General features: G+C 43.3%; 1 protein-coding gene across 1 annotated transcript; it reads left to right on the forward strand.

Annotated features, from left to right (window-relative positions):
• The first annotated feature begins 12,374 nt into the window (after positions 1–12,374).
• Positions 12,375–59,617, forward strand: LOC146834892 (uncharacterized). The gene is made up of 5 exons (XM_085602493.1): positions 12,375–12,633; positions 18,760–18,800; positions 26,934–27,008; positions 58,528–58,723; positions 59,070–59,617. Exons 1-5 carry the CDS (start codon positions 12,567–12,569, stop codon positions 59,495–59,497), a joined length of 807 nt encoding a protein of 268 aa, XP_085458619.1. The 5' UTR covers positions 12,375–12,566; the 3' UTR covers positions 59,498–59,617.
• The last annotated feature ends 12,472 nt before the right edge of the window (positions 59,618–72,089 follow it).

Here is a 72,089-nt window from a genome sequence, read left to right on the forward strand (position 1 = left end):
TCCTTTTCTATCTCGGCGTGGATGGTACTGTGCTAATCCTATGCTTAAAGATTTTGATAGAAAAACAGACATTTGAGGTGAGCAGATCTAGAGTGTCGCTGGTGTTGAGAGTGCTCCATACAGGAGCTGGTTTCCACCTAAACTTGAGAACTACCCAGAGTTCTCTGCTAATTTATTCGTCACTCTATGCCTGAAAGGGTATTTCTTTGAGATATATATATATATATATATATATATATATATATATAGGAAATTGGTATACCGTGATCACCTTCACTAATGTTCCATCCCCATTATTGGGGGACACAGAAAGGCATCACTCAATACAGCGAACTCACGACGGGTTGTAGCTTGAAGAAGTCTTTTAATTTTCTTATTTTCTTCTCATTATTTTCATTTTTATGAAGTGCAAAGTGCAGTCAGTGCAATCAGGAGACCATAGACGACCTATGCTTTTCGGCCAGAGGCTTTAGTCCGGGCATATATATATATACCTGTCCAGGGGCGGTGGGTGAGATTTTAAAGTGGTGGGGCGCAAACGAATTAGCATACAGCACCGTAGCGAGCGCGCGCAGCGCGCGAGCCCGAACCCCAAAAGGGGGGTTTGGGGGGGTCACCCCCCCCAAGAAAATTTTGGAAAAAAAGAAGAAAAAGCGTGCATTTTCAAGCAAATTTGAGAAAGCAGGAAGGTTAATAAAGCAATTGTGAAAGTGCAGTTATTACATTAATAGATGGCATAACATAGGTAGCTGCTTATTGAGTATTACCACAGAGCTTCATACATTCTGTCCTATTATGCTCAGGTGCTGAATTCAGACTATAAGACTCATGGAAATCTCAGCTCTAAGAGTAGATGTGTCCAACATAGTTCCAGGAGGGCCAAATCCACGCCAGATTTTCAGGATAAAATAAGTGTCGGTAGAATTAATCTAAATGCTACTCATTTACATACTAATTAGATATTTTGAATCTGTGATGATGGATCCGGCTCTCCTGGACCCCTGCTTTAGAAAATGGCAATTTTGTGTAACGTGTGTTGCTTTTTGCTGCACCCTAAAATGGATACCTTAGCTACCGTTAGGGAAGCGCCAGCCTCAAATCAGAGATAACATCTAATAGAAAAACATAATAGTAAAGGGTACACTTATTTAAAGAGACAGCATGCATTTTACACAGGGCCGTCAGACAGAAGGGGCTTTTGATTTAGGACTGTACTTTACAAGGCCCTTCGTTGCTGCTTCAAATGTATACATTATAAAAACAGGTCTTGCTTGCTTTTGTGGCATAATCGCAACATGGCAGATAATGGCGGCCGCCTATAAATGGCACCATATATTAGTGTAGCCTTCAAACTTACATAATTTATTTCTAGTCTGAACGACATGGTCATGCTGCCGGAAAACCATCTTACTGCCTGATTTTACTGTCTTTATGATTACCAAAAGCACACGGTACTCCTCTGTGAAGGAAGATTTCAAATGGAGTCCCATCTCTGCTCCCAGAACCCTCGGAATATTTGTGTTGAGTGTCAAGCAATGAAACGTTAGTTGGCATGGTGCTTCAACATAAAACAAAACCAGCATTTGTCACTATGTTTCTGGCGTTTAGCACTAGGGAAGAATAGAGCAAAAACTGGAAACCCAGTGGGATTATCCTGCTAAAAATGTCATCTCCCAGACCCTTGTGTGTTAAAAAAAAACAGTAATAAATACATAAAAGACTTTAGAAAAATTGTCTGACAGAAAAATAAAATTTAAAGTCCTCCTTCCCCTGCTTTGTTTATCATGTCTGTATGGTGGCCAAAAGCATCTCAAAGTAATTTCCTCTGGCTCATTACATTTAACTAAATGCTGCAGGAGGTGCTCAATATTTAGTATAAAGGCAGAAAAAAATGGATGAGGACGCAATAACCTTCATGTGAAGAAAAAAAGAAAATTAGAACAACCCATACGCTGGCGAGGCATTGTGCATTTTTGTTTCCAATCGCCACCGTGCAGAGATGCACATGGAAAAAATTGCCCACCAAGCATATAGTTCTACTCATGTCCATCCGTTTGAAGTATAAAGCCGAAAATAAAACAAACAAACACTCAAAGAAAAATGTTCGTCATTCCATATAAAACATGTAAGAAAAACAAAGAAATTATACATATGAATCAATTGCCGCCATGAGACTCGCTGAATCAAAGGGCATAGCGAAAATCCTCCTGTTCCCGACTCGCGCAAACTCGTGTCAATATCCAAACATTGCATTACATGTTGCCGGCCTACATTTTAAAAAATTCATTATAGCAGCCAAATGCAATTCCTATCACGTGCATTGTGCGCAGCATTCAGTGAAGTTTCCCATGTGGCGTACAGCTCGATAGCCTGGTCACATTAAAAAATACAGGCAAGTACCGCAACATGAAATGCGATGCTTGGATATTGACATGAGTCAAAAGGGCCATGTGAGCCAACACCAAAGTGTCTTCGAACGTTACGTAAACTACTGCTGTGGAGTGGCATGTAAAAGGCTTAGTGAATCAGGAATACAACACCCAGAATGCAGCAGAATGCAATAGGTAAATCCAGGGCCGGAGTTCAACACGAGATAGAAGACAACCAATCCCAGGTTCAAAAGTCAAAGGATTGAAAGCCAATGGGCTCAATGACTCAAAACAATGCCTACCACCCAAGCATAAACAAAAACGCCAAATTAACAAGTCCCACACTCAATCCAAAGACAGATGGCATACATTCAATCAAAGACCACGCGTAAGAAGAACCAATACCTCAGAAACCCACGGACAAACCGCAACTTTGAACGCTCCGGAAGAAACACCTTGCTGCAATAAAAAATAACATGAACTGGAGTCACTCTTGTCTGAGTATCTGTTAAGGAGTGCAGACATTAAAGACCATCTGTCTGGTTCAGAAGGGTGTGCCTGATTCCCGCTCAAATATCCTGTTCCCAACATAAAAACACTTGTCTAGGAGGAACATTCTTCTATTTCCAGAAAACATAAAATTTGGAAAGGCCCTAAGGACCAGTCTTTAAACATACTGACTGATTTCAACTGTTTAGTTCTGGTCCCACTCAATATAGCAGCAAAATGTCCACAGGCACACATTTGCACTTTCGAAAGCTCAAGATAAATATATAGGTAATGAAATGGTCTGAGGTAAAAAAAAAAAAACAATATTAATTACACCTGGGGTGCGGTATAATAGCTTGGGAGTGGAAAGGGATATACGGTGTGGGAAATGTAAGTGAAGGTGACAGAGGGGAGAAACAGATATGGAAAAACATTACAAAAATCCCTGACCACCAACATTCCTATGGTCTAAGGCTCACAATAAATACAAGCGAACATTTCCGACATGGTTTTTATGCAATAGCACACCTGTCCATCCCTCAATAGCCTAACAACAATCTGCCCAATATTGCAACACTTGTTCAGTTAATTGTTTTTCAACATGTCACATGAGTAGACGAGGGGAAAGAATAAGCTGGGAAATATCGAGTCTTTTTGTATTTTCTTACCATTGAATAAAAGTCTCCTAAAAACGAGTACAAATAACTGAATGCAAAATCAAAGTGCTGTCATTTCTCATAAGTCCGGAAAAATATATTTTCGTTAAAATTATTTTATGTACTGCAAGGTTACAAAGTCCGTTCTCTGGTCAGTCCATGATTTTTTTAAAAACTGCCTTTGTAATAGGTAATCTAACCACAGTCGCGGCACTCGCGGCACGCAATTCTCGGGGGCGGGGGTTGGGGTTTAATGTAAAATAAAAAACTTGACTTACCTGATCCCGATCCCGCGCGTGCCACCTCTGCGTCCAGTTCCTGGGTCGGTTCGGACTCCGGAGCAGGAGAAGGTCTGGGCAAGTCCGTCTGCAGCAGGAACAACTTCAGACTGCGCGGCAGGTGTCTGCAGCGTCTGGATTGGCTGGCGCCACTGGATTCATTGGCTAGGGCACAGATACGGCCCGCCCACTAGGAGACCGGGGGTCTGCGACGGCCTCTCGGGTCCCCCCTCCCTCGCTCTCCTACTGAACCTATACTAGTGGCTGACAATGCGCATGTTCTGGCTGGTCCCAACCTAAACCCGAGCATGCGCACTACGTTCTGCTATCAGATACAGTGACTGTCTGTCACTCAAACCTTGTTGAGTGCTGCTGCAGCCCCGCCCCCACCCCCTTCAGCGGCCGATTGCCGCGCATGTTTAGAATAGTAGCGTCTGCCGTCTTTTATCAGCGGCAGCACGAGAGTGGTGCTTGCACGAATTAGGGCGATGTGTCTAGTGGGGCTACGCCCCAGCGCCCCAATGGACGCACCGCGGCTGTCACTCATTTGCTTGCCTAGTGCGCACCAACGGCTTGGAGCAGTGTAGTCCTTCTATGGACTTTGATGCTCTCCAATGGACCCGTCTCTACATTTTTACTAAATTCTGTACATTTACATGAAGCAGTAAGCATTCACAAAAAGAATGACAGACACAAGCTAAAGTTTAAAGATTTACTTAAGGAATATAGGTACAGAAATTCATAGCTGGATCATCAATCAGATTATCATATGAGCATACATGGAAAGTGATTTGCCAGAATTGGCACAGGTTTGGCAATTTCTCACAAATCGTTCTATCTGAACCTCCATGCCTGGCCACAAATAGTATGACTTCACTCCTCTTTTAAGTTTGACAATACCCAGCTGTTCCTCATGGTTTATGTCTAAAATTCTCAACCACAAATCTTTAGGAGGTATTAAACTGTCACCCAACATAATGTACCCCTCTTTACTGAAAGACAACTCAACCTTAACTTCCCACAACTATTTACACTCCTCCTGTAACATGCTTTTGTTAGACCAACCATTGACAATGAATGGTCTGAGCAAACTCAGAGTTTTATCTTCTCCATATTTTGTTTTCCGATCTTCCTTCTGTATAGCAGCATGGCCATCCTCAATCATTGCTACATTGTAGTCTTCCCACTCCTCCTTGGTTTCTTCATCCTTTGGTAAGGGAGGACGGCTTAAATAATCTGACACGTTATTTTTAGGTTGAGCCTAGGCAGCGCGCATGTGCTGTCTGCAAGACCTGTTGTTATCTCCTATATCGGCTTTTGGCATGCCCATTAATTGCCAGTTGTTCGTTGTTGTGCCATTTAGAAATACAGGGTTTTTATTGGTGCATTAGGTCTGATTTTCCCACCTTCCTGCACAAAAACAATCACAAGAGGTGTTTTCCTCTTTCTATGTGTGCTGCAGAATGCAATACACATAGGGAAAAACAAGGAGAAATAAAAGTATTTCTCCTTGCTGTACCTCCCTTACACCTCCCCATTCCTAGGTTTGCAAAAACTTGTAAATCTGTGAATGTGTCAGGTTCTGTGGATGTTGCGTGGGAACATCCTCAGCAACACCCATGGACCCCTTTCACACAGAGTAATGCGTGAAAGAGGACCATATTTACAAGGCCATGAAAAGCAACGGAGGTGGCTTTATGTGGCTTGTAAATATGGGCAGGCACACTGCGTCAAAGGTGCGTCACAAAAACTGACGCACCAGCGGTACAGTGGGCTAAACAAATTCTAGCTATTGTGTTTAGAATTTTCAATTTTATTAACGATTCGGAGGCTAGGATTATGCTGTCTCTTTCTTCACTGTTTATCATCAATTTTACACAGCAGCCAATAAAGTTTAACATCAAAAATAGAAAACTACATTTGCCAATAACTGTTCATGACATCATCTTCAAACATCCAATCAGGCCATACCCACGACAATATAATCCTAGGGCGCCATATTTCATCCTCTTTCTTTGCCAACGATGGCTAACAGTCTTGAAACTTGAAACACCCTTAACAGACTGAACTGGACAAATCCAACTGGTCACCCAAGCATAGAACCAGATCGTGGACCTTGAGGGGACCTTAGAAGCATAACAGGAAACCGGGATTATCCTACTGATATTAGTTTATTCTGTCTTCTGGTCAGAACCTGGAAAAAATGGAAGAACGTGTAATATCCAAGAATATTATAACAGCATCCACATTCAATAAAAACATTACCTGTAAGATATCAGTATGAAAAGACTTTGTTATAAACACATTAGAACACATAATTCAGTATCAGGGAGGGCAATAACATAAACCTAACCCTTAATAAAACTTGGAAGATTACATGGGTGGGATAATCCACCCCTCTGAGTCCTGAATAGAGTTGAAAATTAAACGCGATAGCTAGAATTCTTTTTATTCTATGTCAGGGACAGAGGCTTTGGATCATGCTTGTTCAAAGCTGATTCAATACCACTGAAGCTACATTTACAATAGGTTTACAATAAAAATGTTTTAAATGTAGAATCTGATGACCAATCAGCGGCCTTCGTAATATCTTGAAGTGTAGAACCTAGGGAAGAGATTTGGAGGCCATAGCTCCTCTGACAGAGTGAGCCCCAAACTTACTGGTATCCACTCCCGCTTCTCCCAAGATCCACTTAACCCACCTGGCCAAGGTTGCAGAGGAGACCGCATCAAAATGCTTTTGTAAGGCAATTAGCAATTGACTTGCACCAGAACGCCGGAATTCTCTGGTCCGGTCTCATATTCTTTTAAACACTGTACAATTCATAATTCTAGATTATTAGGAAAACGCGGGTAAGTAATCTGCTTAGAATCTGTTTTTGTCCTGAAAGTAACTCCATTTGGAGTAAATAATCTACCTGCTAAGTCCAGAGCTTTCACATCCGACACCCTTCTGCAAGAAACCAAACAAAGCAACATGGTTATCTTAGCTGATAGCTGATAGCTGATAGCTGCGTAAGGTCAAAATTGTTCAGCCATCTCCGTAAGAGGGTAAAGACGATATTCACGCCTCACAAATAGTCATATTTGGGTTTTGGGGGGGTTGCATAAACAAATGCCCAGCACACCTAGGCATACCAAGGGATGGTACCACACTGGTTTCTCGTTGACTAATGCATTGCCGGCTGAAATGGATGATCAATAATTGTTGACAGATGAGTAAGACAAACCAGCCAAATATAACCCTGCTAGAAAATGGATCACAAAGACAATGGGGTCCCCCAGAGGATCCAAACCTCATTGGTCACACCAACCCAACCATCGTCGCCATTTACAGTCATCAATATATATCAGCTAACAAGCAATGCATACCTTTTAGTACATTACACATTACATAAGAGGTTTTTTTTTGCAGAGTTTTATATAGCACGAACTTGACCCGAGTCCAATCAGGTGTCAGAGCGCTTTACATAGCACCAGTTATGTTACATTAGGACACACATTCATTCTTTCTTAGGCACAGGGAGATTAAGTGATTTGCCCAGAATCACAGGATGTTCAGCTTCATTACCGAGACTTGAACCCAGTTCCCCAGGTCGAGCGCCCTAGCCGTTAGGTCAACTCCTCTCCCCAAGTTCCTTTGATGACAACAGGAAGATAACTAGGCATAATTGCAAGTGCTTTAACGTAACTTCTAGACTTACCCACCCCCCACCCGCCTCTACTGGCAGTACCCCGAATGGTATCATTGTCATCTGGTTCTGTCCTGGTTCCACGCTTATACCCGCAAGGGCATGTTTGGTGTGTATAATTGTGCTGTGCGTCTGGACTGTTCATGGGTCGGATTCAGGTGGTATGAGACCAGGGCCGGACTAGGAACCAAAACCGTCCCTGGCAATGTGCACGGTTGCCCCCCTGGGGGGGTTGGGGGTCCGCCGAGCTCTTTGCCAGGGCCGGTTTTCAGCCGATTTTGTTACAGGGACGATTTTTCAGCTATGCTGCAAAAACGGCACTGTGACAAAAATGGCCCCCAGGGGCCCAAAACCAGCCCCCACCCGTGCGGCCAATCGGGGGATTGCCCAGTGCCAGCTACAGCCAGTCCGGCCCTGTATGAGACCTGTTTACAGGTCTTACACTATGCGTAATTTACTGCAGAACAGGCGTGGGTTCAAGGGCTTTAAATGCCTCCAGTAGAAAGTCCCAGTCCATTGATATCAGGGTCTTGTGCAGACCTTGAGCCTCCTCCTGTCTGATGGCAGCGCTCTCCGCACTACCCCATCACACCACCTCCCCGTGCCACATATAAACTGTCGGAGGCCTAGCCAATTTCCACCGCATAGTTATGGAGCACTTGGCTATAAGGAATGCTAGGTCAGTGAAATGTAATTGCACCTTTTGTGATTTTGGGCGCCGGTGCATACCGAATACGCAGCTACCGGCTGTCTTTCCTATAGGCAGGGCCGGACTGGGAACCAAAACTAGCCCTGGCAAAGTGCTCGGCCGGCCCCTCCCACGCCCCCCGGGGTGGTTGGGGGTGCGGCTGAGCTCTTTACCAGGGCCGGTTTTCGGCCGATTTTGTTACAGGGCCGATTTTGCAGCTATGCTGCAAAAACGGCCCTGTAACAAAAACAGCCCCCAGGGGCCCAAAACCGGCCCCCACCCGTGCGACCCACCGGGGGATTGCCCGGTGCCCGCTATGCCCAGTCCGGCCCTGCATACAGGAATGCCTGTCGTAGTTCTGGTGTGCTGGATGACACCCGTCCAGAACTCAGTGAGCACGGGGTAAAACCACAGCATGTGCAGGATGTTAGCATTTTCCACCCTGCACCTGGGGCAGTGGTGTTGTGTATCCGGGAACATGCGCTGTAGGCGGTGTGGAGTAAGCTAGGACCTGTGTAAGATCATGTGCTGTATGAACTTGAACTTGGCATTACGTGACACCTTTTTAGGATATTCTAGCAGGGCGACCCACTCCTTATGGGTCAATTTCTTTTCAAGGTCCCTGGACAATTTATTGCACAAGTCAGTGAGGGAGATCCCAGCATGTGCCCTGATGCCTTTATATAGCCATTTTATGAGATGACGCCCTTCTCCCATTAGATAGATTGTCTGTACCAGTTGGTGTGTTGGGGGTTCTTTTCTGGCTGGGGTCCAGTGTCTTTTAACCTAGGCAAGTATTGCAGCATGTGTCATGTATAGGTGACATTGTTCATCCTTAATAAAACACAACATCTGGAAGAATGGGGTGCCAGTCTCTTGATGACGAAAGAACCTACCAAAAGGTCCAGACATTGATATTGAGTTTAGATTCTTTGGGAGTTCGACTCTCTCCTGTGGAGATGTTTCCGCATCTGGCTCGCCAGTCTACCGACTGGCATCGGATTCGATCACCAAATCCGGATGGGTGCCAAATATGGCTAGGCCGTTACAGGGAGCCATGTGATCGAGCCACCACTGCCGTTCTGCCGTGGTGTCTGGAGTAAGACTGATCATCTTGTAATAAAAGACATTGTTGAAGGTGCCTCATCTTCAGACGTTGTAGCGCCTGATGATGTAACGGTGCTGGAAAAATGGCCTGAATGGAGGAGGCTAATCACCGCACTATTCTGGTGAGGACTCTTAGAGAAATCATGTCCTTGGAGAGGACTGAGTTATTTCCTTCATTACTTGCTTCAGCTCGGGCGGGGAAGGGGCACAGTAGCCTCCGCAGAGTGAATTTGGAAACCAAGATACCCCATGCACTGAGAGGGAGATAGGCTGGATTTCATTAGATTGATCAGAAAGCCCAGACCTTGAAGTAAGTGAATGGCCCATGAAAGATGAGTGAGGAGTACACCTCTGACCCGCGCCATTTGCCACGGATCTGTTCCACTACCGGCACATCACCTTGGTGAAACACCACAGTGCCGAGGACAGGCCGAAAAGAAGTACTTGGAAGTTAAACTATTGATTGTCTCACTGGAATTGTAGAAACCTGCGGTGAGGACAGAAAATGGGAATCAAAAGATATGCTTTCTTCAGGTCAAGATGAACCATCCAATCTCCGTCCTGAAGGAGGTCCCTGAGGAGATGAATCCCCTCCATTTTGAAGTGACTGTATAAGGTCTAAAAATTATATTCTTGCAGATTGATAACGAGGCGACCCCTTTCCCTTTTTTAGGAACCAAGAAATTATTGCTGCAAAACTCCGCCAAGTCAGGGTTGCAAGGATCAATCGCCCCTTTCTGCAAAAGCTGTGACAGTTTGTGTCAAATAAAAGCCTAGGAAGTTTCTAGAGGGCTTGGATTGTATGGACGGCCGATCAAACACCCTCTCTACTGGTCGGTCAGCCCAAAAAAGGTGCTAGTTGTGAAAGACCTTATTAAACGCTGCTTGCGCTTTATCAAGAGCTGTGAAGATTTGTACAAATTTCCCGAAGTCCTTCACGAACAGACAGTTGGCTTTAGGGCCTGGTTCAGCATTGGCTAGTTCCGCTAGCTTAGGGTCTATGTGGATTAAAATAGACATGGGGCACTCCGCTGATAAAGTGCAGTTGGCATTTCCCAGCATACCTAATGCTCTTTGGGCCCAATCAGCTAAGGTGTCGGAGTGTCTGAGCGTTTCTGGGGTGGAGGAGTCGCCCTGTCATAGTCTGAGGAAGGGGCAGAGGAAGGGTCAGAATCCTGGTCATAAGGCATGGAAGGGGAAGGAAACGAGGCCTCAGTAGACCTGTCATGCACTGTGTAGGCGTGATCTGATGAGAAGGTGCGAGAAATAAGTGTCATGGTCGCATTATGGAGCCATTCAGAGGGCGATGCGTCATTGTCTATTGGAACCTGGGTAGATGGGGCAGTAGTGCTGAAAGCATAATGCTACCGGTGGCTAGAGAAATGCTAAAGGGCAGCTGCTAGGGCTCTATTAGCTGAATGTGTTATTGGGGCATCAAGGGCCTCAACCCAGTTTTCCTCAAACAGAAGTAAATGCTCTTGCATGTCCTGATGATAGCTGTCATCACCAAATTGGCGCCCTGCCATTTTAGGCAGATATTATGGGAAGGCGCAATAGAGGATACAAGCAGAAACCAGGGCGGGATGTCAACCCCAAACCAGGAAAAGCCGACCACAAAGGAGGCAAATCAAATGACACTGGCCCCTTCAGCGAAGCCTGTAAAACGTTTACACTTGCCCTCGAGAGCGTGGGAAGCGTTCGCTATGCACACCAAAATGCAGAAGTGCCGGCTCTCTACTTGCAAGGCAGCATGGCTCCTTAATCCCAATACAGTAGGGCTTCTTGTGGTGCGTGTCAGGCGCGCACTGCGAGAAACGTGCTAAAAAGAGGATAAAGTCAGAGCGTTGGAACGCTCCGTTTCCCGCCTCCCACTCACCCCAGTGGAGTGCTAAATAAGCGGTAACACGCCCATGACGCTGCGTACAAGAGCAAAACACAGCCGATACATAAAATGCACACAAGAAACAGCACGTTAGAAATACAATGAAGAATAGTGAAAAGGCAATTATCTCTGGTGCAGAGCAGCAAAGAAAGAAGATGTAATGTGGCATCCTAGGATTACATCGTCGTGGGCATGGCCTGATTGGATGTCTGAAGATGACTTCATGAACAGTTTGGAAATGTAGTTTTCTATTTTTGATATTAAACTTGATTGAATTCTGTGTAAAATTGATAATAGACAGTGATGGAGAGACATTATAATCTGAAGCCTCTGTTCCTGACATAGAATTGTAAATAAGCCCCTAAGTCTTTTCCTACAAAACTTACAATTGTTTATTACAGCAAGAAAACTAAAGTAGCAGTGATAACATGGCACATTACAACGTTATATTCAAAATGGAAGAAAGCAAGAAATTGGTTATTGTTAGAGAGAGTTTGGTCTCCTATACATTAAAACACGACAAAAACATAGTTGCCAACATTTGATAAAAAATATTCAAGGGACTATTTGCAGCGCAGCTAAAATAAAAGCAGGTTCCACAGCTGTCCTAGTATTGCCTGGCCAATTAAATGGCATAAACTATGTTTATACACTTGAATGAGATTATCTGTGCTACGTTATAAGGATACGCCGTTCACCACAATACGAATTATTGCTATGTGTCACAGTGAAAAGCCTACAAAAGCGACTAGTTACAGTCAGCCTTTCCGCGTTGAACTCTTGCGATATAGCTTATAGACTGAAAAACCCTCCCGATACTCCCGACAACTATCGTTGTACCTTACACCCTCAGGGCTCTAGCTAGCCGTAGGATTTTTTTTTTATTAAACACACAGACTACGAGCAGCTTGCACTGAACAGATAATCCTGCAGAAAGAATTGAGCTACAAGTAGTATTGTGCACCGATGCTCATGAAAAAATGTACAGTCGGAACAATATGACATGTTTCCATATATGAAAGATTTAAAATATACACTGTAATCACATTAAAAAATGTAACATTGTCAATTCGAAATATCTGCTTGTCAGGGGGAAAAAGCGTCATATTGTAGATGTCGACTGTTGATTATCGTAAAATACTCTCGTTTAAAAATGGCCGCCCTGTTCGTATGTTCGTTCTTAGGTCCTGACTTTTACTTCCGGCAACTTTCTTTTTAACACTAGAGCGCTCGTTGATTCATTTGTATTGGGGCAGCCACATTTATTTGTATTTCTGTAAACAAATAAACGAGGAATGGATATGTTTGTGTTTACTCCGATTTTCTTATCCTGATTGCCGCCCTACGCTATACCATTATATCGCTCACTGTCAACGCGAGACGCCTCCATTGCCAATGAGTAATTATGGCCCGAAATCAGGAAAAGCAGCTGGGGAGGCTGAATCGTTTGTGGCTGGAGAAGGAGAGACAAGGTATGTTTAAAGCTCCTTGGTCTTCAGAATATAGACTCTTTAATGTATCGAGTTAACACTCACGTTGCCTTTCAGTACGTAGTTACCACAACTAAACAACCTTTAACCATACAAGTTAACCTCACCACTCTTCATCGTGTGCCAATCTGGAAGGTTTTTTTGAATTGTGTATTTATTTGTTAAATACCCTTTACATGAGCGTAGCTGCTCGCTGGCCCCATGCAATTCCCATGACTGTTAGCTAGTCTTGTTTTTTTTCTCCTAACAGTATTGAGCATGCTAGTACATAGTTTCAATTTCTATTATAAATATGGACATGCAAGTTAGTGGTTTTGTCATACCTCAGCTATCCATACTGAGTATCCAAATCTTAACTCATTATGTTTAAATACCTTCATAATCTGGATAATTGCAACATGTTCTAGTATGTATCCTGCAGTCATTCCCAATTTTGCAAAATCCTCCTTCCTACATTATGTTATGTGGATTTGTAAAAAGCACACTATCACCCGGTAGTGGAAGTACTCAAAAAGCCAGCTCTTCAGCTTCTTGTGGAATTCAAGAAGTGAGGAGGAGACTTTTATGTATACTGCCAAGTCGTTCCACTCTTTAGGAATGATGTAGGTGAAAGCTCTACCGCTGAATCCGTTTTTAGGTCTCGCAGACCTGTGTTGCAGCGTGCATGCGCTGTTCGCTCGCTCTGCGAGGCTTCTTGTAATGGGGATATTTCAGAAGTGGAGTTTAAGCCCTGCCCAAAATTTAGATTGGCTGGCGCCATCGTCCATGCTAAAAGCTAATTTCCGATTGAAAAGGAGGCTTCTTAGTCCCTCCTTGTTACCGCCCTCTCTCTTTTGGGACGGCCCATCCGGACTGGATCTTTTACATGCGGCGTTACACAGTCTCCTTCATTACTCAGTGTAGGCACTTTTTTCCCCATTAAAGTGAAAGCACAGTGTAAACAAGCGTCTGCCTTTGCTCAATGGCGACAGCTTGTTTTTAAATGAAGGCGATCTCTGAGAAATCGGCGGACAACGATCATTTTCCTATCCACCAGGGAACAAGAGTTTAAACACTTACAGTTGAGCTGATTTAAAAACGCATAAAAAAAAAAAAAAGTATAGCACCAGCAATACACTAATTACGTTTCACGCTTTATTAAAGGGAGAGTAGAACTAACGTTGGGAATTTTCAAATGAAAAAATACAGTAAAATAGAATTAGGGGGAAACGACAGGAGGTTCCATGGGACTGCTGCTCCCCGCCCCCTCCCCCTTGCCTTCCCTGCACACAGTGATCCCTGTCTCGTGTTAGCTAAAGCCATTTAACTAATCTAGCAATTTTTTTTTAGAAAAAGATCCTGGCAGCTGTCGTTCAATGCGAGGGCTCTCTATCAGTACAGGGAGGTTTTGCACAACAAATGCAGTTCTGTTTTTATACGTATATTATTTTATTTCCCACTGACCTCAGATATGAGCCGGTTACCCAAGAGTGCTTCCTTGTTCGGTAACCGGGGGTGCTGCTTCTGCATGTCAGTCACTTAGGCATGGAAGGAGTGTGCGTGTTGGGGAAGGGGGGGGGGGGGGTGAGGCATACATGGCATTTGTAGCCACGGGGTCTTTGTGCCCAGACAGACCTGCCTTAATTGATGCCCTCATTCATTGTATGCACTGGGTGGCTGCAGAGGGAGCCGGTGTATGGGTAATCAACCTGCTACTCCCCAGGTAGTGCTTTCCCGGCCCATGCTATTCCGGGGTCAACACAAGCCCTGTGTATTGTTTTACACTTTCCGTGGCACAACACAGCAGATAGTGCAGCGCGGGGCACGCGGCTGCAGGCCTTCCACTGTAAAACGTAAAACGTGTTTATTTATAACAGTGGACGCCACGTATTGCTCGTGTGTTTGCTGCAGTTTCTGTTCTCTGTTTAAAATACACAAGACATGGCATTGTATGTTTAACGTTATAAGGAGGCTTACATGTAGTGCACGTCTAATGACCAGCAGCCATGCCTTTACGTGCCACGTTTAGCGGTGTGCATTTAATAACGTGTATATAACTGTTTGACGACCTATGACGTGCTATTGTACGCTTCCTAGGCGAGCTGTTATAAAGTAGCACGTGCCGGATTAAGGAATTATGCTCTTAATATTTACAATGCACACTTGGTAATGGCCCTATTTTATACACCGTGCAATATTCCTTCCTTTACCCGATCTCCCCCCCCTAACTGTCCGCGACACCAGTGGCATGCGCACACATTCTCAGCGGGCCGATACATATCCCTATTCCAGTTTCTAGCTGCTGCTCTGTGTGTGCCTGTTTTTTTTTTACTTTTCTTTGGTAAGGAGCCCCGCCTTCTGATGGGAGGGGTGTGGGAGTGTGTTGGCCTTTGCGAATCACGTGATTGTGCACCTCTAGCTTGCTTCTGTATAACAAGCATTTTCAATGCAATAGGTCTCGCATTTACGCAAGTTTAAGCTCTTGGCATTGTAAATGACAATGCCTTTTATTTATGTTTTAAAAATGAAAACAAAAATAAAAGGCATTGTCATTTATAATGTCAATAGCTCAAACTCACTTAAATACGAGACCTATTGCATTGCAAATGCTTGTTTCATATGTGTGGGAGGTGGCAAATCTGAGTTTGGGCAAGTGGAAGTGTCTGGGAGGTTTGTGAAAGCAGGTGCAATTGTTGAGGTATGCTGGGTCAGTGTTATGTAGTGCCTTGAAAGTGTGGGTGACGGATTTGAATTGTGCTCATTTGTGTTTGGGTAGCTGGTGGAGGCCCTTCAGGTGTCGTGGGATGTGAGTGCAGTGTGGGAGGCTGAGAGTGATTATGACTGCTGAGTTCTGAATGGTCTGCTGCCTTTTAGTGACCAGCACCGAGAGTGGTCCCATAGTCCAGCTTGTTTGCCACAAGGGCATGCATTACCGGTTGCTTATTGGGAGCCCTTTGAATGTCTTTCTCAGCATCTTCATGATATGGAAGCATGAGACGGTGACAGCGTTGACTTAAGCAGTCATGTTGAGTGTGCTGTTGATGATGATGATCCCAATGTTCTTGGCTTGCATGGTGGGGGTAGGCGTTGGTCCTAACTTTGTTGTCCACCAGGCAGTGTCCCAGGGTGAAGTGCTCTTTCCCAAAATACCAATTGTGGTCTTATCAGTGTTCAACTTCAGACAGTTAGTTGTCATATTTCAGTCATCCAGGCATTGCACTTGATCTGGGTACTGTGCTTCTTCTCCATGAGAGCAAATAAGTTGTGTGTTATCGCCAATAGAGAGGACATTGATATCATGAAAGCAGATGATGTTGGCTAGAGGGATCTTGTATGTATTTAAGAGTGTCAGACTCTGGGATGATCTTTAAGGATCTTAACAGCTGAGGTCACAGGTGTCCTAGGTGTACGGAGCCAGGCTGACTGACTGAGTCCTTCCAGTCAGGTAGGAGCAGATTTGTCAGAAGGCCTATGCTTGGATTACGATATCTTGTAGGCACTGAATGAGGAAAGGATGGGATACCATGTTAAATGCTGCAGAGAGGTCCAGAAGGGTGAGGGATGCTGTGTCTTCTCCATTCAGAGTGACATATATGTCATCCATGGCGGTGATGATGGCACTTTCCATACTGTGGTTGGGTCTGAAACCAGACTGACTGGTATCGAGGAAATTGTGGAAACTGAGGTATTGGTGAGGTGTCTGTGGATGATTTTTGTCTGAGATCTTATCTGGGAATGGTAGCAGGGAGATCCGACTGTGGTTGGCGAGCTTGAAGGGTTCCCAGAGGATTTCTTTAGCAATGCGAGGACTGTTGATTGTTTCTAAGCATCTGGAAAGGTCACAAAATAGGTGGCCGTTAAGAATGGATGAGAGCATGGCTCTGATGGGTTGCAGTCCTCTGGAATAGGTGTGGTGGGGCAGGGGTCCAATGTGGTCCTTCAGCGATTCACCATGAAGTACATACACTGGGCTGCCTCCATCAGTGGGAATTATTCGGACTTGTTCCACTTGATGTGGAACCCCAAGAGCAGTCCAAATCTCTGAATCTCTCGCAACCCTGGGCTAACTTTTGTAGCAGGGTGACGGAGCAGGATGTCATCTGCATAAAGTGATAGTAACAGCGGACCTGTGTCGAACTGCAACCTTCACCAGATGTGCTTCTTCTGCCGGTGGCGGACCATGGGAACCATCGCCATAATAAATAAGGGCGGGGAGAGTGGTCACCCCTATCTCGTGCCCCTAGCCAGCGCAATTGGAGCAGTAAGTCAGCCACTGTCGCAGATGCAGACAGTTGGATGAGAATAGGGGAGCTGTATTTGAGATGTAAAGCCACAAGGGAGATCGAGTTTCCAAAGCTGTCCCACAGAAAAGGCCACTCGAGGGAGTCAAAGGCATTTGCTGCGTCAAGCAGGGCCACGGCTACTGGCACGTCAGGGGAAATTCTGTTGACCACGGAGAACAGCGTGCGCAAGTTTATAGAGGTAGATTGGTGGGGCACGAACCCCGACTGGAGTGAGGAAATAATGTTTCAAGAAGAATCGACAATCTACGTGATAGTACCTTCACCAGGATTTTAGTGTCAAAGTTCAGTAAGGGCAGTGGTCTGTAAGACTGACAATATTGGGGGTTCTTGCTGGGTTTTAATAGCGGGACCATGTTTGCCTCACGCAGTATAAGAAGTGGGGGGGGCGCGCCTGTTTCCAGGGACTCGGCCTAAAGCTCCAGCAGGTGTGGAGCAAGCAAGTGTTTGTGAATCTTATAGAATGTGCTCCGAGCCAGGAGACTTCGACCCATCCATAGAGTCCATTGCGGCTACAATCTCCTCTACTGAGATCGCTTCGCTGAGGAACTGTTGCTGAGGGTTGGACAGCCAGACCATGGCGATTTCAGACAGATAGTCCGCCAGACCACCACCCTCCTCGACGTAACTAGTGGTGTAAAGCTGAGTGTAGTATTGCAGCAGCTCCACCAGAATTTCTCCCCCATCTGTAGAACTAGCTCTGATATGTAGTCACTTCACCGTTGCGGTTGCAGCAATCTCTCCAATGTGCGGCCTGGGCATTTGCCCTCCCCGTACCGACGTGCCCTTGCATACTTCCCGAGGAACTGCACCTCATGGTCTGCGAGGTCACGAAACTCCGCCATTGCTTCCCGGCGGAGAAGTAACCCATCCTCCACCATCCCCCCCCCCGAGGCCCCGGAATAGAGCCCCCGAAGGGTCGCCTCCACACACTCCAAGGAGCGCCGTATATCGTGTAGTATACCAGCATGTTTCGCTATCACACTTCCACGGATATATGCCTTAAAGGCCTCCCAATGGCCTGTGTCTAACCTTTTTAAATGACTAAATCATAACCTTTTAGATTTATTGAAACCATTTCAGATTTTATTAAAAAAAACTCTTAAGAATCCCTTTTAACCAAGTTAAACTTTATAAATAGTTTTACTTTAGAAATGTTTATAATTTAATTGGCAAACTATGTGACCATAAGTGAAACATTTATTACCAAATGTCATCAGTTGTTCTGTCAAAAAACTGGAATTCAAACTAATGACGATGTGATTACGATGGCGTAACGATACCGTCACGCCATCGTAACGTGAATTACATGGCGGTGGGTGTCGCGGCGGACGGAATGTCCGTCTGCCGGTTTTCCGCCAGTCGGCAATCGTAACGATTGCTGGCCGGGCAGAGCTGGGGCTCAAATATGGTGGCGGTGCCTTGGGGGTACCTATGGTACCCCCCTACATGTCCATGCTCAAGGTGGCAGGCACTGTGCGGTGAATGCCACTTTGTGCATGGAAATGCACAACATGGCATTTTACCAGCAACACCGGCCGCAATGTTAAAATGCCGGATGAGACCGCCGCGGTGGTGGTTGCATTAGGAGTGCGGGACCGCTGCATGGCAGGCGGGCGGTCCCATTCCCTCTAGGATGGCGGGCGGACTCAGGTCCATCCTAATAGGCCACTAAGCATTTGATTTTTTTTTTTAAATGGTATGTCAGTAGAACTGAATTTGGCTTTTCACAGGCATGTATTCTGGAAGTGGTTTCAGTTGATTTTATTGTAGTTTTATTCTTGCTGTTCTTTATGTTGTGTGTAACATTTGATTTTTGTCTTGGCAGATGGTCATATAAAGGATTCACATCGCAACAGACCTAAACTGGTAAGGTCTGTTTTCTGAAAATAACCTGACGACAGTCCTCTTGTGTGAATCATCTTACCTGCTGCAGTTCATTTCTCTTTTAGTTTAAAGGTGAAGTCTGGCCGACAACAGTTAAAACAAGCATTTGCAATGCAATAGGTCTCGCATTAGTAAAACTTTGAGCTATTGGCATTGCAAATGCTTATGTTTGTATGTTTTTTGTTTAAAATATCCCAGTAGTAGCATAAGTAATAGCAAACGAAATTCCACGAAAGAAGGAAAGCGTGCAGTACTAGAGGCTGTTACTAGGTGTCCCTGTGGAGTTGTAAAGGGACCTCTATTAGCCCCATAAGGTACTGCACCTTTAATTGAATTATAATGAAAGATTGCTGCTGAGTACAAGTGTTCATTTGTTTTTATTGGAAGTAGAATTTTGTTAGCTTGCTTTTTAAAAATGCCCCATTCTTATTTATTTATTTTTTTTTGTTTGTGAAATACAGCTAAATAAACAAAAAGTGTGCATTTTTAAAATGCAAGCTAACAAAAATTAAACTTCGATTAAAAACAAATGGAAATGTATGCTCTACTATAATTTATCTGTTTATATTTGCATTAAGAATGCAATACTTTACAATTCCACAGGGGCACTAAGTAACAGCCTGTGGTACTCCACCCTTTCCTTGAGACCTAATATCAGAATAGAATTATGCAGTGGTGTAAGGCACAAGAGCGCATATTTTGTGGGGGGGGAATTTTGCAGCATTTGAGGGACGCTGCCCTTTAACTTAATATGTTTGAAGCTAAAGTGCACCGTGCCTTGAATGCTATTAAAGGATATCAGTAGAAATGGCTGCTGCAGGCACCATGTTCAAAGTGAATAAAATTACAGGGAGCATTAACAAGTATGAGCTTATTTTAATTTAGGCTTTTGCAGCCTTTGCGGTATGCCACGCATTAACCTTATATGTTAAAAGCTAAAACGTGCTGTGTGGTCAGTGCTAGAAAAGTAAATAAATAGAAAGTAAAGGCGAGCAGCCCCCATGTTGAAAGGGAAAGCTGACTATGATGTAAAGGCTCCCGTCTTTTTGAAAAATGTATTTCTTTTTATAGCATTTGCCGCACAATGTGCTTTAGCTTTAAACGGGTGAAGCCTAATGCACAGCATTCAGCGATTGCTACAAAAGTAAATAAATAGAAAGACGGCCATTGCACTCAGAATAACATCAATCCATATTTAAATAAATTATTTAAATTCCATACACACACCATTATCCAACTTCACACTAGCACACACACCATAAGATACAATTACAGCACCAAACACACCCCACGCATACACCTGCTCACCAATACAAGCACATACAATCACTAATATCATACTAACACTTACCCAACCTCCAACACAATACACTCTGACTCTTAAACGTGGAAGCTTATTCAGTTGCTGCCCATATTCTGTGCGGGCTTTCATGTGTGGAAGGATGCTCAGCTGCTGTCTCAAACTCACCCACGCACTGTTGCAAGCTTCATCATTGTGTTCATTTTAAAGTTACCACCATGAACTAGCAAGGGATGACTGCCTCCTTAATCACAAATCACAGAAAGTGAAGTTCAGAAGAACTCTATGTCTCCTACTTGTGTGGCAGGAAAGGAGTTAAAATTGTCTATTGGTAGATGGAAGGAACTAAGGGGCGATTAGGGCCCCTGTCACTGTTATTTATTGTGTCAACATGTTTCTGCCAAGGTTAGAAACCTATTAAGGTCACTGACATTCATCAAAACTTAAAGAGCCTTAAGTCATCAAGGCTAAGAATACCAAAAGTATTAGTGAACATTTAAGGGTGCAACTTAGGGATCCCTTAGAGCGGTCATCCTGATAGCAGAGCTGTGAGTAGGTAGGGGGAAAAAAACGATAAACTTCAAAACCAAGAAATAGCTCACTCAGACTGTCCTACATGCCAAGAATCACAACTTAGCTGTGGCTTGTGATGAAGCAGCCAGAGGCACCATGCTTCTGCCTACTGGAGCAACTGCTGCCGTTGGTAAAGATGTCCTGTTATGTTATGTTATGTTATGATAAAATAGATTTATAGAGCGCACAGCTACTCAATAGAGTATCCCGGCGCTGAGACAGAAAAAACAGATGCCGGGGAGAAAGAGAGAGAGAACCCAAAAAGGAGAAGCAGTTATATTGTTTGTTGGAACAGCCAGGTTTTCAATTATTTCCTGAACGCAAGCAGGTTAGCGACTTGCCTAAGTGGAAGAGGCAGCTTGTTTCAAAGTCCAGCCACTTGCACTTGGAAAGAGCGACTGCCGTTGCGGGATCTGAGATACTTAGGGGTGACCATAAGATGTTGATGAGCAGATCTAAGGGATCTGCCAGGGACGTAAAAAGAGACTCTTCTGCGGATGTACTACGCTCCCATACCATGCAGAGCCTTGAAAGCCAGGACCAGAGCTTTAAAGCGAATTCTGCTGCGGACAGGTGGCCAGTGCAGATTCTTTCTATGGTGGGAGGTCCGGTCTCTGGGCCCGAGATTCAGAACAGCCCTGGCTGCCGCGTTCTGCACCACCTGCAGTCAGTTGAGTAGAAACTCCGGGAAGCCCAGATAAAGGACATTGGCATAGTCCAATCTGGAGATGATAAGGGCCTGAATGACTGTTCTTCTATGCGGGGTTTGAAGCAAAAATAAAAACCTCCGGAACATCTTCAGGAGACTGAAACAAGTCCCAGCTACCGACTGAACCTGAGGTACCATAGAGAGGGCGTCGTCCATTTTTACTCCCAGGTTCTTTACAGTCCTGACTGCAGCCTGGGGAGGAGACATGTCTTGGGGCCACCGTTGTTTCCAGGCGCCCAACGGGGGTGGGGGGAGCTGAAGAAAATGATTTCAGACTTATCTGTGTTACATTTCAGATGGTTATGTTTGAATCAGGCAAAAGTTTCTTTCAGGCACTTGTTGATCTTCTCCCCGTTGAACTCCTCTCCCTTCCTGCAGCTGAACAGCAGTTGAGTGTCGTCGGCATACGATATTATTGTGACCTCGTTCTCTTCCGCCAGGGTAGCCACGGGGGCCATATATAGATTGAAAAGTACAGAGCTCAAGATAGAGCCCTGTGGCACACCCACACTTGAGGGTGGCATACTGGCCGAGAATAGAGGTGACCAGACCTCCTGATTTCTACCCTCTAAAAAGGAGGCGAACCACTTCAACACCTTATGGTGGTTGCACTCTCAATTCAGCAGCGAGAGTCTGACCTCTCATTAACTAATGCGCTCTGTAGACTGCAGTGTGATGCTCAAGACATCTGTGAATGTCTGAACTGCACCCGACTGAGAACACATATGCTGACATTCAGTGCAAGCGATCAAGGCTGGTTATACAAACCAGAGAGCAGTACATAAGAGGTTCATCGATCAGAGTCTGTGTTCTGGTACATCTTATAGTCCAGAAGCCACTAAACAAAAACAACATCTCTGTAAATGCTAGGTCCTGAGCCAGAATTTGCTAGAAAATCTACGTACACCATGGGGGAAAAGGAAAGTGGGTTTCACTTTGGGGCAAGAGGGTGTATTGATTCATATGTTCATAGCTACATTGGTGCACTTCAATGCTGATTGCAAAATGAACCTGTTCCACTACAGGTAAGTGAATGTAAAGTTTACACATTCTGGCCAAACCAGACACCAATTCGGGGGAAAAAACAAATATACTCTTTCATGTGTCCTTACGTGTTATTAATTTTTTGGTTTGCCCATTTCTGTATTTACTTATTAGGCCATTGTAAAGTAGGAATATTCTCAATGGCCCTTCTCTCGCTATCGTATTGGTGCCAACCATTTCGTGCACTTTTAGGATGGCAGAAGAGAGAGACGAGGCAGAAGAGAGTGACGAGCCAAAAGAGGGGGCGAGAGCACAGCAGCAAATGTTAGCAGAAGAGGAACGAGAAAGCTGGGCCTGGACCTCCTGTCGCCTGTGAGCTGCCATTCCACATGGATCACTTGGCACCATGCCATACGTCTGGAGATAGTGCCAGCCTGAATACTTGCAGAATGCAGTGACCACAGTTAGTCAGAAGGCTGAAGCGGCGAGACTTGTGCTGCCGGCCTTTCACACTGCAATGACAGGCGTTTCTGAAGGCTTTGTTCTGAACGCACGAGCCCAGTTAGTGATTGGAAGGGAGGGGGTAGAGGGATGGAGAGCAGAGATGGGGTGGGGAAGGAGCGGGTTGAAAATACAGGCCAGTGAAAGCAGCTGATCAACAGAGCTCCTAATAAGAGCTGATACATGCAAATTTCCTCGGAGACGAGCAAGCCCACAGCGGGGTCAGCTGCGAGGAGCAAGCTAAGACCAGTGTCCCCTGCTCAGAGGCAGACTGCAGCATAAACCACCTTCTCCGTCCCCCTGGCTCTGCTGGAGCCCCATGACTGATTGGGAGGGGGACATTGGAGCTTGGAAATAGACAATAAAGAAAGTGAGACCAGCCACGGCATCGCTGCTGGATGATGTTTGGTAGGTGGGAGGGGTGTTCTTTGCAGCCAAGCATTACGGTGCTCTAGTAAATAAATCAAAAGCCACAGCGATTGCTGCTTGATGCTGTTTGGGACGTGGGAGGGGGAGCCAAGGCGATTACTGCTCGATGCTGTTTGGGAGGCGGGAGGGTTGTTCTTAGCATGCAAGCATTACGGATGCTGTAATGGAGCGCTTATTAAAAACAAAAGTCCCTAAACAAAAAGAAAAACACCTAAAGTGTTAGGAAACTGTAGTTGGCCGGTGCTTCTCGCATACAAACGGAAGTGATGTGTCAAGAGCACCGGCCGATAAGGAGCCAGAAAACAAGAGCACTAGAGTTTATAACCAATGGTAAGCAACAGCTGTAATAACACTCAGTAGAGTGATTACAGCAGGTCTTGCAAACAGTGCATGCGCGCTGATGCTCGACCTAAAAAACCTAGTAGCTTTTTTAGGACACCAACGGATTTATTTGGAGCACAACAGTTCCTGATAATTGTGCCTGTGGGTGGGACACTCTTGATAAATCAACGTCTGTAATCGAATGTGTGAATATTGCAAAGTTATTTACCCTTGCTCAAATCGCCAAACCCAGAATAGATTTAACATTTACTACACAAAGCCCTTTTCCAACAAAAATATTTATATCAGCTTGACTAGACCGAATGACTTATTTAAATGATAATGTAAGTGACCTCGCCTAAGCAGCTTTGACCAAGGACAATTATCCCTTCTAAAATGTGTAGAAATAGCGATAAAGATAGACCAAGCTGAACAAACCTAAAAAACAATAGGTACATTGAAACTATTATGTACATTAGTTAGAGGAAAGCTCTTAGGAAAACTGAGATGGTGCCTCGCTTTCTGAGAAGTAGCATGAGAGGATGGCTGCAATGAGAGGTTAAAAATGGTAAATGTGTCTAAGTATCTGGTTCGGCCTATAAGCATTGAGGTTTCTTACATAAACTACTGAAGTATTCACAGTAACCGCTGAAATGAGGACATACTTGTAAATGAGGTTCATTGGATTATTTCTTGTATGCATCTCGTTGTCAGATGTACATGTTTGTAATTAGACCTGGATTCACACAGAATACTGCTTTTTCATGTCTGCAAGAATTGCAAAACAGAAAAAGGCAAACCAAGAAATATATATTTCCATGTTTTTGGAGGATTTGTTACACATGCACAAATTATCTTTCTTTGACAGTGCGTTAAATGTCATATTCAGAGTATTGTGTACACATTTGAATTAGAAATTCAGAAATTTTGCATCAACACAGTGCGTCATGTTTTTCAGAGAACCCCCTACTGAACAACTAGTTAAGTTTGTAGACCTGAGCACTTGATTAGTGTGATGGTTTGGTAACTTTTGTGGTGTGTAATGGCATTGGTATTGTTCTCTCCTGTTAGGTACACTTAACAGTATCTCTAACGGGAAGTGAATAATTAGGAAATCTTTTTCCTATCTACTATCCATTTTATTTTATGGACCGATATGACTGGTCTTGTCGACCTATGGACAGTGAGAGAAAGCTAACCACCCTCTGAAAGCATACATTTTCCTCTAAACATGTCAGCTGATTGGGAAATGCTGATTGACATATTTCACTTTTATGTGTGTTCAAGGTAAAACTGCAGAAATCCCGTGCAGGTGGCATCAATGTCAAATAGCAAATGTGGAAAGAAGGCGCCAGGATTACAGTGCACTATGCTGCACAGAACTGGAATTTTGTCTGTGCTCCTGGAGAAAGTGTTTGAGAAGCCTGTCTCCCCTGACATCTATGGCTTGGTATCCCAAGATCAGTTTCTAAAATGTTGGGGACATTCGGGGTACCCAGAAAGAAGTTATTCGCTTTTTGATAAAGTTGGGAGCTACCCATGTACAACTTCTAAAGGACTGTTACAAGGTGCCAAGCCAACCAAAAAAAGAACGGCCGTTGGTGGGCATTTTTGTAGCTCTGTTTGTTGTGTTTGAAGCTTTTGAGTGCAAAGATCAAGGCTACCGCAGCAGGAGCAGAATAAGATGGTATCTGCCCTTTTTAACCATGTACAGCAATAGCATACAACCTTGCCCTGTTGAAGGATTTTTAACTTCCTAGAAGTTTATAAGCCTTAAAGTAAAACTGTTGATCTTAACAAACTGCTGTCACGTGTTACCCGACCCTCAAGCCATCACAGTCGTGTGTTCTAGCCTGCATGCCCCATATAGTAGAATTGATTTTAAAGTTTCCTACTTTTTTCTACATTTTATTTTTACTTTTTGTTTAAAAATTAATACCTTCTCAGCTACGTAACTAATTTGTGTCATTAAATTATTAAATTGTATTTTCTGTTTCTAAATGTATATGTCTAAATTTTCTGTTCTTGGTATGGATTAAAATGTTTTTTTGGCCCTGTTCAATGCCACATGGTTTTTCTTCTTGGGAATCTCTGTCCACTTGTCCAAGGATCCCAAAGCCCTGTTTTCTGTGATATAGAAAGAAACAAAGGGCTATTTTGCAAGGATTCTTGTCACCCGGTTTCATTTTAGATAGAAACAAAAAGAAGATTGAAATTAAGGCAAAGGAGCCTTCAGTGCAGGCCGCCTTTTATTTATGTGGAAAATACACATTGGCAGAACAGGATGCTCATTCACAGTTCTCTGCATATCACTGCTGGTGTGGAGTTCAGGCAAGGTCTGTGGGGAGAGAACTGGCATAGAGGCAAAAGCGATGGCAGGGGGGGAAAGAGTGGGAAGCAAAGTGTGTTGGATTTTTTAGGGAAGAAGAGGAGAGAGAGGTGGAAGTGATGGCAGAATGGATGGGAGCAGTGAGACACAAGGGAAAGAGGTGGAGGGAGACACAAGGAGCGACACATGGTAGGGTAGGCCTGGGTGTAACAGAGCAGCCCACGGGTGGGAGAACGAGGCGCATGGCACAGAATCAGATGGAGAAATAAATGGCAGCAAGCAGGAGTAAGTTAGGAGGGAGCAAGCAGAGCAGACTATAGGGGTAAAAGAGTCACTAATGCAGTTCAATGTAAGTACTCGGTTGGAGGTAGGTGGATACTGCCAATAGCATTAAGTGAGATAGAAATTCTTCCAAAAGACAACTGGTTGAATGAGGCGGGCTCAAAGTCCTCTGTTAACTATATTGGAGACAATAGGTCTGTTTGACAGCTGCAATGTCAAAATCCTGGACTAAAAATGTGAACTACATTATCATTTTTGTACTGATTTAGTAAAGCATTTTTATACTTAACATTTATAAGCCAAAACGATGTACACCTTATTCTTCTTTTTTATTAACTGATTGTTGACACTTTTTGCAGTTTGGTTTTGGCAGAAGCATGAGCTTCATCACCTCTTTGTGTTGTGTGTGATACTATTTTGTACACTCGAAGAGTGGCCCCAAGATGTCTTTTAGTAACCTGCTGCATTCATACTCAAATAATGTGACAGTCTAAACTGGAATGCTGTCTCCTCCATTGGGTTTCTCTGCAACGTCTGGCACAAAGTTCTCAAAATATTTATTTTTATTCTAGGATATTTTTATGTTCTCTATTCAACACAGATTTAGGCCTTCACTTATGCTGTTCACATGTAACACTTGCAAAAGAACTTTCTAGCTTTTAATAGATCTTATATTTCTTTTAACAGTCGACCTTGAACTCTGCTACAGCAGTGAAAAAGTGGATACCAAGTATTAAAAAGGAAATTGAATATTTCTTGGAGGTAAAGTTTGTCATTATATCCTTCCTACAGCTTTTGTATTTAAAAATCATGACTTAGCTCCTTTCTATCTATCTATCTATCTATCTATCTATCTATCTATCTATCTATCTATCTATCTATCTATCTATCTATCTATCTATCTATCTATCTATCTATCTATCTATCTTGTCTTCATATGACGTAATGAGATAGGATACGCATATGGACAACAAGAGACATAGTTTACAAGCATAGAATAAAATATCTTCATAACATTGAGAAATGGAAATCAAGAGGTAGGTACAGCAATGCAATAAATACAGTGTAAACCGTTTTACAGTGCAGGCACCTCATAGAGTCCGAGACAATATATTCTCAAATTGACCATAGTGAAGTCATGGTAAAATACACATTATGATTCTCAACTTTACCCAATAAGTGTGAGATTTACCAAAATCGCCCAAATGTCGAAATTTTGAATCTATTTTATTCTCTCCCCAGCTAAAAGGCCCTTGGTGCTCGTCAGACAATTTCCACTCTTTCTCTCAAAATGTGTCTTAGGTGCATTTGAGTGATAAAATATGACAGTTGGCGCACCATGTACACATTCATACATAGACACAACCATACACACTGAACATGCATGTATTGACACCTACACAGACACGTAAAAAACACTGCTGCCCACATTCACATAACCAGAAATGTTTATGCACACACACATGCACACTAAAATAAACATAACACATACACATGCACAAAAACAACCTCTGAGGCCTTTCCCAAACGTTGTAGTGGGGTTCTCGGTAGCAGGGGTCACACACACACAGGGGTGTGGATGTTGTCATGTCTGCCATTGTGTGCCTTTTAGAATAGTTTAAGTTGTTCATCAAGACAGTTTGATGGAGAAAAAGGTGCACTAGGTATCCCTATCCCTTCACTTGCTAAAGGCCTTGGGTTGGCATAGTACATGCTGGCTTTCTCAGAGTCAGCTCCTTATGGAGGGGATAGATGAAGAGGTGCCGGAACGGAAAGGGGTGCGTAGCATGAGAGGGTGATATCACCCCAAACGGGTGACTCCAATTAAACAATCCCAAGGACATGGGGCAACCATGCATGTCACATATTGGCTAACTAATAGACTTTTAGCACAACATCTCAAGTACCAATAGGAACATATTTAACTAGTACTGATGTTCTGTGACCAGGGAATAGGTGGTCTTTTGCATGGCACAGAGCATAGGGGACCATTTACTGCAAAAGTGCATTTCATCTAGACAAGCTAGAAGAGGAGGTTAAAGGCGACAGTATATGTCTCACATCGTTCATTGACTACAACTCTTGGGAAAGGTCTCCATCTGCTCCTTAGTTTCACACAACAGGCCTAAATATATACACTTGTAGAGTATGTGCATCACATCGTTCATTCACTACCATGCATTTTACATTTTAGGGAACGCCCAGAAAGCATTGTCTCTCTAGTTTTCCTCAACCTGTAGTTATGTGCTACAGCCTTCTTATAATCTAAGTACCATGCATAATATGAACTGATACCAAATTGTACTGTTTGTTATTCATGTTGCTAGAATAGCAAATTTAGAGCCTGATTTAGAGTTTGGCTGACAGGGTACTCTGCTGTAAACGTGATAGTGTGCCTTCCCCACCAAACCCTTGTTCTGCCCACCTCATTTAGTAACGGGCAGACTTAAAAATGACTTAGTCGGAGACCTCATTGGCTACGTTGATGGAATACTTCCTCCGACAGCCTTTAATGAAGAGGGGCTGTCCGAGAAGGACATTACACTGACCATCCTATTTGGAGCTGACGGTGTGATGTATTTTTATTCCTGTCCATCTCAGCCAGGTGAAAAAATAATCATACCCCCACCCTTCTCCCGGGACCAGGGCCCGGGCTTTCTGCCCATATCTACTCATATACCTCTAACGAGTTACGTACTCTCCATCATAATTGGCCCGCTACCCCTCGCCTAAAACGAAAGCTCTCCTCCTGCGGGATTTTATCCCCCTGTCACACTCTGCCAGTACTCCCCCGCCCATTGCATAGAGAATGCCTTCCTGTCCCTCCGACAGTCACTCCCAATCTCTCCTACCCCACCAAACGGGCACTGAAGTTCTATAATCTTAATACACGGTCTTTACCTAAAAATCAATTAGAAATCTTCTACCTTCTTGAGTCTGAAAAACCCGATGTACTTCTTCTTTCTGAAACCTGGCTTACGGATGACTCTCTACCAGACATCCTAGCCGCTATCCCCACGGGATATTACATACTACAGACCAACAGATCTTCTGGACAACCTGGAGGTGGTGTGGCTGCGATCATCCATCACCAGTTACAGTTTACCGCCTTAACTGTCACCAGCATTCCCTCTGTCGAGAGTCGTGTCATTAAACTTGAGTCCTCTCATGTTCCTCTCATCTGTGCTCTGTTCTACCGGCCTCCCCTTTCCATGCCCTCTTTTCCTTAGTTAGTGGGGGATTTAATCTCCCAACTAATTATAAACAACTCCAATTTAATGATAATCGGTGATTTCAACTATTGGCCCTTCGACCCCAAAGAAACACCCAATTCCCGAGAATTCACAGATCTCCTCTCGGGTCACAACTGTACCCAGCATGTCTGCACTGCCACTCACACCAAAGGGCATCTCCTGGACCAGCTCTGGACAGCCAATCTGTCCATCTCCTCCTTATCCATTTCTCCATGTTCTTGGTCCGATCACTATTCTATTCAATTCTCTCTGAACCTGCCCCGGCCAGTAAAACACTTAATACTGGATAAACTCCTAACTAGGAACTGGAACCGGGCCAACAAAGACGAGTTCTGCTCCTTACTCTCTACGTCTTTACCCATAGAAGTTGACTGTCTCAATGCTCAAGCAACTGCCATCAACAACTGGCTATTTTCAGCCAGTAACATTGTTGCCCCCTGTAAACTCCCCACAAACAGGCGGCCTCATGACGCCCAGCAGTGGTTCACAGAGGACCTCAGACATAAAAAACTTCTCCTTAGACAAGCAGAACGATGTTGGAGACGAAATTATTCTACAGACACAAAAGACATCTTCACTAGGCTCCTAACTGAATATAAAAAATCCATTATCATGGCTAAATCCTCATATTTTTCTTCAAAAATTACGAGTTCGACCACCAAAACCAAAGACATCTTCTCTATCGTAAATGAATTATCTCTGCCTGATAGAGTAACTGTCAAACCCGTACCCACCCAACACCTTTGTGACGCCCTTAACGATTTCTTCATCCAGAAAATTTCCACTATCAAAAAGAGCATTCCTCCGGTCCCCACCCCCTCGAGACTGGGGACCTCGCCTAAGAACACACAAGTATTAGACCAACTACCTCTGATTTCCAAAGAAGAATTTTTCACACTTTTAAAAAAGGTCAGCTCCGGTTCTCCCTTAGATCCCTGCCCTCCCCTCCTTCTCCAAGAAGCTTTTTTCTCTTGCCCCGATCCCCCGCTCGCACTTCTTAATAATTCACTAAAAACAGGCGTGGTTCCAGTTTCCTTCAAAGTGGCAGAGGTCATTCCCATTTTGAAGAAACCCCATGCTGACCCCACCAACCTCACTAATTATCGCCCTATTTCCCTCCTTCCTTACCTGAGCAAGATCTTGGAAGCACATGTTACGCAATGCCTTGGCTCCTTTATCGAACTCTCGTCCTTCCTTGACCCCCAACAGGCGGGTTTTAGCCCGGCACACTCTACTGAGCTGGTCATACTTGCTGTTATGAATAAGCTCCGAAAGGGGGCCGATAACAATCTCTCCCAAGCCCTCGTCCTTCTGGACCTCTCCGCCGCTTTTGATCGACCGTGTCAGGGATGCTGGCGTTCATGGCACGGCCTTAAAATGGTTCTCCTCTTTTTTGGAGAGCCGTTCGCAAGCCGTTCGCCTTGATACCTTTTCCGCCAAAGGGACCACTCTAACTTGTGGGGTACCACAGGGGTCCTCTCTTTCCCCTCTCCTGTTTAACCTTTACATGGTTCCCTTAATTCATTCCCTCCGCAATTTCGAGGTAGCATGCTTCAATTATGCGGATGACCTCCAACTTGTGTTTAACATTAATTCTTCCCCCACCTCTGTTTCTAGCTTTCAGGCCACTCTATGCTTCATCAGGGACTGGATGAACGCGAGCCAACTCAAGCTCAATCCGGACAAGACCGAGCTGGTTCTGTGCAGTACTTCCAATCCGTGGAACAATAATTTCTGGCCCCCCACTTTAGGCAACCCCCCTCTACCTACCAAGTCGGTTAAAAGCCTTGGAGTAGTAATCAGTAATGACTTGTCCATGAAACCTCAGATCGGTGCAGTTACATCTTCATGCTTTTTCCATCTTCGCAGAATTCGCAAGATCTCCAGATTCCTTACCATCGAGGCCCTCACGGTGGTTCTCATGGCCTTGGTCATTTCTCGGTTAGATTATGCCAACTCTCTCTACGTTGGTATTCCTGTCTATCAACTCCATCGCCTTCAACTGGTCCAAAATCAGGCTGCGCGGCTTATTTTCCATCAACCACGTAATCAACACGTTCGCCCTCTGTTGAAACGCCTCCATTGGCTTCCTGTAGCCAAGCGCTGTCTGTTCAAACTGGGCTGTACTATTTTCAAAGCCCTAGCTGGTCTGGGGCCGGCGTTCATCCCCTCCTTAATCTCTCGTTACACCCCGACTCGTGCTCTTCGTTTGTCTCATGCCAACTTTCTCACCACCCCTCGATTTAACCGGAAAAAACATGGCGGACTTAGCTTTTTCTTTTTGGCACCTCAAATGTGGAACTCCCTCTCTTTGGAACTTAGACTTGAAACATCTTTTCCACACTTCAGATCCCTCCTGAAAACTCTTTTATTCACGCAAGCTTACCTATAACCTCCTGACCTAGTACATTATTGCTGTAGCGCCAAGAAACCGCTGGGTGTACGTGCGCTTTATAAATATATTTAACATAACATAACATAACAGTTCCAGAGGCACTAAGCCTCCTGGCATACGACACAGGACCCCGTCCTGTTGTTGCAGTGCCACAAGTTAGTGGTGTTGTCCTTGAGGACCTAAACCAGCCTTCTCTTGATGGTTGGTACGAAGGTTTTCAGTGTCAAATGAATGGCCCACAACTTCAAGAAACTGATGTGGAGGCTGATCTCCACTTCTCCCTTGTGGCCTCCCCAGCCCAGCAGCAATGCATCCATCACCACTGTCAGTTCTCGGTAAGGTAGGGCGAGGTGTCTATCACCAGTCCAACTGCGGTCAAGCAGCAACCATTGCAGGTTTTTTGCTCTCCGAAACCTGGATGGAATCGGATAGATCCTTTTGGGGCTGAGCCCACCACTGCAAAGCCTGCATGTGCTATTTGTAATCGTACGCAAGCAGGAGGCCAAGAGGTCTCAGAGCCACTGTTACTGAGATACAGGCCTGAGAATGAAACATCTGGATCATAACCTGAATGTCCTGGACTCGCTGAACTGGAAGTGGTGGGAGGGAGAGAATGTTAAAAACTGCACCTTTATACAGAGTGGCTCAAATGAGCAGAAGTCTCTGCAAAGGAGTCGGGTGTGACTATGGCTTGCTGATTGAGAACCCCAAAGAGGATAAAAGGTTGACTGTAGCCCGCCTGCCTTTAACAGTCAGTCATGAAGGTATGGAAGACTGGTATTCCCAGTCTCCAGAGATGTGTTGTGACCACTGCCATCACTTTCATGAACACCAGAGAGACGCTGGGAAGGTGCATGGGGAGCACAGAAAACTGAAAATGCTCTTGGGCCAACTCGAACCAAAGGTAACGCCTTTGGGACTACAGGGTAGGGATCTGAAAATGGTCATCCTGCAGGTCCAGTGGTTCCATCCATTTTCCTCGAGCCAGGGCAGATAGAACCTGGACCAAAGTGAACTTCTTGAATTTTTCCTTTTTCGAGAAGACATTAAGATCTAAAATAAGATGTAGGACTCTGTACTTTTTTAGCATCAGAAAATAATGGAAAAAGCAAAGAGCCCCTGATTTCCAGTGCTGGCACCCTTTTGTGTACAAATGACCGGAAGCATGGACTAAAATTAATCATAGGTTTATTCTTGGAGAAGATTTAAGGGTGGTGCTCCCTCTCCAGCCAGTGACTGCCTGGCAATGGAACATTCAAGCCATAGATCACAAGGCACAACAGAACACCTTTAAGAAAACATTCTACAAAGTATAAAGCATACTATGCTTACAGTTACAACACACCTTCTTAATGGCTCCTTTGTTCAAAATAGCCTGGGAATCCTGCGGCAAAATGGACAAATGGTCTTCTGAAAGTCACTCTGATGTGGGTGGGATATGCAGCAGGTCTGACTGGAATGGCTTGGCGTACTCCTTTTGAATGATTTCTCATATGTGATACTCTGTCTCAATGGAGGTAATAACTTGTCATGCCTCCTAAAGGATGGCCATGTGCTGCTGAGGGTAAAGTAAAGCGGCATGGAAGCTAAAGCAGGGGACTGGGCAGGATTCTGCCCATGCTGGCCTGGACATTGTTAGCTAGATCCTCGATTCTGGCCTCGAAAGGCCTGGGTGTCTGTTACTGGGGCGGAGGCCCTTTGCGTTGTCCTTGTACTGAACTCTTTCTGAAGGCTCAAAAGGGGTGACATTGTTGAGGATACTGCAGCTCGGGCTTAAACAGGCCAGGAAGCATGTTTTGGCCCTTTTTACAAAGCTCTACAGTGCCGCGTCTGCCTTATCTGTGAACAGACAGGTGTCGTCAAATGGCAGATTAAAAATCCTGTGTTCTCATTCACATGTGGCACCGAAGTTCCACGCTGATACTGACTGCCGTACTTAATCAGTCAGTGTTCAGTTTAGAATGGATTATGTACTTTGCTGCATCCTGGCCATCCTGGATGACCTTTGCTAAATTGGAACAAAATTCCTCAGTGACGATCAACAAAGATTTGCTAACCATATGCCATAATGCGTGCAAGTCACCCTAAGAGGCAGCTAGCACTGATAGAATGAAGAGTAAAACTGGCAGAAACACTGGTTTACCGAATTCTTCCATATGTTTGGACTCCAATTCAGAGGGTATTCTGGGAAATTAGTTCAGGTTAAGCCTGCTTTTAGAAGCCTATATAACCAGGCTCTGGGGTGTAAGATGCTGTGTAAGAAAGGCAGGCTCTCCCGGAGTAGGTTAGTGACATCAAGCTATTTACCGGTGGACAAGAATAAGGTTTGGCCCAGGTGCCCATTAATGTATCCGTAAATGCCTTTAACCTCATTGGAAGGTAGCTGCAGGAACAAAATTCAGCTGCCTGCAGGATGAGTGCAGCAAAATAAACTGATAAATGTATAAATTGGCATCATCGTAATATTCACCATAATCTCCATTGTCCTCTAAAAAATGATGCTGTTTGTGGTCAGAATCTGATCCAACCAAGTTGGGGAGGGATTGTTGACGATTTCCCGGTAGGGTAAGTGTCTTTTTAGGGTCAGAATGAGGCTGGACTGGTTGTAGCAGATGACGCCACTATGAAGTGAGACAAAATAATGGAGTCCTCCTCCGGTGTTCATCAGTGTCCGTGTTGATGTGACGAGGACCAGCACAGGTCTTAGCACTGGGATCAAAAACTGGTTGGGCATCTGTCTCAGAGGCAGGGCGGACACCCAGGCAGGGTCAAGAGGCACAGATGGCATGAAAGATGGATCAGTCAACAGCAATACAGCTCGAGATCTCCCTGAATCTGTAAAACTTGAGGATGTGCCAGGGGGAATGGTAGGGTGTCAAATAGGTGCAGCATGGCTTCTTTGAAAGACTCTATCTGCTACAAAGTGGCAAATCATCCCGGAAACTCTGATTAAATCGGAATAAGTTGAGGGATATGTTCCTCGGTATGGGACTGGAACAAACCGATCGGCTTGTTGATGTTCATGCATCTTCTCTGTTTGAGAGTGGCAGACCGTGATGAATCAAGCTTAAACTTCTTGCTTTTCTTTTTCTTCTGCTTAAGACTTTTTAAAGGGAGGAGAATCTGTTGTGAGAACAGTCTCAAGAGAAAGCCTGCACCCTTGACCAGAAGCAGGATTTACACGCCATCCAATAGTGTTCAGCAACATACAGTTTGGCTTTGTGGTCCAGAATTATCTTGGAGGTTATCTGGGTGCAGTCCCTGCAAGCCTTGGAGTCATGAGTCAACCATAGTCTCCAGAGGCACCCTGTGGCTTTACGTGGTGACATGTTCCCCTGCACACTGTAGAAACATTTTCTTGCAAAAAATCTTGTTAAAAACAACGAAAATGTTTAGTAGCAAGCTCCAGATCAGAGTCCGAAGGCGCAGAAAGAAAGGAACTGCCACCAATGCGTAAGGGTGACACTTGTATCCGGGTCCGATGTGACTTCCAGGATGGGACTAATCTGATGTGGAGCCGCACTTGTCACTTATTGACACAGTGGAGCAATGCTGAGAAAAATGTCCTGATCCAGTCAGGCGCCTGAGGATATTAACAAGGCTAGGAATCTGCAGTTAGAAGTATCCATCGGCAAAACTGCTATTGTCAAGGATGTTATCCAAAAGATGTCTCTGGACATCATCTTCCTGAACAGTAAGAAACATTCAGTGGTGTTTGCTGGACCTTCTTCATATTCTTGAATTGTACTACTTTCGGTATACCTTTACATCTGCAATTAAGTACTTTATTCTCATCCGGCTGCTGCTCTTTATATTGATCCATGTCTCTCTATACTATGTTTCATAATCAACAGGGTAGTCAACAAGGCTGACCGATTTTACCAAATCTGTTCGCTCTGTAGATTGCGCCTTTGCTTACTACCTTTAAATCCCCCTCTGAAATCAGTCTGTTAGGAATTGCTTCAATGTGTCAGAAGTAGTTGTCTATGCATGACTTTGCTATCTTTACCTCTCCTGTTGACATTACTTTGCCAGTCATTAAAATCCAAGCAAAAGTTTTTGGGATACTTTCAAGGCACACAATGAACTGTTGCAGGTAATCTATTTCAGTTCAGGGGAAGCTGCTATTTCTAATTCAGTTGTCAAATATTTAGAGATAAATCTGCATAGTAACTATGATCAAATGTAAGCTGTACATTTTTAAGCACTTCAGAGAAAGCCAAACACAAATTTAAAAAAGTTCCACACCTTGCCTCTATCAGTTCTCAGTCACATTAATCTTGTTAACATAGCCCTACTGCCTGCCTGCCTTACTCAGACTATCACGTTATATCCCACATTAGTTCTTTAAGAGGCTCCAGTCTATCATTGCTGTCTTTGTTAGATATTTCAAACAAAACCACAGGGCATATCTATAGTTAAACTTGACCTTCGCTGCAGGCGTCCCAAATCTACAGAAATAACCAGTAGCATTACTGGACAGCTTTAGGGAGCTTCATTGTCCAGATCATGAAATCCAAATCTGTAGTCCCGATGCTTGCGGTCATTGCCATGTTCCTTTTGCCTAATCTAACTCGCCAGAACCATTTCTTTATATTGATCCATCTGAAATGTTTGCCGCTTGTAAAGCCGAAGACCACTTGTACTGAGGGGTGCTTAAAAAAAAACTGTTATGATTTGAAGATTACAGCTCTTTCATGTGACACTTCCTTTTGGTGTTATGTGTTATTTTAATCTAATACAACAAATACATTGGCATAGCCCTGGCAACAGCAAGGTATCAATCATTTTGGTACAGTTAAGAGACTCAACAGATGTACAATATTCTAGAAACTTTGTCCTCGTTATTGCCTTACTAGTAGTGCTCAAGTACACCCTGCTAAGGCAGTAGTTGAAATCGCATTTTCCTGGACTTTTTAATATGAAGCCTCGGCCTTTGTCACAGCCTTTTTATATTTATAAACTATATCTTGATATCTGGTTATTAATCAGCATAACAGGACAGTACACACAGACTTGACAAAATATCTAACACCTGGGCTGAAGAATACTGTACTATCATAACTGTGGAAATATTAAGTGAAGCATTCACTATTATGAGATTTTAACAGCAGTTCAGCCAACTTACATAAGCAGAAATTCCATATCTTCTCAAGGAGATACTATATGTCTAGGTGGTTGTTTCGACGATGCTTGAAGTCTTTGGCTCTAAATATTATTTTCTAGGTGCAGGTTTGTCGGTATGAGTACTAATACCCTGCTATTCTAAACTATTGGTTAGAGTTATGTTTCAAGATTACCTCAATTTAAATTAAGGATTTTGTTTGATTAGCTATATGTATTACATTTGAGTTAGATTATAGTATATAGGTCCCTGACTGGTCCAGAGCACATTTAATTAATTCCATGCCACTTCGACATTTGATTCTGGCTCGTGTGGCTGAATAAAGGTTCCTTGTAATCAAATCTTTGGCTGCAGGACTGAATACCCTATTGTCAGGACAAATTACCCTTGTCTTGTTTAGACCAAATTGCCCCCACATAACTGCATATTTGACGTAAGCCATTAGTCTTGCCATTTCTTAATTTAGTATTGTTAATGTAAGGTTGAAGTATTCCTCCCATAGAGAGGAGGTTATTTGACATCAGTTATCCTAGTTAATCTTTGTTTTATCTGGATACAGACAGTCTTAGTTGTTTGTTGCGGATTTTCAATGTCCCTGATTATCTGTACAGGGCACTTCCATATAACAGATGTTTACACATTGTGTTGTTAAATTCACAATATGGCTTTGTCGTGATCTAAAATAGTGCCAATAATTAATTTAAAATGTGAGGGATAATGGCACGCAATGTGAGTGTGTGTGTTGTAGGAATTCAAAAAGAATGCAACCCTGATACTTTGCCTACGCTAATGTTTACTGTATTTATCACTTGCGCTACCATTTTGTTTCTTGTTTATTTGTTAATTTGTTTGCATGTTTGTTGATACATTTGAAGCTATACCTTTGTTTGTCAAATATTGGTAAAATATATATTTATATTATTGTGGATTTTTTATATGTATCACCATCTACACTTAGTTTTGCACATGTTGTTAGGGAGCATTGTTTTATTTATTATTTCGCAGCCATTTTAGAACTGATTATTCATAATAATTCATAATGCCTTTTCAGCAGGTCATTTATGGTACTTGTTATTATTATTGTCAAAACTCTTTTTCAATATATATATTATTAATGGTGAATCGACACTGGCATCATTAGGCACTTGCCATTATTTAAGCCATGGTTGGTACACATATCATTATTTGACAACAATTATTTGACATAATCTGTCCTATGGGAATCTGGACGATGCATTTTTTTGGATATATTATTATCCTCTTGAAAAATGTATTGTTTTCCATAAATTTATCATCACAGGGTGCCTAAATATTCTGTTTTTAAAAAAAAAAGAAATAATAAAGGGTCCTGGCTCTAATCAGTAAGGCTGAGCCCATATGCAAAAGACCAAACAACAATGCCAATACTGATGAACACTTCAGAAATTGCTTACCAGGTCATAGCAAACAATTCTATGATGCCCGACACTCAGAATTATGAATTCTCGAGTGAAAAAACGTTATTTATTTCAATCAAATTTCACAATAATCTACAAAAAACAGTGTGCTCAAACACAACTAAAAATAACACCATACTCACACTTCAATTATTTTTTTCACCGCAACCATTCCATTCAACCTCATTTATAACCCATACTAGACTTCAACCATCCACACCGGGCCCCAACTGATTACACCATCTTGCTTTACTATATAAGGAAAACCAGGATGAGAGCCCCACCACCAAACAACGATAGCAGTTCTACCACAGTCTTTTTAGTACACAATAAGATAATCAAAATCATGAAATCACACAGTGGAGAGGAATATTTACAGTGCACAAAAGCCAAAATTAATAGAACACGTTTGTTTGGCACAAACAACGCTAGGTCGACACATTTCGAACACAATCGTTACAAGGGTTCTCTTCAGGACCAGAATATCCGGAAAAAAACGAGAGAAAATCTCTAACTATCCAGACTACACTATTTAATCAAATAAAATCGAGAACCCCAGTGTTCTCTCAGCTTACCTTAATCTATCATAATAGAGCCTATTGAACTCTGAGCCTTCTAAATGGCGAATCTGTCTGTGGGCAGAAAATAAAATTCAGGGGCCAGATATTTATAAAAAAGTCCCAAACATAAAGCCTATTGCTGCAGTTAGTCATTGTCTGTATATACTTACAAAGAAGTGGGGTGTCAAGGGTAAACACGATGTTAGCCGTATATTACCGCAAAGTCTTTTGATGTCGATCAGATGGCGCGGCGGTGGATGGAAATATGTTTAGTTCCCACTGGGTATCGATTCTGTTGAAAACAAAGGCGTGCGTTAGGAATTTGCCAGCTTACTCTGGGCATGGCGGTGTTCTCTATGTTGTAATCGAACATACCTTTGAGCCAAAGACAGGGAGGTAGTTCAATCTGTAAATCTCAAGATGGTATTAGTCGTCCTCTATCTGGTGAATGCGGAAAATCATTCACGCCATATCTATGGGGACAAGAAAGACAAAGGGTCTGTCATTGAAGGAATTGCCCGCTATTCGCGTTTGTGGTGTCTTAAACCAGTCAATTTCCCACTACAGCGGACACCTGGTTCTTCATGGTCAGTCCGGTGTCCAGTCTGATACCCAGACTTTTCACGGCCGGCACTGGCGTTGGAGTGGTGCCAAGCTCTTGAGGCCAAAACAGGCTGGACCAAGGAGAGGAATCTGGGAAGAGTACCAGGACTTCAGTCTTATCTGGATTCACCTTTAAGGAATTGGAGGTCATCCAGTTCATGGTGTACCGAAGAATGTTCTGAACATTCTGCTGCGAGTCACAGGTATAATCGATGCGGACTATTAGCTGGATGTCGTCTGCATAATTAAACACCTAGCAGTCTACCTTAGCCAGAGCCTCAATCAGGGGTTGGAGTTAGATGTTAAAAAGCAGGGGGGACAATGCCGAACCCTGCAGGACCCCCCGGCGAAGAGTACCCTGTTTAGGCTCTCCATTATACGAGCAATCACCCTAGGAGCCTGAAACAAAACTTGCCCTTTGGACAGTTTTTAAGAATCCGTCGCAATTGTTCATTCAAAGACGAGTATTTCTTGCATGCCAATAATTTGTCAAACAGGCTTATTGATTGGGGCTACCCAAAGAGACTCTTAAAGAATGCTATGAAGAGAGCATGGTGGACACCACGTGACTCACTCTTGGAGAAAAAGGAAAGACCACAGATGGACAGACTTGTCTGAGTATCTACATTTTTTCCAAATTCTAATCCGTTAAAGAAAATCATCCACCAAAATTGGCATTTTGTAAAAAATCTAGATTGAACATTGATGCATGCTCCTCTCTTTGCGTTTAAAAATGACAAAAGTATTGCCAATCATGTGGTCCATGCAGAGATACCTAAACCCCCAAAACCAACACTTAGGGACTATGTTGGGTTGGCACCTGTAAGTGGACATCTTAAATGTGGGTCTTGCTCCTGTTGTGAACAGACAATTGAAGGATCACTATTTTCACATGGAGGAATACATTAGAAGCACAATACGTTCACTAATTCTAAGTCAAAGGACGTTGTCTATGGAATCATATGCCCATGCTCTAAGCTTTATGTGGGAAAAACCAGCCAGGAAATTCGCCAGAGAATTATACGACCTAAATCGAGAATTAAAAATTTTTTGGAAACTGCCCCGCTGGTTAACCATTGGAAATCAAAAGGGCATGGCGAAAGAGATCTTAAATGGACAGTGATTTCTAAAATTGAAGTTGACCCAAGGGGTGGCAATCTCGAGTTGAGATTAACTCAACGTGAAGCTATGCTTATTGTAGAATTCAATACTGCGGTGAATGGGCTGAACGAATCCATCAGTCAATCAAGAAATTTGTAAAGCGCACTACTTACCCGTGAGGGTCTCAAGGCGCTAGGGGGGGGGGCGCTACTGCTCGAAGAGCCAGGTCTTGAGGAGTCTTCTGAAGGTGAGCAGGTCCTGGGTCTGCCGTAGGTGGGTGGGGAGGATGTTCCAGGTCTTGGCGGCGAGGTAGGAGAAATATCTGCCACCTGTGGTCTTTCGTTGGATGCGGGGGATAGCAGCGAGGGCGAGGTTTGATGAGCGGAGCTGGCGGGTGGGGGTGTAGAAGTGGAGTCTGTCGTTCAGGTAGGCTGGTCCGGCGTTGTGGAGTGCTTTGTGTGCGTGGGTGAGGAGTTTGAAGGTGATCCTCAAGTTGACTGAGAGCCAGTGCAGGTCTTTCAGGTGGGGGGTGATGTGGCTGCGGCGGGGTAAGTCGAGGATCAGTCGCGCTGAGGCATTTTGTATGCGCTGAAGTCGATGCAGGTGCTTGGCTGGGATTCCTGCGTAGAGTGCGTTGCCGTAGTCCAGCCTGCTGCTAACGAGGGCCTGTGTAACAGTTCTCCTTGTTTCGGATGAGATCCACTTGTAGATCCTGCTTAGCATGCGGAGCGTGTTGTATCAGGAGGAGGAGACGGCGTTGATCTGCTTCGTCATGGAGAGGGAGGAGTCGAGGACGAATACGAGGTTGCGTGCGTGGTCGGTGGGGGGTGGGTGCTGGTCCCAGCCTTGTCGGCCACCACGAGTCATCCCAGGCCGAGGGGGTGGGTCCGAGGATGAGGACTTCTGTCTTGTCCGAATTCAGTTTCAGACGGCTGCTCTGCATCCAGGCGGCAACGGCCTTCATTCCCTCGTGGAGGTTCATTTTGGCGGTGTGTGGGTCCTTGGTGAGGGAGAGGGTGAGCTGGGTGTCGTCAGCGTAGGAGATGATGTTGAGGTTGTGCAGACGGGCCACTTGTGCGAGGGGGGTCCTGTAGATGTTGAACAGCGTCGGGCTGAGTGACGATCCCTGGGGGACGCCGCAGATGATGTCATTGGCTTCGGATAGGAAGGGTGGGAGTCGAACTCTCTGGGTTCTGCCGGAGAGGAAGGATGTGGTCCAGCTGAGGGCTTTCCCGTGGATTCCGGCTTCTTTAAGGCGTGTTTTTAGGGTGCGATGGCAGACCGTGTCGAAGGCGGCCGAAAGGTCCAGGAGGATGAGGGCTGAGGTTTTGCCGTTATCGAGTTGGCGCCTGATGTAATCTGTGGTGGCGATGAGGGCTGTTTCAGTGCTGTGGTTTCGTATTAACCCGGACTGGGATGGGTCCAGGATGTTGTTGTCTTCGAGGTGGCGGGTTAGTTGCGCGTTGACGATTTTCTCGATGACCTTCGTCGGGAACAGGAGCAGGGAGATGGGTCGGAAGTTCTTGAGGTCGTTGGGGTCCGCCATGGGCTTCTTGAGGAGGGCGTTGATTTCGGCGTGCTTCCAGCTGTTCGGGAATGTGGCTGTCTCAAAGGAGGCGTTGATGACCTTCTGTAGTTGGGGTGCGATGGTTGCGTCGGCTTTGTTGAACATGTGGTGAGGGCATGGGTCTGATGGTGATCCAGAGTGGATGGAGTTCATGACCTTGCGTGTTTCTTCGTCGTTGACGTTGGTCCAGGAGGTCAGTTGGTTGGTCCAGGTGGTGTTAGCGGGGGTGGAGTCTGGCACGATTGGGTCGATCGGGGGGTTGAAGCTGTTGTGGATGTCTGCGATCTTCTGGTGGAAGAAGGTTGCCAGAGCATTGCACAGTTCTTGTGAGGGCGGGACGTCGTTGGCGTTGGGGTTGGAGAGTTCCTTCACGATGCTGAAGAGCTCTTTGCTGTCGTGTGCGTTGTTGTCCAGTCGGTTTTTGAAGGAGGATCTTTTGGCCATTCTGATGAGGTGGTGGTGTCTACGTGACTGTCTGGTGTACGTTCGCAGAGCCATTTCTTCTCCACTTTCCAGCAGGCGTGTTTGGAGGTCTGTAGCTCGTCGGTGAACCAGGTGGCTTTCTTGCTGGTGTGGTTGATGGGGGTTTCCTGAGTGGAGCGAGGGTGTTGGCGCAGTCTTCAATCCGCTGTCTGAGGTTGCGGGCTGCTGTGTTTGGGTTGGTGGAGGCCTCAGGTGGGTTCGGGGCGAGGGTGGAGGTCAGTTGGTCTTCGGTGACTTTGCTCCAGCAGCGACGGGGGAGTTGTTGGGTGCGGTGGTGCGTGGTTGGTTTCTTGAAGGTGAAGTGGATGTAGCGGTGGTCGGTCCAGTGGAGTTCGGTGGTGTGGTCGAAGGTGACATGGGTTCATGTGGAGAAGATGGGGTCCAGTGTGTGGCCGGCAGCGTGGGTGGGTGCGGTGACGAGCTGTCTGAGGCCGAGGTTTGCGAGGTTGTCAATCAGGGTGGCGGAGTTGGCATCGCTGTTGTTCTCGAGGTGGAAGCTCAGGTCCCCGAGGACGAACTGTCTGAACTATATAGACTTTGAACAACTTGTTTATTGCATTTAGATTGGCAGATATTCCGATCGCCTTGGCATTTGATTAATAAAACTGATCCTATACTTTGGAGCTGTTCCACTTCAGGCTTTCATTTATCTCAATGTAGGCCGTTTTTGACTTTAGACTACAAATCGCAGAACCACTTGCCCCCATAATGCCTTAGGACGGAAAAGGAAGTATAATTATTCGAGACACAGAGTGATTTAAACGAACTGCAAGCAGTTACGGAAGAAGGATTTTACACGGCGCTGAGATGCAATCTGCTAAGGTATGAGACAAGTAAAATCAACCCAGTAGACACGTGTTCAATGCGATACGCGGTATGAAGTGATCACGCTTTCAGTGTTTGAGTCAGTCTTGTCACACATGGCAAAATCAGTTACTCTGCACTTGACTAGTTTAAGACACCACAAACTCGAATAGTGGGCAATTCCTTCAGTGACAGACGTTTTGTCTTTCTTGTCCCCATAGTTATGGTGTGAATGATTTTCCGCATTCACCAGATAGAGGACGACTAATACCAACTTGAGATTTACAGATTGAACTACCTCCCTGTCTTTGGCTCAAAGGTATGTTCGATTACAACATAGAGAACACTGCCATGCCCAGAGTAAGCCGGCAAATTCCTAACGCACGCCTTTGTTTTCAACAGAATCGATACCCGGTGGGAACTAAACATATTTCCAACCACCGCCGCGCTGTCTGATCAACATCAAAAGACTTCGCAGTAATATACGGCTAACATCGCGTTTACCCTTGACACCGCACTCCTTTGTAAGTATATACAGACAATGACTAACTGCAGCAATAGGCTTTATGTTTGGGACTTTTTTATAAATATCTAGCCCCTGAATTTTATTTTCTGCCCACAGACAGATTCGCCATTTAGAAGGCTCAGAGATCAACAGGCTCTGTTATGATAGATTAAGGTAAGCTGAGAGAACACTGGGGTTCTCGATTTTGATTTGTTAAAATAGTGTAGTCTGGATAGTAAGAGATTTTCTCTCGTTTTTTTCAGATATTCTGGTCCTGAAGAGAACCCTTGTAACGAATGGGTTCGAAACTCGTCGAACTAGCGTTGTTTGTGCCAAACAAACGTGTTATATTAATTTTGGCTTTTGTGCACTGTAAATATTCCTCTCCACTGTGTGATTTCATGATTTTGATTATCATATTGTGTACTAAAAAGACTGTGGTAGAACAACTATTGTTGTTTGGTGGTGGGGCTCCCCTTCCTGGTTTTCCTTATATAGTAAAGCAAGATGGCGTAATCAGTTGGGGCCCGGTGTGGATGGTTGAAGTCTAGTATGGGTTATAAATGAGTTTGAATGGAATGGTTGTGGTGAGAAAAATAATTGAAGTGTGAGTATGGTGTAATTTTTAGTTGTGTTTGAGCACACTGGTTTTTGTATATTATTGTGAAATTTGATTGAAATAAATAAAGTTTTTTCACTCATTGAAAGAAAATTGAAAAAAAGATGTTCAAAATAAAAAACGAGAATTTATAATTCTGAGTGTCGGGCATCATAGAATTGTTTGTTATGACCTGGTAAGCAATTTCTGAAGTGTCCATCAGTATTGGCATTGTTGTTTGGTCTTTTAAATATTGTGTTTAACATTTAATGTTGAAATCAGCTCTTCCTCCGGTTTCTGACTGCATGTTCCCTTGTCGATATGTTTTCTATGTCTATCCTACACCATTACCAATCCCTCTAGTGATTGGATGCACGTAATTTAAATGTGGTGGTCCGGCATCAGCGCGTCATGTGAACAAGATCGCGGAGGCGATCGAAACGTGTCTGAGGCGGACACTTGTCACACTTGTAAACGAACAATATGGAACAGTGAACCCATTTTTTTCCGAATTTATTGGGAAACTACTTGCTGTGGTCTGTACCTGCTCTGTATTCCCTCTTTGAAATTGGAGGGTCAGGACTTTATATGTAGATAGATAAATATCTATCTATATATATATATATATATCTGTTTGCAGATACCCACAATCCTTTCTTATTCTAAAATAGGGATGCTCTTTTTTTGGTTCTCCTCTAACTTTTTGGGTAATCCTCCTTCCTCTGGGTATTGTTTCAAACTCTGTCTTTTGTTTGGCTGTGCTCACTCCTGAGGCAAAGTGTATTCCAATTTCGAGTTGTCACCTACTCCAGTTAGTTTAGACATGCGCAGTAGTTGGCCGTTCTCTTCAGTTACGTACATCACACACCCGAGCCCCTCTTGTTTTTGCTTTCACTCTGTTTAAGGGATGGGAGTTTTGAGCGTTCGATTTCCATTTTTTTGTTTTTAGTTGCTGGTTCAAATGAGATGATCATGGTCTTCTGTTGGATGTTCCTTCGTTCACTGTGACTGTAGAAATGTTCTGCTTCGGTATCTCCTCACTTTGTCAAGGGAGATGGATGCACTAGTAATGACCCTATTGCCTATGCATGATCTTCAATACTCAGAATCCAAGTCCTTGTGACAGTCCTTGCATTTGCATCCTCCAAAAACTCATTAGTCTGTTATCAAGGTGGGGAGGTTATGGGCCAGAGGAAGGGGAGGAGCTCCTTTCATGTTATTCCATAAAAATTGGATCAATGGTGTGATAGCTATAACTTTTCTGTGAGTCCTTTTAAAAGTTTTTTTTAATGGATATGTTTTTTCTGCTTACAGTTGGTTAAAATATAACGTCAATCCGTTTTTAGGGACATCAGACTTAGCCGAAGACAAAAAAATATAAAAAAGAAATGCTATCCAAGTTCCTCTGCTAGGATGTAGAGTAGTTTGAAAAGCTGGAACGTTGGCAAGCATACTTTAATGAGCATACAGTTATTTTTAATGGCTGTATATATGTATTTGTAAAGCCAGTGGAGCTAGCCCTAACATCAGAATGTCACCCTATCTCTGCTACAGTATATATATGTACAAGGATATGTGCACATACATTAGACCTTTGTACAACATGTTCATCTCCCTTTGCCTTGTGTTATATCCATAAGAGCTAAATATGTTATTTTTTTTAATTCAATCATGTTTTTTAAAGTTTCACAAACATTTGAATAATATGTCGTTTCAATGGGTGACCCTTACTAAATATCAGAAAGCATAAGTCAACGGCACTACAGGAATGTAAAAAGAAAATAATATAAGCATCGAGTAAATCAAATATAAGACAGTAAATCTGTCATAAATAATTTCGACTTGAGCACTGCTTAAAACCAAATCTAAAATCACTGCACATGGAGGTTCAAAAGAAGATTATCACAAACCAGATTGCATAAGGACACCTGTCCGGACTGGGTCAATCTTTAAGGTAGGGATAGTGATGTGTAACACTTCATGGTGGTTTAGATTTATAAATGTAATGATCTGATCTCAACCACATGCTTTCATTTCAAATTATATCAAAAAGAAATCTGTCCATCCATAAAGAATTAAATTTTCTTGCAAATCAAACCCAGGACCACCGTGATTGAAATATTCTACCTTCTTCCAATTACATAATGCAGATAATATAGCTAAAGCCAGTAGGTCTAACAAAGCTACATCCTTCAAAGGCATATTTTGGGTGGATTAGCATGAATACTCAAGCATGATCAGGCTTTAGTAATGTGTAATTCCCTAATAATTATGTGTCTAATTTCTCTGTGTCGTTTTGTATTCCAAAATCTGCGATTGGTATGCATTCAAACATCAAATGAGACATAGTTCCCACATGTGCGCCAGCATTTCAAATTTTCTACAAGTCCTAGATTATGCATCTTCTACTATGTCAGTGTTGCTTTTTTAGTTCACATGTATCTGACTTGTGCTGCAAAGGAAGACATCTTTGCTTTCAATGTCTATTACCATGAACAAGTTGTGAGTCTGTAGAAAATGTGTAAATGCGAGAAGCTGAATGCCCAGTATCAGGGAAAATACTTTTAATATATCAGAGTGGGTGATTCAAAATTACATTTGGACGAGGCAACTTTAAGCCTAATTAAATTAATAAAATCGGTATATGGTAGATGGAACATGTTTTGCAGTTGGGCATAAGAAAGTGGACATTCATCATGATAGAAGATATGAACTGAATCCCTGTAAAAATTCAATGAGACCACCGTAATGTTTGACCTTCTGTTCTGATCCTGGAATTAGTCTAGAGTGGGGTAGTCAAGGACAATGGTAATTTATGCGTCATCTGCTTGTCAACCACCACAATAGCAAACACGAGATCATGAAGAATACAACATTTTTGTACACACGAAAGTAACAAGAAGTGAAGATAACTACAATGGTTCAATTACTTCCTTCTCAATCTCAAACCACAACTCCATTAAGCTAGGATTCAGCTCATGATTGGGGAACCACCACATGCCTTTATTAGGCAGAAAGGCTGATTTGATAAATCTAGAAACAAGTTATATTCAGTCCACCTCAGAATGTAATCTAAACTGTTTACAACCTATCCAAGTTCCTTATTTTTCCCTATAAAAGATTAAATCAACTGATTAATTTGTTTAAAGAAAATGCCAGTAATGTATTGAAAGAACAGTAGTGACCTAGTCTATAATTTGTGTAAAAATTGCCTTAGTTGCTTAAGTCCTTCCCTACTAAGTCCTATATCTCAGAGACCGTGACTCAGTCACATTCTTCACCTTATCCAATACGGATTCTGTAAAATCATTGACAAATTCCATATTAAATACTTAAAAGAACTTGTCTTCCAATTCAGGCAATAATCACCAACAATTTCCTCTATGCAATGGAGATAAAGAGGCATTATTTCTGACTGTGACTTATTTAATTTATATTCATAGGAATAATCATGTATTTTATCTAATATCACTGAAACAAACTTTTTGACATAATTAACAAAATGATTAATTTCATTAGCATAGTACATTTGTTTAAAGTTTTGTTTACCCCTCATTACAGTAAAATTCACCAATAAATTTGAATTCTTTAAATAAAGGTTGCAAGGTGATCAAGAACAAAAAAGGGGATAAGGACACCGTGACTTCGACCTCTTTATAATCTGGAAGAAACAGAAAAATCATCATTAACACTGATGTTCCCTTTGGGCCATGCCCATATCAATTAACAAATCGCTCTGATCGCATTTTGAAAAACTGTATGTAAAAACAACTATGCCACTCTATTGAAGGCCTTATGTGATTCAGAAATCTAGTATTCTCACTAGCCTAGCATGCCTTTATAAAGCCGAACTGAGATCAAAAGATGATCAGTGGTAACACTGAAATTAATCTATTAGTGAGTATCTTAATGTACATTTTACACGCTGCATTCAAGAGTGAAATAGGTCTATAACTCGATGGCAAGTAAATCCTTACCTTCTTGGCAGGTGAGAACCATAGAAGCCTCAGTGCAAAGAAGGACTAGCTTCCTTTAAGGCAGCAAAGTGAGAATAAAGAGCGAGAAGGTTTATTAGAAAAAAAGATTTGGAGAGCCATCTGGCCCAGGAGGTATGCTATAAGGAAATTGATCTATGACCTCTTACACTCTGCTTCGGCGATATATACATGAACTTTATTTTTGATATCTTCTCCATCCTGATCAGGAGTATGCAGTTTGGCAAAGAAATCTTTTAAAATATTTTTTTTACTCTCTAAAATAACGCAACCGTCCGCACACCTAACTTATGCAATTTTGGTTCTGTTTTTCTTGTCCTTCAAATAATTAGCCCACATTCTGCCAGCTTTGGGACTACCACAGAGTAAATCATCTTTTGGTTTATGTGTCCAACTGTTGACTGTAACACTTATTCCTTTGTTATATTTCTATTTTATTATATATGCTCTGATCTGTGTTTTGTTTATAATTACTTAATATTTCCTTCTCACTTATCTTTAATTGTAATATATTAATCCTATTCAGGGTTACTAGTAGGCCTTGGACTGAGCTGCTATTGGCTACCTTCTTTTCATCCCACACAATAACAGAACTAGAATCAGAACTGCATCCTCTTTAAAGAAATTAATAGTTTTTATTTTATATTTTGTGTACATTTTCTGCAGCCTCTAACAAAGTTAGTTGTATTCTGTCCCCTACAGTCACAAATTGATTAATACCCATTGATCATGACATACCAATGCATGTATGGTCAGATATATATTCTATCTATCCTAGCTTCCTGTAAAAATGTACATATGAGGAGGAAAAGAATCTATAGTCTCGGACCTGTAAGGTTATTCAACTGCCAAGAATCTACTAAAGCTAAATTTGTGCTCCTAGAGATCAAAGACAAGACAGACTTGGGTGGTCTTGACCTGACTCTAGATTATCCCTCAAGAACCGGGCCGTCTTTAGCGCTGGTCGCACCTGCAACAATCTTTGTTGGTGTCCCACTGCCCCTAAAAACGTCCTTCCCTGCAAATTCCCTCACTACCGCACTCTACCATGGCCCCCATCTCGCCATAGTTCCTCCGTTCCTTGAATTTCATTTTTTTTTTAGCAATACTCATACCAGTGTAGAATGTCAGAGCACTTTACTTCTCACAAGCACATTATACAGAGCCAATGAATCATTTGTCTGTAAATTAGTCTATAGGAACTTTTACATAAGATAATGAGGATTACAAGGTGTAGGAGTCGCATGTCAGTCATACTAGAAGGCAGTATATTTTTTAGAGTGTTTGGTTTGGAGAAGCACAAACTCAGGATTTAAAATGTACCACAGTGGTTGGCTTTATTAATAAGAATGTATTTCCACCCAAATGAACCCTTTTTTTAAAAACAACATTAGGATAATGAAAGACTGGGGGTAAAACATAAGTTTCTAACCTATACCATGCAGCTCTTTAATGACAGTTCATAGCTCACTGTTCTATTTTAGGATTGTATTATCTTATGAAAAGCAAGTAACAAAATGATCTCTTTTAGAAAAGCAGTAACCTACTTAACAAGCTACATAGAATTGTTGCCTAGAAACCGATTGACGCACAAAGAATTCTGCAGCAGGTGCTTTTTAAACCAGTGTTATTTCTAAACACAGTGCCCCCCCCATCCCCACTCCTCTGAAACCCCCCACTCCCCTCCAAGGTCAGTGCCAGTTGTGGCCCCAATTGTCACACCGCCCTAGAGCCGACTGCGCAAGAACTTGATCAATGGTGAACTTGAAATCCCCTCCAACTAAGAGTTTTGCATCACAAGGTGTAAAGACTAGTCTTTTTCTCTCTGTCTAAAAAGCAGTTAATTTATGTTAGGGCCATGTGTATTCTCTATCCAGCTGCTAATTTTCTTTTGAGTAATAAGCGATCACCTACTGGCCCTCAGAATCTGAGAGAGAAATGAAAAAAATGCTGATTTTTCCACAATTCTAATAATCCCATTGTTTTTCTTCATCGCCTCGAAAGATTGTATAATCAACCCAATTCGCTTTCAAAGATTTCATTGCTTTCTTAGTAATTCTCGTTTCTTCGAGTAAGATAACTAGTTACAATAGTCTAATAGTTTATGACGCTTGACTAATTCACCCACTTGACATTAAGCGATAAGAATTGTGTTGTCTGCATGATATTAAATAAAATGAGTAAGTATGAAACATTCTATTACCATCTTATTGGACAAAAATATATGAAACTCCCCAGAATACAATAACTTGGTGTCAGCCTCCCATTTCTTACTAACCAAATAGCAAGTTTATTTTGTCTTGAAGTACACTGGGTGGGGGGCGAGGGTTGGGGGAGAAACAAGGAAAGAGATAGAAAAGAACAAATGTATCTGCTGCTATATTGGTGAGGGAAATAGGAATTATCTTGGAAAATTAAAATCCTGCTAGTCTCTCTTCCAACGTACCCCACCAAGAGAAACAGAGGAAACTGCCCAAGCTTGGATCTAGGACTGCCCTCCATACCCTACTCCAACCATGGCCAAAGAGAAAAAAGAAAGGTATCTGTGTTTATACAATGCTGCTGTGTTCAGTATTTTAAATAAATAGTAAAAAAAACAAATAATGCAAATGTGGTAGCTTTTAAATTAGAGCATTGCTGGAATAACCGTGAGAAGAAATAAAAATCTGATTTCAAACCGTGAACAGTATATAATTATGCTGCAGATGCATTCATACTTTCGAACCGATTTGTAATAGGATTAGATTGCTCAACACAATGGATGGGGAAAACAGTTCCTTGCAGTAAATGCCAGATACCAAAACTAGCAAAGCATTGAATGGTACATAGGACGAACCCCCACCCACCTCCCATTCATTAATCTATATTTGATTCTGTACGGCTAGACGGAAACCATTTCAGTTCAACCCTAATGCATTATGGTAAATGTTGTGCATGATAACACTTCAGTAGTAGTGTTTACGTAAGTACATTTTATTGTAAGATTAATTAAAATCTTTACAATAACATTACCTGATATAGTGAAACAATTTGTAAAAGGATAAAAAGCCTCTTTGAGGCGGTAAATACAGAGAGTAGTGATCCAGTTCACGAAGTACTGGTGCGCAGATGGGACCGTGACTTCTAGAAATCAGACTAGAGCTAGACTGAAATGATGCAAGTGCAATGTGAGAGTTGCCAATATGCTTAAGCCCTCCGTCCAAGGGTCTGTTTTGAAAGGCCCAGCAGCTCTGCTTTAATACCCTTCCAACTTCCTGGAAGCATAAGTGAGGAACCTCACTGCCTTGCAGGATAATTTTACTGGATTCCTACTTAGTAGAGCTATTACTGCTGGGCGACATGACCTAAGGTGCAATGCTCTTCGAGCTGGTCATATAAGTTTTCGCCTACGAGTTAAAAGGGCTGGACATAGCAGATGGAGCAGGGGTTTGTGAGTATATCTGCATAAGTGGCACTGGTCATTGGACCAAGACTGCCTCCAATAGGCGACAAGATCCTTTGATGGGAAAGCACCAAGTTTGATGAGCAGCAAAGCATGTTTCCTTACAGCAGAGAAATGAGAAGTCAGGTATTGCTGTGGGCCCCAGGCCACATACGATAGTAAGACTGCCCACACATGGCGTTTGCGAGCAAATGCAGCCTTGTCTAAGGTTCATGATAAGAGCTTTGATGCTCTGTTGGTGATCCGCTTGAAGGCTACACACTAGGGATCCGCCATTTGTAAAATACCGCCCGATAGCATATCTCCTCTATGCCGACGACGCAGTGCTTATGGCCCGCGCCCAGGTTGGACTACAGAGGGCTCTCTCCTTCTACACCACATTCATGGACAGGCTCGGTTTAAAATTAAATACCAAGAAAAGTTTTGTGATGTCCTGTGGGAGAGTAAAAAACAAGAATAGAAGTTTCCTGGCGGGTGGGTGCAAGGTGGAACCTATTACTTCTTTTACTTATTTGGGTGTCCTCTTTGACAGAACAGGCTCATGGGCCCCAGCAGTTAAGGCCAGGTCTCTACTTTTTACGAAGTCCATCGCAGCTCTTTAAATTTTTCCAAAAAGTTAGGAAAAAGACCGCCAGAAATTTTATTGAAGATCTACCAGGCAAAATGTGTAAGCGTAGCAATCTATGGGGCAGTTATCTGGGGATTTCAAGATTGTACATCAATCCAACGTATGGAAAATGCCTTTCTGCGATTTATTCTAGCCGTTCCAACTAGTACACCGGTTTTGAATTGCCACTCCGAATTAGGAGTCGTCTACATCTCTGACCTAATTAAAGCTCAGCCGGCACTGCTATGGCATAGAATTTGGACCGCAGATAGTACGGGACTTAATCGGGAAATAATAAGGACGCAAAGAGTTTAGATAATGCCCGCAAAATTTTATGGTTGAAATATATCGAGAATTTTATGCAGGACATTGATCACCCTGAGTATTTTAATTCGCCCGACAGTATGAACCTTATCAATCGGAAGGATTTTAAAAAAGTCTGTTTGACCCACCTAGAAGGAAACAGGTTGATGCTTGAAATGAAGAAACCAATGGTGGCCAGACATCAATTAATTAATACAACGTGCAATATTCAACCTTATTTGTTATACGTTCTGGGTGGTTATGACAGATACCTCCTGACAAGATTTAGGTTCTGGTCTTTCCACTACTTAATTACTTACCCAACTATCAATGATTGGTCAAGAGATCTATGTCTATACCCCTGTGATAATGCTTCAGCCCAAAGCACGATGCATGTGGTCCTCTTTTGTAAGTTTTATACTAACGAGAGGCATAGATGGTTAATACCACTTTTAAAACAGGGAGGTTGGAGGCAATGCTGCCCTGCTTTTATGTATTTACAACTGTTGGATAATTGTTTTTGTACTGGATCTATGGTGGGCTTCTTAAAGAGTGTATTGAGGACCAGGAAAAATCAAATCAATTGAATTGTGAGAAACGTGTTGGGCTGGAATGAATTAGTACGAGGTGGATTATTCGGGAAGTTATAGAATGTTCATATGCTTAGTTATTTTTTTTATTTATTTTTTTATATAGAATTTTACCTACGAAAGTTGAGGACTGATGAATTGTAATATTAAACAGCTGACAATGTATTCTCTTTTTAAAATGTTTGCATTTATGATTTTAATGTATAAAATCGAATAAAGCTTGTTTTGATTTGATTTGAAAGGCCCAGCAGCTCTGCTTTAATGCCCTTCCAACTTCCTGGAAGCATAAGTGAGGAACCACACTGCCTTGCAGGATAATTTTACTGCATTCCTACTTAGTAGAGCTATTACTGCTGGGCGACATGACCTAAGGTGCAATGCTCTTTGAGCTGGTCGTATGAGTTTTTGCCTACGAGTTAAAAGGGCTGGACATAGCAGATGGAGCAGGGGTTTGTGAGTATATCTGCATAAGTGGCACTGGTCATTGGACCAAGACTGCCTCCAATAGGGGACAAGATCCTTTGATGGGAAAGCACCAAGTTTGATGAGCAGCAAAGCATGTTTCCTGACAGCAGAGAAATGAGTAGTTAGGTATTGCTGTGGGCCCCAGGCCACATACGATAGTAAGACTGCCCACACATGGCGTTTGCGAGCAAATGCAGCCTTGTCTAAGGTTCATGATAAAAGCTTTGATGCTGTATTGGTGATCCGCTTGAAGGCGGCATATTCCATGGTGGTTTTCCATGCATCCTCTAATTTTAGGGCTTTATTTGAATGTTGGATGGCATAGAGCCATGACATCTTGTTGTGGGCCTGTTTTTCAATTTCCTGCCAAAACTAATGGGAGAGTGTGTCCGATGCGGCCAATCTCAGCCTCCAATCCAGTCTTTAGTTTTTCTTCCTGGTTGGTGCAGCTTGTGCTGTGTAACTCCTCCTGTTTGAAGAGGCTCCCTTGAGCTACTGAGCTGACGAGTTTGCGTTGATGCGCCTGCTCCCAGTGAGTGGTACAGAGACCTGAGAAGACTTTGGGCTGCATTTCCAGCACCCCTTGTCGCTCTCTGTGATGAAGAAATGAATTCAGATACACGTTTAGAGTTGCACAACACAGGCTGCCCCAACAAGTTTGAAAGATTAGAGACTACTACTGAAGTAAGTGTTATCATGCACTGCATTTACCATGATGCATTGGGGCAAATTGAGTGCTGGGATGTGAGGCAGTGTCTTCCCACCCCCTACAATCCAAGCTATGAAGGAATGACTGCCTGAATAATACAGGTTGGGAAGACACTGGGTGGGGTATGGAACCCCGGAGATGACCCTGAATAACACTTGATTTTTATTTAGAAGGTACATTGGCATTGAGGACCCCTCAAAAAAGCCAAAGCAGGAAAGATTAAAGATCAATTCTGGAACAAGGGGCGGAAAAAGTAGGGATGAAGCACCTGCACAGGAAGTCAAGGACTTTGTTTCTTGCTCTTAATGAACCAGAACATTATTTTAATGTTTATAATTGTATGGAAATTACTACTTCTTTTGGAGTTAGAAACTACAATTAAATAGAACCTGAAAAAGTAAAAGCAACTACTGATAGGTACATTTTCCAATAATTAAGGGAACTACCCTCAAAATAAGTAGCACATCTGAGTACTTTTTAGGTCTTGCCTCTTTTATCGATCTGTTGTTGAAGACCCATTGTATACAATCTCAATATGAGGGGGGCTTTGAGTCAGCACATTGCTTATTATTTGCTTTCCTATCAATCTTGTTTGCATTTTTTCCCTTGTGGATGGCCTTCCTTCCTCTTCTGTTAGCTTCTTTGCAATCCTTTTGAGTGGATGACTTCTATCCTTCCAAGGATCACAAGAGGGAACTAAGCTGTCTCTTTTTCTTTTTAGCACTCCATGGCATGCATGGTTTTTTTGTACTATTTTCCATGTGCTGCTTCACCCTTAAATCCTTACTCTCACCATGTTGCACCCCATCCCTCCCAGTCTGTCCCTAAAAGCACAGCAACCAGTCTATTTTGCCAGATTTAACTGAAGGGCAGACTTTATCGTGTTGAATTTCTTTTATCTTCAGCTTTCCATTTGTTAAATGGAAGCCTAAGCCATGACACACAAAGCCAGCATTTATGACACTGGGGAGGGGGAGGTGGAAGGGTTCTGCACTCAGCCTGTATTTGAGGTAAAAGAGTGACTGAAGAGATGTGTTCTCCATAAATCTGGTGCAAGTCTGCCTCAGAGCACCTAAATCTTGAGCATGTGTGCCAGTTCATAGTCATGTGGAAAGTAAATTGTAAAATGACATTTGCACAGTTCTGTTAAGTATGTTCAAGTAATTCAATGTTTTCATTATCAAGCTGAATGTCATGCAATAGGCTTTTTGAATCGTGTTCCTGAGTTTCCTGGGTAAAAATTAAACAATAAGCTGTGCCTTTCTTAAAGATTGAATATGTTGAATTCAGTGTTCAGTTTTGAGGTACTTGTCTTTGCGTTACCGTCAGCACTTTAGTTTATTTAACCATGCTTTACAAACCAGCATTGGCAAAGCCTGCAGATATAAGAGCTTGCTGAGAAGCAATTGTCGAATGGCAGAGACTCCAGGTGTGTTTGCTGAGCTTTGTATTGTACAGGTTGACTGATGGTGCACCATTAAATAACTTTCAAAGGCCAACATGCAGCACTGATCTATTTAAATGTTAAAACCTAGTGGTGGAGGGTTCCTGCAGCATCTACAGATTTGGGAGAGTTGCTGATTGCTAATCTGGGCAGGGCAACACCTTTCTGTGCTAAAGTGATGTTTGGGGATTTTCAGAACACAATTGGGTGAATGCTGGTACTGTCCTGGAAAGTCGGTAACATGCAACTGTTTGATTGACTTTGATAATTAAATTGTTACTCCCTTCGTAGTGTTGGAATTTTTATATTTTGATGGTGACATTTTGTAGGAGATGACTTACTTGACAATGCCTGCAGATCCCCTTGAATGTCAAATTTGACTACAATGCTCATTGGTGTCTCCAAGATGAGACAGTGACACAGAAGGCTTGGAAATGATACTCCAATCTAGTGAAAACCTGACTTCCCTGTGTTGAGATGGGAGTTATCTCACCTAGTCTAGTTGAGGCTCCCCCAGAATAAGAGGAAATAGGAGAATCATTAAGACTTACTCCCAAGTTTTGGTGGAGAAGTGTGGCTCAATGATTAGTGCCACAGACACTGATGCAGAGGTCTAGCCCGGGACCAGGGTTCAATTCCCCGCCTCGGCGGGTCTTGGGCTCAAAAATTCCACGGACCTGATAATTCTCGCCTTGGTGCCTATTCCAATCATGGAGTCCCACTCTGCAACTCTGGGCAATAGCTTGCTTAATCTCCACAACGGCCCCCACAACGCTAAGGATGCCTGGCCTCCACCTTGGGGGTGCCCAGGAGTGGACGCCTCACAGGGAAAGCCAGGATGGGTTCCACAGCGATATTCGTACAAGCGCCTTGAGACCCTTGCGGGTGAGTAGTGCGCTATACAAGTATCAAATTTATTTATTTAAGTTTTGTGCATGAGCCTACTTTCCTGATAATAATTGACCACATACTGTCTACCCCAAACCTAAAAGAAGATTTTAGGAAACCGATTAAAGAACCTCCCAGACATACCTAATAGCAGCAGTAAATGAGACTACGAAAGACATACATACACGAGTTGTAAATGAGTGGCCAAGGGATGGTGCAACTAAAACGTGATAATATCGACAAATGAACTAAAATGCAAGGGCCCAAAAAAATGAGTCTTGAGAGAAAGTATAAGAATCACATATTTGGAAGAATACGAAGTCGGGACCTGTATTTAAGACTTTCGCCACACAATACAGAAAGATAATGAGAATAATAAATAAAAAATGCTGAGGTCCGAGTTAGATGAACAAAAGCAGACTACTTAATATGGCCATCCAGAGATCTTACATTGATGGATTATGAAACAAAATACATGATGAAATCAGCCAAAAAAGCACAAACTGTGCTCCATTTAGATATTTTATGGGTTGCCCTAAGCCATACTCATTTAACAATGGCAAATGTAGCTAGTTTCAGAAAGTGTTTTTGACGTAGAGATGAGATATGGGCTATAGCGTTTTGAGGTTAATTTAAACTGCGAGGTAAGGAATAATTATAACCACGACTTGTGAACTTCCCCATTCACAAACATTCGGGAGCACCACTGACCAAGAGTCCCAGAATGTGAAAGTAATGCAGGTTGGTGCCATAGAAAAGGAAAAGTTCTAAGATGACGGGAACCAGTGCCGCTGACCAAACGTGCCACGTGCAGACAGGTGGAAACAAATTAGTTGGGCCAGGGGTGTTTCCAATCAAAGCAACAATGAGCAGTTTGCTCTCCCAATCTCCCTTTGTGGAGTAGCAAGCTCCTTACCTGTGTTGATAGGGGAGCAGCGTGAGCCACTCACTGTAGCTGCATTTAGTTGAACTCCTGAATTGGGCAATATGTAAAATGAATTACAAGCCTTCAAACATGTGAGAGGTCAAAATAGCAGGAACGGGTGCCGTTGTTGCACTAAATGTGAAGCACCTCAGACAATTATCTTAGATTGTTGTCATTTCATGAAGGAATTAAAATTTTGGTAGTGGAGATTGCATGGGTTGTGTTGGGGGAACCAGTATTGTGCTTCTGTTTTTTTTAAAGTACCTTTTGACACGATCTAAAGTAATTACCTCAGCAGCAATAATAATTCTCTCCAATATTGTGTTGCACGACTGTTTTTACATTACAATAAAGCCTACCCTACTCGATCACGAACACAGTCCATTGAACCTCAACCCTGCCGATTTTGCATCATAAAAAGTACTTGTATAACAATTTTAAATATTAACTCTGAACCAGTGTCATCTGCATGTGTTTCCTAGCAGTCCCAGCTGTCTCACTACTCTGAAAGAAAAATCCAGGAGTTTGAGGAACACATAGAAAAACTAAGAAAGGACTACCAGAGTCACCTGTGGAAACTGAGGCGTTTGGATCCCTCCTGTAAAGAGCATCCATGGAAACCACGTGGCTACACAAGGAAAAGACCTACAGATAGCTTGACTGCTGGGAGTGATCAAGGTACTTATTTCAAAGGCTATTAAAAGACTCCTAAACACATAATATAACAATAACTTGCATCTGGCCAGTTTTACAGTACCTGGGAAAATCTTTGTGTCAAGCATAGACTTTAACTGGTTGGGCTGGTGGAGGTAACCTACCCAAAATATGTTAGGGTAAAGGGGTATGGTATGACTACTTTTTGTTAATTGGGCCTTTAGGTAGGCAGAAGGAGGTTATCAGAAATCAGGACAAGTGAACCAATGCTCATTAGCAATCGTACTTCACAGCTCACAACATAGAAATCATCATGCAAAGTTATTTTGAATACTACTTTTTAATAATGTATTTCCCTTCTCTCCACTAGATCCAAAATCTACTAAGTTGTTGCATACACCTGTGCTCCTCAGTGAAGTCAAACATGATGCAGGTTCAGATCAACGATATAATCCGCACGAAGATGACATAAACTACAGCTTACCAGAAGCAAGCAACAGCTCTGCACTGATCAGCTGCTCAAGTGTTGACCATGATGCACAGGACAAGCCTTTGAATTTCAGCAACAAAATGAACCCAAAGTATCTATGGGCAAACTCCCCTTACAGTACTTTGGGAGAGGATGTACTGAAAATGAAGGATATTCTTTTATCTCCTCATCAGCCCCTACCACAGAAAATAGCTACTGACACTTCTAAAAGCCAAGAAGTGCAATTTGCAGAAGCCACTGAAAATGTGAAAAACCTTCCAGGATTAGACTGTTATTCAGCCTCCTCCTCAGAAGATGACGGGGCCTGATTGGTCCTAAGCCAGGTTGACATATCAAGGAGAATACATCTGTATTGTGCCTTTATGAGAGATCATCTTCTGTAGACTGAGAATGCAATTTCAACTCTTCATTAAAACTGTTTTTCCTCATTCCAAAGTCTCTCCTTATTTTTAGTGAGCTGTGAAATGAAGTAGAAATTGGGTTTGCAGCAACATCAGTAATGTCTCCAACTGAAATTCTGTAACATAAGTGTTATTCAGATGATACATTTCTTGCTGATTTTTATGTGTTTATTAGTTTTCACATGACTATTTACACAATTTAGAAATATGACTGAAGTCTTTATTTAAGGCATTTCATTTCCTAAATTGTTGATTGCCTGTTTTGGCATATGTATTAAGTGCACACCTTTGACATCTTGTGTTCTGTGGTTTGCCAGAGGATAATGTACATTCTTATTACGCTCATATATTTAATTAAGATGTTGAATCATCTCTACAGCACTGACAGTAAATGTAATTGTGTATACAATAAAGGACCTGTTCCCAAAGTGAGCATTTGATTCATATAGCCATTGTAGTTGTCATATATATTTTTTTTAGACAAACTTAGGAGCAAGTGTTACAATATCATCATTGCTACTTTAAGGTATGACTCACTATTTCAAAGAAAGGGAGAGTATTCAAACGAGATAATAAAAAGTTGTCTCTTTAACCAACAATAGTGATGTGTTAAACCACCCCCGTGTGAAAAAAAGTGTGGGAAAGGAGTGATGGCGCCTCACGGTAGCAACACCAGGGAGGATAAAGCAGGAAGGTACTCGCCTGCTACCTCAAGATCTCATCATCAGCTGCCACCACTCCGTAGAAAGGAAATGTGTATGGGAAGGTTTAGACAAAACACGTAAAGATTGCTAGTGTGTATAAAGCAAGAGAAAGAGAAGTAGTGCAGAGAACCGTGCACCGTAATAAACCCCACAGTGTATGTACACAGATTTGAGTTGGTTCACACTCGCTTTCTACTTTTTATTCTGTGCTGTGTGACCACTCATGTATAAAAATGCCGACATGTTTCGTTGCCAATAGAAAAAACTCACGGCAACTTCTTCAGGGCGTGGGGTATTATCGTTTCACCCTATAGCCTTGCTTGATCAGTTAAAAGCAGTTCTGTTGGAAAAGAGACAGACAAACAACACACATCTAAAATATTTGACTTCTGGTTCACAGACACCCATAGCTGTGTGTATCCTTCCGAAACCCATATAGCCCAAAATATTTACCGGGATGTCGCCCATCGTGGGCATACCTTCACCCTCGGGCTTGTGTGCATGTAACAGCGGTCGCTTGTTCAGGGCTCATCCCCTCGACTCCTGTCATGAGTCTGTAAACACACAGTGAAAGACACAGAGGACATGAATCAAGAGAGTTCAGTTGATAGTTATATGGAGGAAACAAGTATAGAATTCCCTTTTGCTTTGTTGTATCTTTTTCAAGTGTAATTACTGCTTAGCCAAGATTAGCGGGGGTCCTGCTTGTGTCAGAGGAGGCGCTGGTTTTGAAAAAACTGCCCGTTATGTGGGGTATAGTCCCTTCCGTGTCTCGATTATAATGCGACTTTTAATATCTGCTGTATGGCTCGTACTTAATATGTCTATTTATATTTTTAGAAATGCCAAGCTCATAGTTAAGATTTCTAGACAGTTTGTTTCCGTGACCGGCCTGTGCGTACCCCTTTGGAACGAGGAATTCCCCCCGACCGAGTCACGTTTACTCTCACAGATCTCCCTTCACCTATGGTCTAAAACCGCTTTGTACGAAGCCCCCTCTGTTTTTAAAAAAGCAGGAAAAAACTCGGACTCACCGATATCCCGTCCGTGTCTGGCGTTCACTCAGCACTGCAACACCGCAACCGGTGTTTGCCGTGATTAAAAGACGTGACTTTCCTGGTCACGTGGCACCGCTGTGTAGGTCCCGCCCATTTCAGGGCCGACAGAACGCGCCATCTTAGAATGGTTATGTATGCCTCTCCAGGCAATCAGCTCCTCCGTGTGTGGGCGTCGAAGCACCCGTTTTTATTGTTAATGTGACTCGTTGGTGAATAATTCAGGCATTTCATCACCCCAGAGTTCTGTTCACACCTATTGCTTCGTTATGTAGATACCGCGTTGCATCAAGTGTAATCTAGATCATGACTGGGATTTGCAATGGTGCAACGAACGGTGTCAGTGATACCGGGTGCCCCTGGCTATCTCGTTTTGTGTTCCTGGTTACTCATGCAGTGTAGTGCCCCCATATCGCGCCCCCCTATTCTAATGTTCGTGACTGACCATAATGGCTGGATTTATACTGTCCATCAGGGGGAAGCTCAAGGAAGGAAAGGCCAAGAATAATGCATGGGTTATGTATGCACCTTATTCCACTCGATGGAGTCATTCAATCCAATCTGATCCACACCCTCCTGATAGATCCAGCGAGCTTCCTTGCTACACAGTCTGGATTCCATATTAAACTGGTCCCCAATCACTCTTTCTAATATTACCCAGCGTACATCTTTGGGATCATGTTTGTGATGCTGAAAGTGTTGGACTAGTTTTGTACTCAGTTTACCTGCACGCAACGTGCTCAGATGTTCTTGGATCCTGACCTTGACCTTCCTGGTGGTAAGGCCAATGTAGTGTTGCTCGCAGGGGCAGGTCAATCTGTAAATAACGTTAGATGTATTACAATTGCTGAATTTGTTCAGATGCCATATACGATTATTTGCGAGAGTGACACTTTTAGTGGTTGTTGTAAGCTTGCATACAGAACAACCCCCACAGGGGTAGTGTCCTTGCGGAATGTTATTATCCCGTGGCTCAGATTTGGGTCTGGTGTGCACCAGCTGATCGCGTAGATTTGCAGATCGTTTGAATGCAAAGCGGGGTGGAGGCATTCGCATGCTCGTAGTACTTAACAGGTGCCAGTGTCTACGGATGATCTGCCTGATTTTGGTGGATAAGGGGCCAAAAGTGGTCACCACAGGTATACATTCACCCTTTTGTTTAGAAGTTCTTTCCAGGAGAGCCGCACGTGGCGTATTGTATGCTCGTTTCTTCGCCTGCCTAATTATTTTCTTAGGATAGGCTCGGTTCTCCAATTTGGTAGCCAGTACGTTAGACTGTTCAGAGTATTCACAAAGGTTGGAGCAATTCCGGCGATATCTTAAAAACTGGCCCACAGGTAAGTTATCTCGAAGTGCTCTTGGATGATATGACCTGTAGTGCAGCAGGGAATTCTTGTCGGTCGTTTTGTGATGCACTTTGGTAACGAGCTTGTCATGCTTGGCCTGTATATCCAGGTCAAGGTACACTGCTGATGTTCTATTCACCGCCCAAGTGAATTTTAAGCAGACATCGAGACTGTTCAACCAATTGAGAAATTCAGTGAGTCTCTCCTCCGAGCCCTCCCATATACAAAGGACATCATCTATATATCTCTTCCAGAGAACAATGTTCTTCTGGAAGAGATTTGTGTCGGAATGAATATGGTACGTCTCGAATTGGCCTACATAGATGCAGGCCAGACTGGGAGCGAAGGTGGCCCCCATTGAAGTACCCGACACCTGGAGGTACACCTGTTCTTTGCACGAAAAGAAGTTTTTGGTCAATGCGATCTCAATGCACTGGAGTACAAAGGTTTGAGGAGTGTCATAGAACCATTCAGAGTCCCTCAGGGCGCGAGCTGCTGCCACCAGCGTGACTTCCTGAGGGATACTCGTGTATAATGATTCTATGTCTATGGTGACAAGGAATTGGTTCACAGGGTCATATGTTATATCCTCCAGGATTCTCAGGACATCGGTGGTGTCTTGGACGTACGATGGTTGGGTGATGACACACTCCCTCAGAAAAAAGTCCGCAAATTGAGACAGTGGTTCTAAAAGGGATTGGATGCCCGATACTATTGGGCGTCCAGGAGGGGGTCGCTGTGGCTTGTGAATTTTGGGGACAATATAAAAGGCCGGCATCCTAGGTTTTAAATTGATCAGAAATTCTGCTTCTTTATATGTCACCCATTTCTTTTCTTTGGCCTCTGTCACTAATTTGATGATAGTGGCCTGAAGATCGTTAGTGGGGTCCCGCGCTAGAGGTTGGTAATTGCAGCGGTTCCCCAAAAGCCTAGCCACCTCGATGTCGTAATCCTGGGTGTCCATAACCACCACTGCCCCGCCTTTATCGGCTGGCTTGATGGTGATTGTTTGATTATTTTGTAAACTTTTTAAGGCTTGCCAATCCCGAATGCTCATATTGCTATGAGCCACTGTATGGGCATTTTGTTCTGCCTGGCTGATGTCTTGAAGGACCTTCTGCTCAAACACCACTGTTTCCGGGCCTACTGAGCTCGTTGGGGGGCAAAAATGTGATGGACACCGTAGATTAGTTGAAAAAAGGGATGCCTGTTCCTGCTCCTTCCCTTCGAAAAACTTTTTTAACTTGATCTTCCTCATCAGCCCATAAAGGTCTGCCCGAAGTTGGAACCCGTCATGGCGGGGAGTGGGTACGAATCCTAGGCCTTTATTCAGTACTTCCAATTCCATGTCCGTGAGTTGGTGTGTGGAGAGATTAACCACTATGTTGTTCTCAATCGTAGTTATAGAGGGGTTCTGCCCCTGCTGCGTGTGATTCTCGGGGAGAAGGGCTGCCAGTTGGAGTTCGGGTTCTGACGGGCCCGGCCCCTTCCCCGGCCTCTGTAATTGGACCCTCTTTGATTTCCAGGGTTGTGGGCTTGCTGCCCTAAAAAAACCCTGAACAGGGCTCCCAGGTCCTCATTAGTTTGTTCCTGGGGATTGAATCGGACCTGTTGGTTGGAGGTCGACGGTTGGGCAATGGGTTCCTCATCTTCACTGCTAGTATTTTCGAACGTCCAGTTATTGGGTGTTCTTCTACCCTGTCTGCGACCCCCTCTCCCTCCAGTCGTGGGCATGGGTTGTGGCTGAGTTTGTTGGTAGTATTGATCCTCAACATAAGGAAAGGCCCATTCATGGCTGAATCTGTCTAAGTTGCGTCTGAGTCCTTTTATTTTTTGATTGACCATGTACGCTTGGTATTCGCTAAGGTCGTCTTGAATTCTGGCTAGCTGTTCTTTTGTATCGGTTATGGTGGTATCTGATTTTAGTGTTTCTTCTAGCTCCAGAATTTCTTTAAGGAGCTCATCACTGAGCCTCTTGGCTGTGTTGATTATCAAGACAAGCCAATCCCGGGTGCACTTGTTCGCTATGTAGCTCCAGTCCACCCGGAATTTCTTGTCCTCCAAAAAGATCTTCGGTTCAATGCGTACCAAGAGACTCGCTGGCGCTGCGCCAGCCCTTAGATACTCAGTCATGAGCGCTCCATGGAGTGCTATCCTTATCTGTCGTTTCTTGGTGTTAGATAATTTATCCCACTCATCCCGGGCTGAAGGTCCCCCATTTAAAGGAGCACTTGGTAAGAGGGAGGGGCCTGATAGTATTGACGCTATGTGCTCATCAGTGAAGGCCAGGCAAAATTTGTCCATTTTTCTACTAGCACTGGCTCAGGACTTACAATGGTGTGAGAGCCCAATACTGGTAACTAGTATCAAAGAATTTAGAGAATATGGATCCTAGCCCATGAGGTGAGTCTTATAAGTTTACAAAATAATCAAACAATCACCATCAAGCCAGCCGATAAAGGCGGGGCAGTGGTGGTTATGGACACCCAGGATTACGACATCGAGGTGGCTAGGCTTTTGGGGAACCGCTGCAATTACCAACCTCTAGCGCGGGACCCCACTAACGATCTTCAGGCCACTATCATCAAATTAGTGACAGAGGCCAAAGAAAAGAAATGGGTGACATATAAAGAAGCAGAATTTCTGATCAATTTAAAACCTAGGATGCCGGCCTTTTATATTGTCCCCAAAATTCACAAGCCACAGCGACCCCCTCCTGGACGCCCAATAGTATCGGGCATCCAATCCCTTTTAGAACCACTGTCTCAATTTGCGGACTTTTTTCTGAGGGAGTGTGTCATCACCCAACCATCGTACGTCCAAGACACCACCGATGTCCTGAGAATCCTGGAGGATATAACATACGACCCTGTGAACCAATTCCTTGTCACCATAGACATAGAATCATTATACACGAGTATCCCTCAGGAAGCCACGCTGGTGGCAGCAGCTCGCGCCCTGAGGGACTCTGAATGGTTCTATGACACTCCTCAAACCTTTGTACTCCAGTGCATTGAGATCGCATTGACCAAAAACTTCTTTTCGTGCAAAGAACAGGTGTACCTCCAGGTGTCGGGTACTTCAATGGGGGCCACCTTCGCTCCCAGTCTGGCCTGCATCTATGTAGGCCAATTCGAGACGTACCATATTCATTCCGACACAAATCTCTTCCAGAAGAACATTGTTCTCTGGAAGAGATATATAGATGATGTCCTTTGTATATGGGAGGGCTCGGAGGAGAGACTCACTGAATTTCTCAATTGGTTGAACAGTCTCGATGTCTGCTTAAAATTCACTTGGGCGGTGAATAGAACATCAGCAGTGTACCTTGACCTGGATATACAGGCCAAGCATGACAAGCTCGTTACCAAAGTGCATCACAAAACGACCGACAAGAATTCCCTGCTGCACTACAGGTCATATCATCCAAGAGCACTTCGAGATAACTTACCTGTGGGCCAGTTTTTAAGATATCGCCGGAATTGCTCCAACCTTTGTGAATACTCTGAACAGTCTAACGTACTGGCTACCAAATTGGAGAACCGAGCCTATCCTAAGAAAATAATTAGGCAGGCGAAGAAACGAGCATACAATACGCCACGTGCGGCTCTCCTGGAAAGAACTTCTAAACAAAAGGGTGAATGTATACCTGTGGTGACCACTTTTGGCCCCTTATCCACCAAAATCAGGCAGATCATCCGTAGACACTGGCACCTGTTAAGTACTACGAGCATGCGAATGCCTCCACCCCGCTTTGCATTCAAACGATCTGCAAATCTACGCGATCAGCTGGTGCACACCAGACCCAAATCTGAGCCACGGGATAATAACATTCCGCAAGGACACTACCCCTGTGGGGGTCGTTCTGTATGCAAGCTTACAACAACCACTAAAAGTGTCACTCTCGCAAATAATCGTATATGGCATCTGAACAAATTCAGCAATTGTAATACATCTAACGTTATTTACAGATTGACCTGCCCCTGCGAGCAACACTACATTGGCCTTACCACCAGGAAGGTCAAGGTCAGGATCCAAGAACATCTGAGCACGTTGCGTGCAGGTAAACTGAGTACAAAACTAGTCCAACACTTTCAGCATCACAAACATGATCCCAAAGATGTACGCTGGGTAATATTAGAAAGAGTGATTGGGGACCAGTTTAATATGGAATCCAGACTGTGTAGCAAGGAAGCTCGCTGGATCTATCAGGAGGGTGTGGATCAGATTGGATTGAATGACTCCATCGAGTGGAATAAGGTGCATACATAACCCATGCATTATTCTTGGCCTTTCCTTCCTTGAGCTTCCCCCTGATGGACAGTATAAATCCAGCCATTATGGTCAGTCACGAACATTAGAATAGGGGGGCGCGATATGGGGGCACTACACTGCATGAGTAACCAGGAACACAAAACGAGATAGCCAGGGGCACCCGGTATCACTGACACCGTTCGTTGCACCATTGCAAATCCCAGTCATGATCTAGATTACACTTGATGCAACGCGGTATCTACATAACGAAGCAATAGGTGTGAACAGAACTCTGGGGTGATGAAATGCCTGAATTATTCACCAACGAGTCACATTAACAATAAAAACGGGTGCTTCGACGCCCACACACTGAGGAGCTGATTGCCTGGAGAGGCATACATAACCATTCTAAGATGGCGCGTTCTGTCGGCCCTGAAATGGGCGGGACCTACACAGCGGTGCCACGTGACCAGGAAAGTCACGTCTTTTAATCACGGCAAACACCGGTTGCGGTGTTGCAGTGCTGAGTGAACGCCAGACACGGACGGGATATCGGTGAGTCCGAGTTTTTTCCTGCTTTTTTAAAAACAGAGGGGGCTTCGTACAAAGCGGTTTTAGACCATAGGTGAAGGGAGATCTGTGAGAGTAAACGTGACTCGGTCGGGGGGAATTCCTCGTTCCAAAGGGGTACGCACAGGCCGGTCACGGAAACAAACTGTCTAGAAATCTTAACTATGAGCTTGGCATTTCTAAAAATATAAATAGACATATTAAGTACGAGCCATACAGCAGATATTAAAAGTCGCATTATAATCGAGACACGGAAGGGACTATACCCCACATAACGGGCAGTTTTTTCAAAACCAGCGGCTCCTCTGACACAAGCAGGACCCCCGCTAATCTTGGCTAAGCAGTAATTACACTTGAAAAAGATACAACAAAGCAAAAGGGAATTCTATACTTGTTTCCTCCATATAACTATCAACTGAACTCTCTTGATTCATGTCCTCTGTGTCTTTCACTGTGTGTTTACAGACTCATGACAGGAGTCGAGGGGATGAGCCCTGAACAAGCGACCGCTGTTACATGCACACAAGCCCGAGGGTAAAGGTATGCCCACGATGGGCGACATCCCGGTAAATATTTTGGGCTATATGGGTTTCGGAAGGATACACACAGCTATGGGTGTCTGTGAACCAGAAGTCAAATATTTTAGATGTGTGTTGTTTGTCTGTCTCTTTTCCAACAGAACTGCTTTTAACTGATCAAGCAAGGCTATAGGGTGAAACGATAATACCCCACGCCCTGAAGAAGTTGCCGTGAGTTTTTTCTATTGGCAACGAAACATGTCGGCATTTTTATACATGAGTGGTCACACAGCACAGAATAAAAAGTAGAAAGCGAGTGTGAACCAACTCAAATCTGTGTACATACACTGTGGGGTTTATTACGGTGCACGGTTCTCTGCACTACTTCTCTTTCTCTTGCTTTATACACACTAGCAATCTTTACGTGTTTTGTCTAAACCTTCCCATACACATTTCCTTTCTACGGAGTGGTGGCAGCTGATGATGAGATCTTGAGGTAGCAGGCGAGTACCTTCCTGCTTTATCCTCCCTGGTGTTGCTACCGTGAGGCGCCATCACTCCTTTCCCACACTTTTTTTCACACGGGGGTGGTTTAACACATCACTATTGTTGGTTAAAGAGACAACTTTTTATTATCTCGTTTGAATACTCTCCCTTTCTTTGAAATAGTGAGTCATACCTTAAAGTAGCAATGATGATATTGTAACACTTGCTCCTAAGTTTGTCTAAAAAAAATATATATGACAACTACAATGGCTATATGAATCAAATGCTCACTTTGGGAACAGGTCCTTTATTGTATACAGAATTCTGAGTGGGGGATGACCTGTTCTCTGCCCCTCCAGCTCCTTTTTGTGATTTAGTAAATGTAATTGTGCCTTGGCAAAGAGATATTCACTACGCTGTTTCCAAGCTGAACTAGCATCTCATACATCTCATCACAAAGCATACAGCTCATTCACTAACTCGAGTCTTAGTGGAATTGATGTATGTACTGTTGACAGCATCATTTCATCAAAAACAGGTGCATGAACCTCTTCTGCACCTGTGTATTCGTTCAAAATGTGTTCATGATATGGCCTGTATATCTCTACTTGCTTTTGTCCATCTACTTCTAATTATACAACTTTATTTCTAAATCATTGTTCAGTGCTCTGGATTTTTCTGATTCACCGCTTTCTCACATCCTAGCTCTACATCTATTCCTTTCCCTACCAGTGGGTTGCAAATTATTATTCACCTCCCTGCTTACTTAGTCTGCTAAATACTACGTACTAGGCCTCTCTGGTGTCCAGTCAGAGTCTTTTATTAGAATTTCTTAGGAACAATGTCAAAACTGATTGGCATTCTCTTTACTTTTATCAGTCTCATGCAGCAAAAGAAAGCCAAAATTAAGTGTTCCATGTCCTTTTCTCACTCTGCTTGTTCCTAGGATTTTCTGTCATCTGAACAGTCTCAGGTAAGTATGGGGTTATATTTTAATCTTACTTCTCTTCTGAGCCTACCTTTCTCTTCTCCTTGTACCTAGTAGTCTCTGTTTTACTCTCTTTATTCTTTGTAATCTGTTCTTCATGCCCTTTGAGCTACTCTTTTCCCCAGGTGTGACTTTAAACAAGAGCTCTCCTAGGCCTGCACATTGCCTCTGGATTAAACGTTCCCTAGAATGGTCTAATAATGTCTTCCTGCAAATTGCCTTTTCCCATTTAACCGCATTGTTACCACTGCTACCGATGTCCACTCCATTGAAACATTATCAGCATTGTTTATCTCTGCCCCTTTCCCGTCATCCACATGGTTAGCCATGGTCCTCTTCTGAACCGTGGATAGCTGTTGGCAGAAGGTGTTTCCTAGTCAGGGTTCTTTGGCGTTCTTCTCCTGTTCTGTATTCTCCTTTTCTCTGTGAGAGACCAATCAATAGAAAGAGTCTTTCATTTCCACTCTCTTCCCCCTCAAATCAGTTGTTTGTTTGTCTTTCCTATTTCCTAGTCTCTCAAACCTTTTTAACTTTTCTACTTACTTTTAGTTTCCAGGGACCTGTCGCTGAACCCATTGTGCCGGATGTCATGGAAGCTTTTTCTCAAGGAAATGATCTTGCCCCCGTCCTTTCTGCTCCCACACCTCCCCTGGATTCTTCCGATTCGGAAGATTACTAAGAAACTGACAGTCCGCATTACTTTATTCTTAACCTTTCCTATGCTTAACCTATAACATATAGGGCTGCAGAGACAAGAATCAGCTTAAACTTCAGGATTCCTATCTTTATTTTGGGTCATCCAATTAAGGGGAGTGTAATCAGTTTATAGAATAAACTCTTAACTCTCCAGATAATATTTTAATTTTTCTACCACCCACTTGTCAGCCAGATTATGGGATAAAGATTACCATTTTCAAACCCCTCTGAGCCTATTTGGGAAAGGATAGTGCCTATCCCCAGGTCTGAAGCATTGGTTTGGAGGATAAACTCCTTGGAGAATTCAGAGGACTATAAAATAAATTTCTGGAAAGCCTGAATGGCTATCCTAGGGGAAGTTTTAAGTTTTTCAGGACTTTCTTTTTGCAGGAGATTGGTAAAGGGAATGGCTATTTGGGAGAACCGAGGATTGAACAAACTGTAGTATCCAACCAATCCTAAAAAACAAACCTCATAAATACCATTGGTACTCAGGGAAAGGAACCCCATGTATAACAGATATGTTTTCTTCCTGGGGTTTTATCTCACTGATCCTCAACAAGTACCCAGAGATGTAATCCAGCTTCCACCAAAGTCTCAAAGACCCCACTCAAATGTGCAAGGTGTCCCAAGTCCTGCTATAGATTATAGTGTCCTCATGGTTGCTGGTGCTCCATGTAACCCAAAAGGAAAGACCGTGTACTGATAGAGAACGCCAGGTGTAGTAAAGATGGTCCTTTGCTTGACATTACATTTTAGCAGAATCTGCCAGTAACTTTTTGTAAGGTTGATAGTCATAATATAACACTGCTTCCCATAGTTGTTCTATTTGCTTGTCAATTTGAGGGAAAGAGTATGAGTCGATCATAGAAATTTGATTTCACATCCGAAAATCTACACAGAATCTAATCAATCCATCTGGTGTTTTGACTAAAACAATGGGGAATTCCAGTCATTGTGGGAGGGCTCTATGACTCCAAGTTGTAACTTTATCTCCACCTCCTCTTGTATTGCCACCCGCAGTGCCTCTGATATTAAATGGGGGTTTTGTTTAACAACCCTTTCCGGATTGGTGGTGTTATTGTGTCTAACTAAATTAGTCTTTCCTGGGTTTTTGGAAAACAAATTGTGGTGAATGATATCAGCAGGAGTCCAAGTCTGCTTTTTCTTTTAGCATCTGCCTCAGAGAGCTCAGGATACTGTGATTCAATTATCTGGACCATATTCCTGTGGGGCAGAGGCCCTTCCTGTTTTAAGGTGGTTCACATGAGATATTTGCATTTCATTTTTCCTCCCTGACAGTATTTAGTCCCTTTTGAATCGGAAAGCACCCGTTCAGTTGGACGAGCATTTTATTTTCCGTTAACAGTAAGAAAACTCAATTGCCTGGTTGAAATTCTCCAAATTTGGCTCCAACTTTGTAACATCCCTTTTGCTGATCCTTGGCAGCTTTAGAAATATTTTCTGGGACAAGCCCCTTCAGCTTACTCATCTATTATGTAACTGGGTGGCATACTACAGTGGTTCTCTGTAGTTGGCCTGCTTCTCCCTTACCTCCTGCATCATTTCTAATAGTGTTCTGGGCTTTCTCTGAACAGGAGTTCAAAAGGAGAAAATCTAAGACTACTTTGGGTTTGACATCGGCTGACAAAAAGCGTTCGAGACAGCACAAAATTCTATTATTTTCCCAACAGTCTCACAAACTTAACTTCAGGGTGGCATTATACCATTTACCCCCTGTCACCCAACTGGTTAGTCAAGCTCCCTAGAACCATGAAGGGAGTAATAGCCATTGTTGGAGGGTCGGTTCGAGTCAAAGTTCACTTCTGGTTCCTCAGGACCTCGCCATCTCCTGTGTATCCGCAGGCCGACCTTTCTCCTT

The sequence above is a fragment of the Triturus cristatus genome, chromosome 4_2, assembly GCF_964204655.1.
Source record: "Triturus cristatus chromosome 4_2, aTriCri1.1, whole genome shotgun sequence".
In the NCBI taxonomy this organism is placed as follows: domain Eukaryota; kingdom Metazoa; phylum Chordata; class Amphibia; order Caudata; family Salamandridae; genus Triturus; species Triturus cristatus.

What these genes read in the sequence shown, in the direction of transcription:
- LOC146834892 (XM_085602493.1), top strand. Translation starts at nt 12,567, where the DNA reads ATGGCCCGAAATCAGGAAAAGCAGCTGGGGAGGCTGAATCGTTTGTGG. An exon ending in ATCGCAACAGACCTAAACTG is followed by an intron (nt 18,801 to 26,933) that starts GTAAGGTCTGTT and finishes TTCTTTTAACAG; the next exon opens with TCGACCTTGAACTCTGCTAC. An exon ending in AAATTGAATATTTCTTGGAG is followed by an intron (nt 27,009 to 58,527) that starts GTAAAGTTTGTC and finishes TGTGTTTCCTAG; the next exon opens with CAGTCCCAGCTGTCTCACTA.